At 37.9% G+C, this 52,783-nt stretch overlaps 3 protein-coding genes and 1 non-coding gene across 6 annotated transcripts; 3 read left to right on the top strand and 1 right to left on the bottom strand.

Moving 5' to 3' along the window:
• Nucleotides 1-13,721: 13,721 nt before the first annotated feature.
• On the top strand, nucleotides 13,722-23,413 carry LOC105042012 (WD repeat-containing protein 55-like). Of its 2 annotated transcripts, none has more exons than XR_012139767.1 (16): nucleotides 13,722-13,880; nucleotides 14,076-14,181; nucleotides 14,325-14,357; nucleotides 14,632-14,757; nucleotides 14,833-14,897; nucleotides 15,333-15,439; nucleotides 16,986-17,001; nucleotides 17,107-17,163; nucleotides 17,642-17,718; nucleotides 18,607-18,652; nucleotides 18,762-18,808; nucleotides 18,918-18,991; nucleotides 19,095-19,150; nucleotides 21,148-21,265; nucleotides 21,356-21,816; nucleotides 23,134-23,413. XR_012139767.1 is itself a non-coding variant. In XM_073253981.1 (16 exons), the coding sequence occupies exons 2-16, from the start codon at nucleotides 14,087-14,089 to the stop codon at nucleotides 21,487-21,489; spliced, it is 1,116 nt and encodes a 371-aa protein (XP_073110082.1). In that variant the 5' UTR covers nucleotides 13,722-13,880; nucleotides 14,076-14,086; the 3' UTR covers nucleotides 21,490-22,015. The 2 variants fall into 2 exon arrangements, 1 of the variants encoding a protein (XP_073110082.1); XM_073253981.1 differs by lacking the exon at nucleotides 23,134-23,413 and adding an exon at nucleotides 14,486-14,550 and having other exon boundaries at nucleotides 21,356-22,015.
• A 9,105-nt stretch (nucleotides 23,414-32,518) lies between these two features.
• On the top strand, nucleotides 32,519-35,835 carry LOC105042011 (uncharacterized). The gene is given in 5 exon segments (XM_073253982.1): nucleotides 32,519-32,715; nucleotides 32,718-32,879; nucleotides 32,974-33,076; nucleotides 35,135-35,241; nucleotides 35,486-35,835. Coding segments are annotated over 4 exon segments (465 nt in total). The 5' UTR covers nucleotides 32,519-32,603; the 3' UTR covers nucleotides 35,223-35,241; nucleotides 35,486-35,835.
• A 2,751-nt stretch (nucleotides 35,836-38,586) lies between these two features.
• On the top strand, nucleotides 38,587-38,659 carry TRNAA-CGC (transfer RNA alanine (anticodon CGC)). Its single transcript has one exon. It is a non-coding gene; the product is annotated as a tRNA-Ala (tRNA).
• A 503-nt stretch (nucleotides 38,660-39,162) lies between these two features.
• LOC105042010 (uncharacterized) lies at nucleotides 39,163-42,244 on the bottom strand. 2 transcript variants are annotated; one of them, XM_010919109.4, is made up of 4 exons: nucleotides 39,965-42,244; nucleotides 39,776-39,880; nucleotides 39,558-39,677; nucleotides 39,163-39,447 (listed from the first exon to the last, which is right to left on the bottom strand). In XM_010919109.4, the coding sequence occupies exons 1-4, from the start codon at nucleotides 40,070-40,072 to the stop codon at nucleotides 39,322-39,324; spliced, it is 459 nt and encodes a 152-aa protein (XP_010917411.2). In that variant the 5' UTR covers nucleotides 40,073-42,244; the 3' UTR covers nucleotides 39,163-39,321. The 2 variants fall into 2 exon arrangements, with proteins under 2 accessions (XP_010917411.2, XP_010917412.2); XM_010919110.4 differs by having other exon boundaries at nucleotides 39,995-42,234.
• Between the last annotated feature and the right edge of the window lie 10,539 nt (nucleotides 42,245-52,783).

Genomic DNA, 52,783 nt, shown 5'->3' on the forward strand with positions numbered 1-52,783 from the left:
GGCTTAGATGATTGTATCGAATCCAAAGAGAAATTATGAATTTTCTTCTTTCAGGAACAGTAGAACACAGAAATCCTATAAAAATAGCAAGGCAGAAAGGCAGAGCCTTTTAAGGTTTTTTCTTTTCTTTTTTTTATAAAAAAATTCAAGAAAGGAACAAGGACCATGCCCAAAGTCCAATCATTGATGTCCTCTTGGACGGCCAATTTCCTATCTTATATTCATTGTTTATTTCAAAAAAAATTAGTCATGACTATTTACCAAGTTCAAGAATTGATCTATGGATCTCTAATAGTGAAATTAATTAAATTCTATTTGGAAATATGGATACTTTCATGAGCATAGATGATGCAGTGTACCTATCAAAGCGGCTTTAGTGGTCCTTGTCTTTGCTTCACAATTTTGTTATTGTTCTATCCGGCAGGTGCATCCATCCATTCTTCTGGCTCTAACTGTCAAAAGTGGACATAATTTTCTCAAAAACAATGTATCCTAGAGCATGGGACATGGAATTTGGTGTGACTTAACGGTCAAAAACCAGTGTTTCTTATCAAAAGATGTAAAAGTTACGCATCCATTACAAGAAACAAATCGGATGCTACCAAGTGAAACAAGAATAGATATTTTGATGGTTATTAGGGTGATAAAAATTTTAATTTTAATTTTAATTTTAATCATAAACCAAACACATTAAAGAATATAATCATTCTTTAATATAATCATTTCAATTTAATATAGTCATTTTTTTTTATTTTTTTTAAAATTTTTTTTTATCATTCTAATTCTAATTTCAATCATGACCTAATTGTATTAAATTCATGGCATTTGACACGATATTGGTGTCTTACATGACTCGTGCTCCCAAATATTGATCCTTTTTCATGGTAACATAAGATCGAGGAGGCTATAGTGAAAATGATTTTTCTAAATATATCTTCATAATATCAATTATTTGATAAATTCATTTTCATTGTAGTCAACGTATGTAATTCTGTCAGCTCAGGAAGTGAACTTTGATTGAGGCTCCCTCCTTACTTCTTAAATAACTACTTGATAATTATGAACAAATATATTAATCTTTATGGTATCCCAAAACCCCACCCAAAGATTGTATGTAGCCATTTAATCTACCTTTGAATCTCACAAATGCATTTCAGGTGCATGATTTTTATTAAGGCCAGCAAAATCTGATCCGGCCCATCCGTTCAATCTATCATAAATACATTTGGATTGAGGCTAAATGAATTTGAATCATAAATAGATCGATCAATTTAATCCGCTTAATATTTGAATTGAATTTGAATTTCAAATATCTAATCTGATTAATTTATTTAATATTCAAGTTAGATTGAATTAGATAACCTACTTAATATATTTAATCTGTTTAATTCATTTAAAATTTATTTAACCTGTTTAAAATCTGCTTAATATATTCGTAATCTATTTAATCTAATATATTTAATATGTTTAATTTGTTTAACCTAATTTGATCTGCTTAATAAATAGATTAAGCAGATCGGATCAGATTATTTATTTAATAAATAGATCAGATTCAGATCTAAATTTTTTATCTATTTAATAAATAAATTAAATTTAGATTGATAGTTTTTTGATATGACTTATCTTAATCCGATTCATAATTAAATAAATTAAATTTAGATTGATAGTTTTTTGATATAACTTATCTTAATCCGATTCATAATTGGTCCGATCCGATCTAATTATCACCTCTAATTTTTATAATTTTAATAGATACTTTAGCTTTCCATCAGCGAATGTTACAGACTTTTGTACCATCATGTTGGGTGTCTGCGGGCAGTCCGGGAAGTGTCCGTAAATTCTTCCAATGTTTTGTTGTATGGTACCTCTAGGTTCGACACTGAAGCATGATATGTCGGCTTAGATGATTGTATCGAATCCAAAGAGAAATTATGAATTTTCTTCTTTCAGGAACAGTAGAACACAGAAATCCTATAAAAATAGCAAGGCAGAAAGGCAGAGCCTTTTAAGGTTTTTTCTTTTTTTTTTTATAAAAAATTCAAGAAAGGAACAAGGACCATGCCCAAAGTCCAATCATTGATGTCCTCTTGGACGGCCAATTTCCTATCTTATATTCATTGTTTATTTCAAAATAATTTAGTCATGACTATTTACCAAGTTCAAGAATTGATCTATGAATCTCTAATAGTGAAATTAATTAAATTCTATATGGAAATATGGATACTTTCGTGAGCATAGATGATGCAGTGTACCTATCAAAGCTGCTTTAGTGGTCCTTGTCTTTGCTTCACAATTTTGTTATTGTTCTATCCGGCAGGTGCATCCATCCATTCTTCTGGCTCTTAACTGTCAAAAGTGGACATAATTTTCTCAAAAACAATGTATCCTATATATATATATATATATATATATATATATATATATATATATATATCAGAGATAGAGGATTTGTGACATAAATAATGCTGCAGTAACTTAGAAAAATCATGCATAAAAGTTGCTTCCTTAAATGAGTCAATTCACTATGCCAATTCAGAGCGAGCAATGAGAACACACCGCACCACTTAAGTGATTTTTTGAGTGATTTGTTTTTGAGTTCTCATAACATATTAAGAGCAGACCAAGATCTAATGATCAAATGTAATTGTCATCTATGATGGCCGCTGATGTATATGGTGATGGATAAAAGTTGGGGTTTGATGTGTCAATAGTTGCAGTCTCTTTCCATCCTGCTACCCTCTTGACTTTCTCCTAACCAACCATGAACTATTTACATCAAGTGATTGGTGCTTTTATATGGCACATCAAGGCATTCACATGAACCACAAAAGTTAACCTGAAGCTCTGTTGCATGGCTGTAAAAATGAAGAATTTTACCGGCAACATGAAGAAAGATACCATCATAAATTAATAATAAAAAAAAAAGTTCGTTAGGATTTGCCTTGCTAACTCTTTTCCTTGAAAAACAAAAATAAAATTTGCCACAAAAAGCAAAAATTAGAAAAAAAAAAAAAAAACAAAAACAAAAACCTTCGTGCAACTTTTCCTTCTCACTGCAAATTCTTAAGGCTTTTTGGTTGATAAATTTTGCTTAAACAAATTTATAAGAAAGATGATGAGTTTTACAAAAATATTTATTGAGTTATTCGCCATAAAATCTGTTTTTTGAAACAAATTGGTGAGACATGAAATCTGAAAACTGAGTTTTATGGACAGTAAGCCCTCTTTTTCTTTCATCAAAATTGTGTTTTATAATTTTTATCAGTTCAAAAAACCAATAAACAACAGAACATCCTCATGTATTAATACAAAAAAGATAAATGCAATTTTAGTGATAATGCTAAAACTCAGGGCCAAATATGAGAAGAGGAACACCAAAAAAAGGGTAACATTGTTTTCCATTAAGAGGACCCACTTGCAAGAAAAAGCTCAAGTTCATTGACTCAAGAATCAGAAAAGGCTCCTCTCCCACTCAACTTTAGGCTGTGATGACAAGCTTGTGGACCCATGGTCCCCCACAGGCGGTTGCAAGTTGGATGGAGTGACAACAATGGAAGAGGTAGGTGGGCCCCAGATCTCCAACCTTTCCTTGTAGTCCCTCAAGTTGGCAACTTGGGGGTCCTGTGGACAGCGACTATGAAAAATGTTGTCTCTCTTTTCTTTAGTGCACACCATTAGTTTGGAAGATTCTTAACCCCAGTAGGCCTACATGCATGAATGCATTCGTCCATCTTTGTTAACATTATCATGCCATTGAATCAATGCCATCTTTTTGAATACTGGAACAAGTAATGGTCTTTATTGTTCATTATTTGCGATAATATCATCACTATCTTACATATTATAGCATAAGCCATATTTCTTCTAATGCAAATCCTAGAAGTGAAAGGTTTAGTCCATAGAACAATTGTTCGAAATTACATTGTACCATGAAGCATAGTAACTTGGACTTTGGTCCTTGCTACAATCAACCAGCTAAAATGAGATGAGGCTTCACCAATTCAATTGAGGGAAGCAACATGATACATAACCTTGGTTGCATCTCTTCCTCAAACCCATCTACTTTTGCTCAACAAGCAACATGAAATGGGAGCAGGTGGCAAATGGAGTTCCCTACATCAACATCCACTTTTGTGGAACTCAACGGTAAACAATTGAAGGTCATTATTTCAGGAAGTTGGATCCAGCATTAATATGTACAAGTACATCTCGCAAGCTCTAAAATATGACTGAAAGAGATGTTTTCCCGGGTTAATATTTTTGCCTGATTTCACTTATCAAAATATAAAATTGCTTGGTAATTGCCGTACATTACGCTCGGATGTTTCGGCCTTGCATCGCACCCACGCAGCAGGCACACGGGGCTTAACTGTGCATGACTATGAGCCGTGTTGTAATAACTGCCAGTAGGGCCCGAGCGAAGAAATTATTATTTAAAATAATTTATGTGTATCTTATATCATTCAATAATAAATAAGTATATCATTCAAAAAAATACAAAGATGCACTGTTATTCATATTTGATTAAAAATTTTAAATAAAAAATATATTTTTTTTGTTCTAAATCGAAAAAATTCTTTCTTTTTGATGATATACTGATTTATTTTTAGATAGTGCAAGATACATATGGTAGAACTATTCTAATCTTACACATTCTAATATATGCCATATGGCAAACTCGATCTGCGACATTAGTTAAAATTAATTTTGAGATATATTTAGGTTTTTTTTTTCACACCACTAATTTTTTTCTAATTTTTCAAATTTTCAAAGTTTTACAATAAAAATAATATATAAATCTTGTGAAAAAAAAAGTGATGAGATGGGTTCCTACTATGAATTATTGGTTGGCTTCTAAATATTGCAAACTACGTTGACGTGATTTTGAGTGTACTCCAACTCCCTCAGCAAAAATCTTCATGTTGGAGAGGCAAATTCGCTGGCCGAATAACCTTCTGAAACTTCAGCATTCTCGAAATTAAAATTTGAGATGTAAAAATTATTAAAAATATTGCTGTACATATCTCCTATATATGTATAGGATTAATATCATATCTCATATATGTGTAGCATTGATATCCACTATATTTGGAATGGCTATATTTGTATAGAATAGCTGTAGATATCCACTATATTTGGGATGGCTATATTTGTATAAAGTTTACAATTCTGCCAAATATAAGATACTATATTTGTATCCTTGTATTCTTCCGTTGTATAGCTTTGGATCTATAAAAAAAGATATAAGACGAGACCATCAAAGTAATAAACAGCTTATTTTCATCTCCCACTTTTGTTATCTTTGACATGGTATCAAAGCCATAATAATTCTCTGCTCTTTCAAGGACCAATCATCTGCTTTTCTTTTTTTTTCCTCCGCTACCAAGGAACCTCGTGCTACCTCGCCATCTACTCTTTGTTGTGCTCTCTGCGGCTTCACTGCTCTTGCGATACAGAATTTGTGCTGTATTGTCAAGCTCACTGTGCCAGTGCCTCATGTCTTTGTTGCTTTGCTGCCCGTGCAACATCTCTGCCATTTATGCCTGATCCAGTGGCATAACTAGTGATGGCTTATGAAGAAACATCTGTGCCCATCAAAGTAATCCTTGATGGTACTAACTTTTATTTTTGGTCTACTCGGATGATCATTTATTTGAAAGGAAAAATGCTCTGAAAATATGTTATTGGAGAGAGAACACAACCTGTTCAAGCGGCGGACGACTCTGAAGAAAAATACTCAGAGAAATTAGAGAAATGGGAGAGTTAAAATAATAAAATTATTTCTTGGATCTCTAACACCATAGTGGCCCCAATTGCAATAGAGTTTCACAAATACAGTACTGCAAAAGAAGTATGGGATCATTTGGTCAAACGCTACGTTGCACCAGATCCGGCAAGACATTACAAACTCAACCAAGATCTTTTTTATCTTCGCCAAGCACCTGAACAAACTATTGCAGATATCTATGCCCGAATGAATGCTACATGGCAACAACTTGATGAAATGAATCCAAAATTTGAAAACGATAATGACATGGAGAAATTTGATCAATATCGAGAAAAAGAGAAGCCTTTCCAACTGCTAATGGCACTGCTATCTAAATTTGAATCAGTTAGAGCTTCTATCATTCATATAGATCCTTTACCTACTTTCTCATCTGCCTTAAATGAATTGTTATCAGAGGAAACTCACAAGTGTATTGAAATCTCTCTTGAATTAAATTCAAAAAAAGTTTTAGCTACTCCCACAGCTGCTTATTCATATCCAAGTAAGATCAAAAAGTTGCCTTTCTTACTACGTAAGAAAGATGGGACAGTAGACTGGGCACAAGTAAAATGCAACTACTGTCATAAACTTAGACACACAAAATCTTATTGTCCAAAGAAGAAACAAAGAGGAAAATTTTTTGGCTCTAGCTCTACATCCTGATCCATGGCATCACTGGTTGTGCCAGCTACACCAACTCCTACCTTACAAACTTTTGATTCCGTCAGTTCTGAATTTGATTCTTAGAGTTCTACTACTGTCTTTACTATTGCTAATATTGAGGATCTTATCTCCAGAGCTCTTGCACGTCATGGTAATATTTCCTCCACTCCTGCCTCATTTGCCAATACAGGAATCTCTTCCACTTAGATCTTAGATTCAGGAGCTTCTAATCATATAACTCCAAATATATCTTGTTTTACTACTATATCTTCTAGATCCTCCTTATCTTCTATTTTTACTGCTTATGGAACCTCATTACCTATCAAAAATATTGGTAATATTAGCGTTGGAAACCGCTTGAACTTATCCGATGTTTATCACATTCTAAAGTTATCCTACAATCTTTTCTCTATTGGTCAACTTGTTGACTCTGGCCTTGAGTGTTATTTTTCTGCTAATGGTTGTCAGGTACAGGAGCAACAAACGAAGCAAATAGTTGGGACTGGCCGTAAGGGGGATAGGCTTTTTGAGATCAATTGGCTACATCCTCCACCTCAACTATCTATTTCCACCATTGGCACCAATAATTCTCAGTTATGGCATTTGCATCTTGGTCATATGTCTGACTCCTATTTAAAGAAACTTGTTTCAAGTGGTATTTTGGGTAATATTTCAACTCATTCTGTTTCTTGTATCGATTGTAAGCTTGGCAAACAAACTGCTCTTTTCTACAATAATTATGTTACTACTTCCTACTCATCTTTTGACATTATTCACTCTGATGTGTGGGGTCCTTTTTGGAATCCAACAATGGGTGGTTCTCGTTATTATGTTATTTTTATCGATGATTTCTCTTGCTTCACTTGACTTTATCTTCTCAAGTCTCGTGATGAAGTATTTTCTATTTATAAGTCTTTTGCCAAGATGATCTCTACTCAATTTTCATCTCGTATAAAAATTTTTCGAATTGATTCTGGAGGAGAATATCTTTCCACAGAATTTAAACATTTTTTTTGTTTTGAATGTACCATTTCATAACTGTTATGTCCTCATACACCACAACAAAATAGTGTATTTGAGAGGAAACATAGGCATATCATTGAGACTGCCAGAACTATGCTTATTTCCTCTGATCTTCCTAAAACCTTTTGGGGAGAAGTCGTTCTCACTTTTATTTATCTTATTAATAGACTACCAAATTCGGCTATTGATAAGAAGATACCTTATGAAAAACTCTTTGACAAACAACTTATCTACTCTCATCTTCGACCATTTGGATGTACTTATTTTGTTCTTCTACCACCTAATGAACGCAATAAACTTTTGGCTTGTTCAACTATGTGTGTGTTTTTTGGTTATGGCATTGAGCAAAAAAAATATAGATGTTATGATCCTACTACTCGGCATCTTTGTATTTCTTGAAATGTGAATTTTTGGGAGACCATTTCTTTTACTAAAATCTCCAACCAACTCACATCTTTGAATTCTTCAACTTCTGCTATGCTTGACATTGATCCCACTCTTTTTCCAATCGAGAATGATGCTCCAATCGAATTAGTGCAGTCTGTTCCATCTAACACGACTGATTCTCTCGATTCTGCTTCAGATGCTGCTCCAACACCTACACCTGCCCCATCCACTGAAAATCATTACCCCACCAGAACTCGAACACCAAATATTCGTCTACAAGGGTATGATACAATATTTCTCTCTGCTTTGCTATCTATTCATGAATCTTCATCCTATAAAGAAGCTTCCACTAATCCTGTTTGGCAACAAGCTATCACTGATGATTTACAGGCCTTTGAGAAAAACCACACTTGGGATCTAGTTCCTCTACCTCCTAATAAAATAGCAATAGGGCGCAAGTGGATCTTCAAGATCAAAACTCGTTCTGATGGATCAGTGAAATGCTATAAGGCATGTCTTGTTGCCAAAAGTTACACTCAGGAGTATGGAATAGACTACGAAGAAATCTTTACACCAGTGGTATGATTAACTTCTGTCTGTACACTTCTAGCAGTTACTTCTGTATGACACTGGCAATTACATTAAATGGATGTGAAGAATGTCTTCCTTAATGGTGATTTGGAGGAGGAAGTATATATGCAACCACCGTAGGGTATTTCACATGAATCTTGTCATATTTGTCATCTTCAAAAAGCTCTTTATAGGCTAAAGCAAGCTCCACGGGCATGGTTTGCAAAATTTAGTACCACCATCTCTTTCTTTGGTTTTGTTCGAAGTGCTCATAACTCTGCTCTTTTCGTTTCCAAAACACATAAAGATCTTATTCTACTTCTACTTTATGTTGATGATATGATCATCACGGGTGATGATAGTGCAGGAATCATGCAACTCAAGAAGTCCTTACATCAGATATTTGAAATAAAAGTTCTTGATCCACTTCGCTACTTTTTAGGACTTGAAGTTTCTAATCATGCCTCAGGGTTGATCTTCTCTCAAATAAAGTATGCAACTAATTTAATTACAAAATCAGGAATGACTGACAATAAAATAATGGTTACTCCTCTTGAACCAAATGTCAAGCTCAAGTCCACTAATGGTAAACCCCTAGACAATCCAACTCTATATCGGCAGCTTGTGGGTGGTTTAGTGTATCTTACCATTACTAGACCTGATATCACATATGCAATACATGTGGCTAGTCAGTTCATGTCCAATCCTCACACTGTTCATTTTGCTATTGTTTTTCGTATTCTCCGCTATTTGCGAAGAAATCTGCAAACTAAAGCATTATTGCCATCAAATTCTTCCTTGTGTTTAAGTGCTTATAGTGATGCAGATTGAGCAGGTGATGTGAATGAACACAAATCAACTATAGGATATTGTATACTTCTTGGTGATTCTCTGATTTCTTAGTGCAGCAAAAAATAAGAAGTTGTCCCACGATCTAGCACAGAGGCTGAATATCGAGCCTTAGCAGATGCAGTGTCTGAAATTGTTTGGCTTCTTTTTGACATGGGAGTTCAGTTTTCTACTGCGACACTACTGTTCTATGATAACAAGAGTGCTATTGCATTAGCCCATAATGACATTTTTCATGCACGTACCAAGTATATTGAGATTGATTATCACTTCACCAGACAACATATTAAACTTGACACTATACTTCTACAGTCCATCACTTCAACAATACAACCTACAGATATTTTCATCAAGTCATTATCTGCGCCTCATCTTCATAACTTCTACTCCAAACTCAATTTGATTAATCACTCCTTACCATCTTGAGTTTGAGAGGGGGTGTTAGAAATATTGCTGTACATATCTCCTATATATGTATAGGATTAATATCATATCCCATATGTGTGTAGGATTGATATCCACTATATTTGGGATGACTATATTTGTATAATAGCTATAGATATCCACTATATTTGAGATGGCTATATTTATATAGAGTTTACAATTCTGCCAAATATAGGATAGCTATATTTGTATAGAATAGCTATATTTATATTTTTGTATTCTTCTGTTGTATAGCCTTAGATCTATAAAAGAAGATACAAGGCCAGACCATCAAAATAATAAACGGCTTATTTTCATCTCTCACTTTTGTTATCTTTGATAGGAATCATCCATTACTTTTTTTTATGGATAGTAAATGTAACGGTCCTCCCCTAATAATGCTAAACTCCCAACAATATCGAAGGCAGGCAACATACATCATTATTTGGTACCATTGTCAATTAGACTGCCAAAATTTTTTTGACATATTCTATTTTGTAAAATGTCATTATGAATATATTATCATGTTCATACGGTCTCTTCATTTCTGCTCTCCAATCTTTTTTCGGAGGCATTTTTCTCAACTTCTCTTATGCTTCTCCGTACACCCTAGCATTATTTTCATAACTTCTCATATGCTTTTGCATATATGCATGTGTGCACGGACACGCATATATATACGCGTGTGTACCCAAAAGAGCTATGCTTCATTATAGAGTTTTATAGATTATATACATTATAATAAAAATGATCATTGACAGTATTTTTAAGTACCGCTATAAATTAGAAAAAATATCGTAAATATCTTTAACAATTTTTTTATAGTATTTTTTTATATGCTGTCTTAAGATGGTGTCAGCAATTAATTATTGATATTTTTAAAAAATATTGATAAAATTTTTGTTTTAGCGACACATATAAGTGCCTTTAAAATTTTAATGTCAGTATTTTTTATATGCTAATAAAAATTATCAAAAAATAAATTATATATATCTTAGAATTAGAACAAAAGTAGAATTCAAACCAATGATCTTTCATTTGCATAATAAGCTCTTAACCATTAATTTATAACTTATATTATTAACATATAAGTATAGTTTATTTAATTTATTAACATACATTCACATCATTAAATAAGTAATATTAAGAATATATATATATAATAATATATTTTATGAGATTAGTATAACTAAATCAAGCTCCATATAAAATTAATAATTTAAAATTTAATGATAATTTTTTAAAATTCTATAAATTATGATATTATTTATCAGCATGTTTGCTAAATATCATGAAATATAAATTTATAATGATATTTATAATAAAATATCATAAAATATAAATTTATATCGATATTTATGATAAAATACAGCTGATAAAAAAATACTTATTGAAAGATAGCAGCATTTTTATCAAAATGCTGTAAAAAAAAGAATTTTAGCGGCATATAATAAGAAATGCCATAAGTAATTTACCATTAAAAATTATTTTTGTTGTAGTTATCAATGTAAAAAGGTAATAAAATTATTTTATATTTATAATCGTTATAATTTTGACATTAGAGGTTACCCAAGTAAATAGGATAGTTTGAGGGATATATATATATATAAATAATATTTTTCAAAGACTACACATATGGCTAGTTGTATTTGCAAGGGTATATATCCATTAGTTGAAAGATTATTTATTTCCCCATGCTTTTGTCGAACGTAGGTTTGCAAATAAATTAGATTGACCCACGTCCTGACCCTATCCTTGCCAGATTTGGCTTGACTCAGTCCACATTTGAAGACCTGTAGGTCTGATCAAGATAAAAAAATAATAATAATAATAAACTAGATCTAAAAACTAGGCTGAATTTAGGTTTAATATTTTCCAACCCAACCCGACCCTCACATTATTTGAATCTATTTGGATCAATAGAAAAATGGATGAGACTTAATCTAGACCATGCCTATCTCGATCGAGAGGCCCAAATCATATCAAACCCCTTGTCCTCATCACAGAAACATTTTCCATTTATTAATTGAATCCTCATTCAAAATCCCTTTCTATTCATCTCCTCTTACCTGCTTTCACTTTATTATACTTTAATATTCATTATTTATTATTCAGGATTCTTATTTATAATATTCTCAAGTATATCTATATATCGGGTATGATTAGCTAAACAGGTTGTCACCTATATCGACTATTCTACTTGGATTCAGACTGCTGTGGGGGCCTTTATGTATCTATACTGGATTGTTTTGCTGTTGAACAATGATAGAAATGAACTCAAATATAATATCAGCAAGGACCAATGGTTGGAGGCTGTTCTGGTGCTTCCTTTCAGTTACACCAAATGTTGCTACGGTCTGAATGGCTGGAGGCAGCTGGTTCAGCTCTGAGTTCAGTAGCTTTATATAAACCTGCGTTCTTGCTTCATTGTGGCTTATTCTTAGTCCTGATCAACTTACAAATTATTAGCAGGCACTATGGAAATCATCTTGCTTCGATGTGGTTTTGGAGCAGTGAACTATAGTAACATAAGAGTTCAGGCAGAAGAATGATGTTTATCTCCTTCCAAAGCTGTTGGGTTCTGCTTAGGATCTATGGAAATGTACGAGTTGCTACATCTTCATATCTTTTGCCTTTCCTTCTGTTTTAGCCGGGTGTTTTGTATCTTTTAAACCATATTAACTGCTGTTAATTCCAGCTTTATGCTCCGTTCTTTACCAAAAAGTTATATCTATATAGTTTTACAAATTATATACTGCAAACTTGTACCATAGAATGATTAATTTCTCTAGTAAAATTAGAAAAGCTGAATGGAAATTCACGTTTAAGTTGTTTTTTTTATTTTATCTTATTTTTTTAATAATTTTATATTTGGTTATTATATTTTAGCTATAAAAGAAAAGCTAATTGCTTGATTCGGACTATAAATTTTACTTGATCCGTTCAAATCTGAACTGGGACAGTTTAAGTTGGGTCCTGGTCCCATTTGACCTCAATTGAACGCAAATGATATATTGGGCCTCGAGCTGTTTCCATGGACCTGAACCGAGCCCTCCTGAGCAGCTAACTGGTTGGGCTCTGTCTAAAACTAACGCGCTGACCTGAAAGCAGGAGAAATTCTTAGTGCACCACTGGTAGTGTAAAAAAAAAAAATCGGGCGCGTAGTATACAGTAATTGATCCTCGTAATTATTATTTTTTAATATATATTTAATATATATAATTTTATTTATTTATTTAAAAATTTTAAATGATAAAAATATTTTTATTCTTTAAAAATAATTATGACATGTTATATTTATATTATGATATTTTACATGCAGAAAGTCATAATTTTGACACAGAATATCATAATATATCATAAAATATTATATTTTTTTAAAAAATAAAAATATTTTTATTATTCAAAATTTTTAAATAAAAAAATAAAATTATAAACATTAAATATTCATTGAAAAATGATCGGACAAAAATACTCTTTCTATAGTGTGATATTCTGGACCATATTATGACATCCTATATGCAGGAAATCATAATTTGATACAGAATATTATAATATACCACGAGATGTCATAATTTTGTTGATCATATTATGATATCCTACGTGTAGAAAATCATAATATATCACGGGATATCGTAATTTTTTACAAAAAATAAAAATATTTTTATCATATAAAATTTATAAATAAAAAAATAAAATTATAAATATTAAATATATATTAAAAAATAATCACTATATAGATCAATCAGTAGTGAATTTCTATCTCATCGGTTGTGCATAAAAAATTTTTCAAAACAATCAGATTGATCGTTGACCTTCGACAGTCAGAGATGAATAAATATTCATTATAACAGTTCCACCGTGCCACATTTGTCACAAATCAATGAAAGCCCGTCTCATTACCACTAATAGTAAAAAACAAGTATAATGTCCCTTAATGTTAAGGGAATAAATGATTTTAAATGTTGGCTAAATAAAAATTGGCGGACAAAGCTAATCATAACATTAACAGGCGTCAGATTTGATTTTTATTATTAATGCTTACCCTTGCTGGCGAAAAGAAGGGCTTCCGTTGGTTCATGACCAATGTGACGTGGCATAACCGTTACAACGAAGATTTATTCGTCGGAGACGTAGGGCCGCCGGACGCAGCCGGAACCTGGGGTTGCCCTCAAAGGAATCCTCCCTCCTCTTCCAGGTACGTCACGGTGCAGCCCATCGTCCTCGTCTCTCTCTCTTTTGCGTGCCACCGTCTCTGTTTTCGTCGATTTCTTTAGATGAACCACCCGCTGAGAGATCAGCCACCCCCTGTTTTCCTTCTTTCCTCTTTTTCGCCGCCACCGCACGTTGCCGAGACCTCCGGCAGCTTCTCCTTGGTGTTCTGTGCTCGCAGGTCTTATAATAATGGAGATTAATCTGGGAAAACTTCCGTTCGATCTCGATTTCCACCCTTCCTCTCCTCTGGTGGCCGCCGGTCTTATCAACGGGGATCTCCACTTGTAAGTTCTAACCCTAGAATTTTTATTTCCATTGATGAAAGAATCATCTAATTTCCATTATGAATGGATGCTCTAACACTATAAATTTGTATTTCGATCGATAAAAGAATCATCTAATTTCCATTATAAATCCGTGCAAACAGGTACCGTTATGCCGCCGATTCGCAGCCCCGAAGGTAGCCTCAAATCCATTAGTACTTTATGGTCATGTTCTTCCAAGTCTATTTTATTTAATAGTTAAAAATGGTTTTTTTTTTTTTTCTTTTCTGATATGATTGGGATTTGGAATTTGTAATCGCTCTAGATTATTGGAAATTAAGGCCCATGATGAGTCCTGTAGAGCCGTTCGTTTTGTTGATTCGGGTCGTGGTAAGAATTTAGCGGAACCGATTGTCGGTCGTCCTTAGTGGTGCATCGTAATTACATTTTTGGTGTGTTGCCTTTTCTCAGTAATTCTGACAGCTTCCCCGGACTGCTCGATTCTTGCCATGGATGTGGAGACTGGAACTGCCATTGCCCGTCTAGAAGATGCTCACGGGTTAGCTGAGTTTATTAGATTGTGCAGTTTTTGTCACGGTATCTTCTTAGCTCCTTTCTGCTGATGCGTAAAGGCAATATTACAATTTGTTTTCTATTTATGTGGGGATGCAGTGAACCGCCTTGTCAATTTGACAGAGACGACCATTGCATCTGGAGACGATGAAGGGTACATAAAGGTGAATGACTGCTCGATGTATTGTTGTTGTGGTCATTACTTCACCTCTTCTTAGATGCACACCTCAATGCATTGAGATAAAGATTTTTGTTTTGAATGGTCTCTCTTGTGCCACTAAACTTTAAAAATCTTTGCAGCAAGTTATATTTTCAATTCTAGATGTTGTATGAACTTTTTTTTCTTTCTTTCTTTCTCTTTTTTTTTTTTTTTTTGGATATGATTAGTTGGAAATGATTATCTTTTTCCTAGCTTTATTTTCTCTATGTTTGGCTTTTTCTTTGACTTCTGTTGCTATGTGCGGACGTTCCATTTGATAGGTATATTTTATGTTTTACATATATTAACTGAGTGTACATTAGGGTTGAGAGCAAGACCTGATTCCCAGCCCAAGACATAATGTAAATGTCATTGGATGTTGGGTTTGCTGGTTTTGCAGGTCTGGGACACCAGACAACGTGCTTGTTGCAATTCGTTTCATGCCCATGAGGATTATATCTCAGATGTAGCTTTCATGCCCGGTACCATGCAACTTCTGGGAACAAGGTGGACCTTACATTTTCAACCTGCATCGTTGATTTTTTTTTTTTTTTGTGCAACTTTTTAGCAGTTTAAAGGGCTTACTCTTCTTCAGCTATTCTATTATAATACATGGTGGTCTAACAACTGAATAATTTTGCCTGATTGATTAGAATTGGGTTTTACTTTGCAAGTATGATAATGGTAACAAGTTGCATTGTTCCTGGACATCAGACGACTATACAAATTTTGTATATAATAGAGTTCTCTTTTCTTCACAACCATACAATAATGGTAACAAACTTTGTATATAAAAAATAGAATCCTGTCTTTATCTAGGGTATGCTTTAAAAACCAAGAGCGTAATCCTTCAAAAATTGAGAACTTTTACAGCAGGTTCTCTCTCTCTCTCTCAAAAAAAAAAGCAACATGTGGGATGGTCCTTGAGCGTCGGCAGATATATTCGTAAATCTAACATAATATTATCTAAAACCATTAACTACTTAGCATAGCCATCATAGTGCTGACATCATAATCATAAACTTACTAGTCTTCTTATTAACTGAAATATCTTATGATTGGAAAAGGGCACTCTTCATTTTATATGTCCCAATACATATTTAAGTTGGATGGATAATTTCATGTTTTCTGAGTTGCAAAGTCGTGCAGACTTTTGATCTATATTTATTCTACTGTTAGTGTAACCTTGCTCCTGGATTTTTTTCAATTAGAATGGTGATGATATGCCTGTCAATATTCACATCCGCTGCACAAGATTGGTCAGTCAATTGTTATCTTAAGAAAGCAAGATTATGTTCTATAACATATGGTGTTATCGATGAAGAAGCCTAGCTTATTGGAAAGGAGTTTCAAAGCTGATATCATTCAATTTCTTCCCCTGTTACTGTATGCCATAGTTTACTGAAATGCAGATCCTCTAACCTATAGATTCACTGAGGGAGCGATACCTGTTGGAGCGATGATAATGATATAAAGAATGAAACCATAGACAATTGGGGGCCATTAGCAGTTTTTTCTTTTTTTTTTTACTTTCTTTTTTATGCAATCACAAATGATAAATTTGCCCGAGTTGCATCTCTAAGAAAGACTGCCTCTTAGTTTGAGCGATTAGTTGATGCAGTCTCTGAGTGCCATTTCTAGAATATCATTATTGGTGCAAGAAGTTGCTGCCGGAGAAGTCACAGCTAGTAGCAACCTTAATAGATTTTATGGGTTGATAGACTATTGACTTGATGGACATCGTTTTCCTTTGTCTATGTTCACAAGATTTTGTCATCCCTTCCCAACCACTCTCATCACTACTTCCTATGTATGCTTTTCAGAAATGGTTCTGATGTGCTACCTTCAATCGTTGGAGTACTATTCCATTCTACACTATACAATTTTAGATACAAAAAGATTTATTTCTCATTAATATTTCTAACATTTGGAAGCTTTCAACTGCCATGTTATTTTTTTTCCACTCTTTCTTGCTGCTTTTGGAGTCATAACTCCAAGCTGCCCTTTGATTTTTTTTTTTTTTCGGGGGGGATGGAACGCTATCTGTTTGCAGTCTTAGGAAAAATAAGGTGAGCTATCTATTTCCATTTCCATTCTGTGACAAGTTATATTAATGCATATAGGGCATTGTTATTGTGCTCTTAAATTTGATTTGGTTGTTATGTTGGCATTAGGTGCAATCCCAATCTGAATTTTCAGAAGATGAGTTGCTGTCTTTAGTCATAATGAAGGTAACATTCATCACTGCTTTTATTAGATCACATTTTCTTTGCACATTATTTGATTATTAAATCACGATTGACATCTGAAATTGTTATATGCAAATGCTTGCTTTATAATTAGTGTAACCAATATCTGCTGGTTTCTGTGAGCATTTTGAACTCACTTACCTCTACTTACCTAGGAACTAATTGGAGGCCAGCTAGGTTGAAAATTTTGGTTAGTATCATTATATATTTCTACCTTAGTTTCACTGTCCATTTTTTTCCGTTAAATTTGATCAGAGGTAACATAAACCAATTTTCCTCCAGAATGACTTCCCTTGGGCTTGCAACACTTTTTGTAGAAATTAAATCAGTTAATTCAACAGAAATTGTTACATAACTTTGCATGCCTTGTTTTCTTGTTTTGTACCTTTGTGACTATGATTCCTTACGTATTTGGACTTTGTCGATGACTCTCCAACACTGATTGATTTTCTTAAATCAGAATGGCAGGAAAGTTATTCGTGGAACTCAGACTGGAGCTCTGTTGCTATATTCTTGGGGTCATTTCAAGGATTGCAGGTCTGTTACTTGTTACAGCAGACCTCATTAACATCAGAAGCAGCGTTCATTTTAAGCTGTTAGTATGTTGTTGTTCAGTTTTGTGGGCGTAGTTAGTTGTAAAATAAAAATTGCCTTTCCTACTAGAGTTTAGTTGGTTTTGTCTTCTTTCTGTCCAACTATCTTGTCATCTCAGTGGATAAAGATCTTATTTGTTCATGATTATATGGTTTCTCAAAAACAGTAGTATTTGTATTTATAATGACATAGCTGCTTCTGTATTCTATATAATCAACACTATCAAATATTAGTATCATCACCACTGTCATTAATATTTAACCATATCTTTATGTAGTACTGATAACACTGATAGTTGGATAACTGGAAATATAGGTCTGGACACTGATTTTAACACAAATCAATTCATGTTGCTATATAAAATATTAAAGTTCATTTATCCTACAATTGTGCTTATACAAGCACCAGAACCAGTAAACACACTGATGTTGACCCTAACCACTACCATTAAGAATGACACTGATATTCACTCCAGAGCTGCTGTCAATGTTGGATAGCTATAATGCCAATACTTGATGACTCCCTTGAAGAAACTATTGTGGCTGTACGTGCACTGGTATCACATCTATTCATGTGACAATAATAGGCCTTCATAGAACACCAGTATCTGGTTCATCATTGGTGCCATTACCTAAAATAACAGTTCTAGTAGTAATAGCAAACCCAGTTGGAAGCACTGATGTGAGATTAACCTGATGTTTATAACTGTCAATGCCAATTTTGATGATTGTTGAGTTACACTGGTGTATAGTTATAGACACATTGGATGTGCCACTATAGAATGTAGCATTAAGTTATGCCAACTACTAGTTTTCTTCTTGTCGTAATCAGTGACCGTTTTCTTGGGCACCCTATGTCAGTTGAAACATTATTAAAGGTGAGTGATTTTCGCATCTTTTCTTTTCTGCATCCCCCCACCCACCCTTTGCTTGAAAGTTTCTCCTATCTTTTTTTTTTTTTTTTTTTGAAATTTGTCTTCTTGTTAGTTTGATGAAGATACCCTTATTTCTGGATCAGAAGATGGAGTGATCAGGTCTGAATTTTATTTTGGGAACTAAAATTCGAGTTTGAATTATGTTATGGTTCATATTAATACAAGCACCCTGGTTTTCCTTAAAGTCTGATATCTCAGGTGTTATTAGGTTGGTAGGCATTTTACCTAATAGAATAATTCAACCACTTAATGAGCACTCAGAGTACCCTATTGAACGCCTTGGTACCATCCATCATCTTGTTTTCTGCTTATCATTCTGGATAGCCTTGTTTACAATTGATTTTAGCTGTAAGCTAGCTAATTTTGTCATTATGTTTTCTCATAGGTTTCTCAAATGATAGAAAATTTCTTGGTAGCATTTCACATGATCAAATGTTAAAGGTGAGCTCCCAGAACTGCCACTCCTTTCCATTATTTTAAGATTTGGATCATTTATTATGTAGATAACTTGTGTACTAGTTAAAATTATTTTTTGAAATTATTTATCTTAATAAATGTGTGGTTTTTGAAACCTTGTAGATCATGCTGTTAAAGGTGCTAATTCAGATTTAATTTCTTACCTTGCAGATTAATACGCAGTGAATAGCTTTAGTCCTCATATTAACTAGGCCCGATGGCCACCATTCAAGTCCAATTCTACCCTTTTATCTACTATTGAATATCATTTACTGGTCCGACTAGAATCTTTGAATCCATTTTTTTTTGTACTATCACTATTGGCGAGATAAATGGTAGTTTTTTTTTTTTTTTTTAAATGAGTTTGAGTTTCTTTTCTTTATTTTTAAAAAAAAAAATTTTGCTGTTCATTAAGCTTTATTAGCATGGTGTGAGTAATTGTGCAACTTGGGCTGGGTTAACCTGAATCAAACCATATTTTTGGGGTTATGTTGAGCTAATATTAATCTAACTTGGGTTCAGCTTGGGGTTGATATGTGAGAGATTGGGCACCTGAATTTCTATAATTTAGTACCTAACCAACCCAATCCGAGCCTAACCCCCATTCTATATCAATGATTAAGATCCAAGTCAACTGATTTTAAACATTGCTTAGACCAACCAAACCTTAGCTGGCCCAAACTCATATGAAAAAAGTGAAATTCTTTGTGCACCGCCTGCAGTGTAGAAAATCTGATGTGGAGCGCACCGCTTCGTTCTATTAGACCACGTGGTCGTCACTTTCCAATGTGCATTTAATATCCATTTAATACCCGTAGTTCTACTTTTTCGTTTGAACTATTGAATGATGAAAATGCCTTTCTTCTTCTGAAAAAATTATGACATCCTGTGCGGATATTATGGCATCCTGTGTTGAAATTATGACTCTCTACATAGGATGTCATAATTTTTTCACAAGTGTCATAAAGAGGGAAGAACATTTTCGTCATTGAAAAATTATCATAATTATGACATTCTATGCAGAAAGTCATAATTTCAACACAGGATACCATAATATCAGAATAGGATGTCATAATTTTTTTTGAAGAGAAGGGATATTTTTATCATTTAAAATTTCAAATGAAAAAATAGAATTGCGGACATTAAATACGCATTGAAAACCGGTGGTTATGTGGTCCAATAGGGCGAAGCGGTGTGCAAAGAATTTCTACACCATGAGCAGAATTTCTCTATGAAAAAATGGGTTGAAAACTTACGAAAGGGGTTGGTTAGGTTTGTTGCTGGGCTATTTTTGGGTCCACTTGAGTTTTTCTGCCACTTTGGGCAGTTTGCTTTGTTTGAGTAGTTTTGGCTGTGAAATATTTTCTTCGGGTGTGCTTGGCTTGATCCTGATCCAACCAACCCACCTGAAGTTGCATCCTTAGGTATAATGACTCAACCTGACACTTCAATCGGTTCTATGCTCAAGTAGCTGGTGCAGGTGAACATGGAAATATGCCAACTCACATACTATTTTGACTGCTGCCGCTTGTACTGTTTCGGACCATGCTGCATTTACCCAACCATGCTCCTTACTCATTTATTGATTGTGTCACAAATTACAACCATCACATTACCTGCATCAAAGAGGTGTTTGAAAGTTCCCTAGAACCACCTTATGGGGAACTGAACATGTGACCTCTACCGTAGAATGTATGAGCCGAATCAATTCTGTTAGAGGTTGCCATGATAAAAAATAGCAAGATAAAACATTTTTTATATGCTAGTGGGATTTATTGATGTTTTATCTTAGTGGACAGTGTTCTTGAGAACTGTAGATCAATGTTTCATGCAGCAGGAACGTCATAAACCTTGGCCAGGATACTTCATTACATCAATTCTGGTGCACCTGATATGCACCCTTACGTCCATTATATGTCAGATGTGCTCCTCTAGAATTTGGCATCTTCAACCATCGGACTTAACATATTTGATTATCATAGCTTTGGTACTTGCAAGAGCTTTTGGATGGTCATCGAGCCCGAGAAAGTCAATTGGTTGAATCAGATAGTGATGGCAATGAAATGGATGTGGACTTAAAGCCTTTTAAGCCCACTAAAGGTACGTTTGCGTTTATCAGCTCTCCAGCATTCAGCCTCTGCCTTTATTCATCAAAAGTAGCAAATTTGCTGTTCAAAATGCAATCTGCAGGCATGATTCAGAAGCCTGTGCTGGAAAGCCGTATTTCACCATCCTGTATAGTAATTTCTGCTGAAAAAGATGTAGACAGAGCAGGGACCCTAGGTCTTAAGCTAATTGAGTTGAAGGCACTAAACCATGCATGACAGGGTTGTTTACTTGACTTGCTGAAAGCCCTTAGTTTATATAGTGTATTAATGTTTCAGTAAATTGTTTTCTGTAACATTTATGCAGGACTAAAAAGAAAGAGGGCTAACAATGGTCAAACGTAAAATACCTCATTTTCAGATTTCTTCGCTGATTTATAGTGCAATGTCCTCCAAACCTTACTATTGTTTCCACTGAAGATGAAAGCGCTTCTTCTGGCAATGTCAGCAAGCCAGAATTTTAATCAGAATGGAGAAGGTGATTGTTGTTGCTTTATCGGCTTCCAAGAGAGAATATATTTATATCCGCAAATTTAACATTTTGAGGTATGTTTTATGAAGTTTTTTGTTTCTTTCACGTCTAAATTTGAACAAATGTTGTTGCTACTGTCTGGCTTGGATTTGGAATTTCCTAAAATGTTGGCCCTGTAGCATCTATATACAGTATAAGTGTGCTTTCATGTACACTAGCGTGTAACATGCACCATGCAGCGGCATTTAATTAAATAATAAAAAAATTTATAGAGATAGAGGTAAGCAAAATTTGTAGGTATATGGAATACCACATGATGCACAAAATGATGATGAATTTATTTGAAATGCACATTACATGAAAAAAGCTGCTATTTTATCTGGTTATAGATGATATTTAAATACAAAAGCTGGTTTTTTTTCACAAAAAATAGAATTATAATTAAAGCATTATTTTGGCACACAACAAAAAAGATATGTTTTTTGTTGCTTGGCTTGGGGAGAGTGCAAAGGATTTAATTTAAATATTTAAAAATTAATTAATTAATTAGTTAATTAAGTAATGCAATGTTGAAGGTTCAAGAATTTAACAATAGGGCTATATTCCATATATCTTCAATATACTATACTTGATTGGCAATTTTAAGTAGTATTAGTTAAAGCAAAGGTCAAAACAGGTCATAGGTGATAATGATATGATAATAGAACTGTAATAACATCAATTATTGCTATTCTTTTTGATGATAAATATCAGCGTACGTTATAGTGAGAAAATATTAATAATTGAAATGATATTACCTGCTTAAAGATTTCTTTGCAAAAATTTGGTGAGATTGCAACCAGAGAATGTGTGGCATTATTGTTTCGCAGAAATCTACTATTATATCAAATATGGTATTTAAATATAGTTTTTTCTCACAAAAATATAAATAAGTTTGAAAATTTTTGGTACCATTTTTTTGAAAACACCTTGGTTGAGGCGATTGCTAGAATATTCAGTTCTATTTTGCTTCTCTTGCCTTATTTGTTGGAGATGAAAAAGAAAGAAAAGGTTGAAAAAATTGTTAGCATTGAGTTAAAAAATTTTGTACGATGATTTCTATTGGTAGGACTTTGTAAAAAAAAAAAAAAAAGCTGAAAATATCTTGCAAAAAATCCAATATTTGATGTTAACTTTTTTAAATAAGATATAATTACACAGATTGGAATGGACAAAATGAGGAGAATTAGAGAATAAAATAACACAGGATGATGAAGGGTATAATAGAATTCCAAATCTGGCCATAAAAAATATCGTTATTTTAAGTATCGAATACGCTAACCAGTTTCCATTGATGCATTTATTTTGGTTCTGAAAGCAATTCATGACTCTCCTTATCTGGCTCCATCTAGCTGCAGAATAATGGCGCTCTTGGTTTCTGAGAGTTCATCAACCATTTGCGAGAATGGCTAAATAGCCACGATTATTTTATCATAATATTGAACAATGTATTGCATCCATCTCTCTCAAGAGACCGTACTCTGAGAATTTCACAGTGAAGTGGTTCTTTCAGGGGGTACCGCCAAAAGCAACTGCAGACGGCGCTTCAAACTAAGAATTGAACTATTGAATAGTGAAAGTGACATTATAAATTTTAAAATAGAAGTATAGTCAGTGAATTTTTATTTTAAATTATTTCTCAATTCTTTGTTGCATGTATTTTAAAATTTTTTTTATTTTTTGAAGATATAATTGAAAGCTTATCGTAAACACGAATGATTTAAATTTCTACAAGATAAAGAATATCGAAAAAAAAAGAGGAAAACATGAGGTCAGATTCTATGCACATTCCGGTCTCCAAAAAAAAATTCCATCCTACTGAATTGAATTTGATCACATCAATGCTGTAAGAGAAAAAAATTATTGATTTTTTTCTCTAAATCAAAATTTTTATGGATCATTAACAAAATCTAAAAATTTTCGGACTTATTTCTTATTTTCCTCTTGATCTCTTATTTCGATATTCTAATCATCGCTCTGCTCTTAGCTCTCTCTGATCCCATGACGATGCTTGATGGATCCTTCCTCTAGTTCTCGAGAAGTTGTTCTTTTCCCCTACGACTCTATTTCTCTTTCATTTGAACCTTCCTCTGAATTTCGATGCTAGAAGAGGAGAAGAAGAGACCCCAAGATCATTGATGATGGAGTGGCTCGCCATTCTATCTCGATACATGATAAACCTCTCTTCCCTTTCTTGCCCTCTCTTCCTCTCTCTCTTGGTCCTGCTAATATTAGCCATCAATGGGTTGGCTTCTCCTCTATCCTCATTGCCACTATTAAGTTCTTTAGTTGTTTATTTAATTCTTGCCTTTTGAGCTTTTCTTTCATCATCGCTAAAGCAGAATAGCCAGCGTCCCTCTCAATGGAAGCCCTCCGCCGCTCCGATGGTTGGTGGACCTAATTATAGCATGATGTGCAGCAAAGGATTGTCAATAAGATGTGAGTAGATATTTAAAGCTGGCAAAATATGATTTGATTCATTAATCCGACCTACATTCGACTCGTTATAAACAAGTTAGGTTGAGACTGAATGGGTTAGAATCATAAATATGTCGATCTATTTAATATGTTTAATATTTGATTTAGATTTAGATTTTAGATACTTAATTTATTTAATCTATTTAATATTCAAATTGGGTTAAATCAAATAATATATTTAATCTATTTAACATATTTAATTGGCTTAAGACTTATTTAACTTGTTTGATCTTTCTGACCCACTTAATCAGACATATTTAAATCATTTAATTCATTTAATTTAATTTGATCTGTTTAATAAATGAGTTAAATCGACTGAATCTGATTATCTATTTAATAAATAGATCAGATTTAGATCTGAATTTTTAATTTATTTAATAAATAGATCGAATCTAGATTGATAATTTTTTGATCCGATCTATATCTGATCCGATCCGATCTGATCTAGTTCAATCCCTATAAACATCGACCCTTCTCTTGCCTCTTCTTTTTAGGTTTTTAGACTACTCCAACACATGCACGTGATGAATTATTAATTCAATCAGTGGATTCTTCAATCTTGATATTTTGGTGTTTTTTTGGTCAAATTTTGGGGGCATGGTATGATCATATGGTTAAAGCTCAATTGTCTAGATGTACAGGGGTGAGAGAGGCTTGGGTTGGGGTGGTGTGCATACGGGAGCTGCGTGCTTCTCAGAGCAAACGCAATGGGATGAGAGCGGAGGACAGGGGAGGGAGGGGAGGCGGTACAAGCTGAGGTGAGAGAAAGGCGTATGGCGGAGATGAAAGGATGTATGGTAGTATAAGGAGTTGTTGACTTCTGGCCCGTTCATCGAACATCCAGAGATGGAAGGGTGACAGAAAAGTGGGGATGGCAAGGCCATAATGGGGTTGGACTTCGGGGGGAAAAAAAAAGAAAAAAAAAAAGAAAAAGGAAAGAAAGAAAAAAAAAAAAAAAAAGGAAAAAGAAGAAGAAGAAAAGAAGAGAGAGAGAAAGAAAAAGGAGGAAAAAGGCGTGGGCACTCCCGTTGGACTTCCGAAGGACGAAAAGAGAAAGGGCGTTGCACTCGCGTTCTTTGATATTTGGCACAATGCTCTGGGGACTCTTCGACTCCCATGCCGTGTATTGTCTGGATGGCCCTATTAAGAGCTGAGTCCAGTTTCGTAATCTACCAAATTGGTGAAAAGAAAATATAACAGAAGATAAAATCGTATAAAACATAATAAAAGAAACCAAGTAAATTGCAAACTAACATATGCAAACTAATTATATAATGGCAAACAAAAAACAAAAAAAAAAAAAAAAAAAAAAGGTGTTTGATATCATTTACATTGAGCACCACCTTACAAGGACAACTTAATGATGTTCTTCATGTTTCCATCACATGAACACTCGAATGCCACCAAATTGGTGAAAAGAAGACATATAATTCGCCCATCAAAAGAAGGTGGTGCTTTCAATTCTTTGTTGCAAAAGAACTCTTTCCACTTTATTGTACACTGAGGGAAACTATTTTGCTGCATTCTCTTCTAATGGATCATTTCATCATTTTCATGGGAAAGATCGACTTTAGAGCCCTTTATTATTCTTATCAACTAATTTTTTATATCATACTTCTTTGAATGGATAGTCTTGCATGTTAAAATGAAAGAAGTAGAGAACCTTGCTCTTCTTTGGTAAAACTGAGTTTTCTTCTTCAAGACAAAGCTGCACAAAAACAATATCCCAAAGTTTAATAAGCTTCGGATGGTTTATGGAGAAAGTGAGACAAGATGATTGTTGGCAATGCCATGAGATGCGGTTGATCCAATATTGGTACTTGTAATGATTTAGTTTAGTTCAAAAAATAATAATTAGTTCAACTGTCATTTCAAAAATTTAAAACAGATGGGACTTTGGCTTTTCTTTTTCTTTTTTTTTTTTTGGTAGCATTCAGGAGTCAGAGCTTGCACTCTTAGGGGAGATGCAAGCAGACACAGACGGGGGACCACGAGCTAACGACAGATACAACATAAACAAGGAGAACCTCACAAAAACCAACCAAGAAGTAAAGGGAACTATAGCTAAACCCAGGAGGGCGAGACTACAGGCTAAGGGGGAGAACTTAGAGGCAATCACTCAGACAATCAAAAACTCAATTAATGCAGCTTCCCAGTGCCTGCTAAGCAAAATAAAGGCCCACTCTACTGATGAAAGAGACTTGAGCCAATGCTTGATGAAGACCCTTGACCAAAAGAATAACACCCAGCACGTCCATTTCCCACCGTGTACTCATACTGATTCCATCTGACTTACAGCACCCAGGGCATCGGCCTGCAAGATATGGAGGAAAGGCGAGTGAATAGAGCTTGATTTTGAGTTTGAACCATGCAAAGTCTACGCTATAAACCAATGTGTCTGCATGTGCATCCCATGCATCCAACAACGGCGCAAATACATGCATGGATGATTGATCCCCGACTAAGAAAGTGCAATGGCTTAATACAAGGAGGTGGTAATAGTAGAATGTTACTATTGGGATTATGGTGCATAGGATTCCTATCCGGAATCCAAATTGGAATAGCCATATCCTCTGGTATGTTTGATTCGTAATTGGAATGAGATTTGAATATTAAGAAAGAATAGAAATTGGATATTTAGGAATTGTGATATTTTTAATTCTCACTGAAATTAAAATAGGAATGGATCTACTCTAACTAAATGGTTGAAATAAATCATTTATTTTTTTTCTTATTACAGAGTCCAACTAACATCCAACTAAACATGCCCATAATGAAGTCATGAATAATTATCTCACATTTTATTATATATATATATATATATATATATATATATATATATACTAATTAATGGGCTTTTTATTTTGGAAGGATTATATATTTATTGACAAGAATTGTAGTTAACATCCAATCCTTCACCAAAAGCCTTCCTATATTACATGTGGAGGAAACCGACGCAAAGAAGACCTAAAACTAGGGGTAGAAAAAATTAATCTAACCCATCAATTCGATTCACATTTGATCTGTTTTAAATAAATTTGGGTTTGGATTAAATAAGTTCAGTTCGTAAACAGGTTGATCTATTTAACCTATTTAATGATTGGATCGGATTCAGATTTTAGATAACTGACATATTCAATCCATTTAATAAATAGATTGGGATAAATTGGGTCGGATCGAGTTATAACCTGTAAACCCGCAATACTATGGCTTAAAGCATTAAACAGTTTAAATTGACCATTGTCGTTGATCCTTCATCCTTCGGTCTCATCTCGAGTATAAAAGGCTCTTTACTCTCTTTCCTCCTTCGATCTGACTTCTAGATCTGGGGTTTTTGGATTTCCTCCTTCGATCCTCTACTCCTCCTTCGGCATCCAGTGTTTCCACTTTCTTCCCAATGGTGCTTGGATGGATTGCGAAGCCAATCCTCCCTCGATTTGCTACTTTGATTTCTTCTTTTGGTTCTCCTTCGTCGCTGGTCTTTGAAAGGAGGTGGCCGAATTTGTCGGCACTCGACCATCACTGAAGGAGTCTGGATCTACAAGGGAACTCGGATCTACACCATTTTTTTTCTTCTTTTCCTCCCCAATGGCCATCGCTAAGGGGGCTTGTGCTACTTGGCACCCTGAACGCTCGAGATCTAGGATGTTTCTCTATTTTCTTCTTTCGATGGTAGATGCTTTCTTCTCCAACAGTCATTATTGAGATCTTATTATGTTGTATTTTATTTGAAACTTTTTTTTAAATTTTTATTTGATTAAAAATAATGGATGTTGTTATGTTGCCTTTATTTGGAATTTTAGGTATTTGTTTGGGTTTTAAACAATTTTAAGATTGCTTTAAGGTTTGTATGTGGAGGTTATAATAATTTTTAGATATATGTTTGATGACTCAGCTATTTCTAATAGTAATAATCTTGAATGATTTTTTTGTATAGGCAACTAATTGTAATCGTTTTGATTTAGCTGTAGATTAATTATTGGATCTAAGCCTCATCTTCCTCTTTTAGATATGCATAGATCTCTTTTCCATTCTTTACTATTCTAATAATTTTCAAATGCAGTAATCTTGTTGTTCTTGAGATGGATGAAAATTTGAAGAAGCAATTTTGTATATTTTAAGTTATACCATATGTTTGTATCCTTGACTTTCTCTGTTAATATTTTATATTCAATTGAACATTGCTAAAATATAATTTTTTTATGCAGGAATCAAGATGAGTTCTTTCTAAGAAATCAGTCCAAAATTATTTCTAACTAGTTATTTTTGTTCAATCTAGGATGGTCTGAATTTTTTTTGCATTTAATTTTTTATTTGGGTTTTATGTAATGTTGTATGATGGATATCTAATTATTGGTGCTAGGCATTTTCAAGTTATTATATTTGTTAAATCTTGACAGTTTTATATAAAATATAGTTATTATTGTTTATGTTATATTGATTATTTGATTGTTGTTATTATTTAACTCTATTAATTTAAGTTTACTTATTTTTAATGTCTGATTTTGATGTTTATATTTAAGTTTATTATTAAAGTTAAACTAAACAGGTCGAAATTTAAATAGTATTGGACAAAAAACAATAAATTTTCTTGAACAAATAGGTTAAACATATCGTATGGGGTTAGGTTTGGTAAACAGATTATTTATTTAGTAAACAGATTAAATGGATTGGATCAAGTTGGTTAAATATGTTACTTATTTAATAAACATGTCAAATGGATTGGTTTGGACGACGTATTTACTAAATAAGTCGGATTCAGATTTGAAAATCTAACTTGTTTAATAAACATACCAGATTCAGATTTGATATTTTCTGATCCGATCTGTATCCGAACCGATCCGTTTATGATTCGATCCGATCCGATTGTCTCTTCCATCTAAAATAGACTACTTATAGTACCCTCATACTAGGGAACGTGGCAAACAGCAGTTGAACCTACAACTTGTATGATATTCTCTCCAATGCTTCCTATCCTCTTGCAAGATTATGACCACAGCACCCCCTTGGTGGGTTTCATTGCTTCTGTCGCCAACTCACTTGGCCAAAAAAAAAAAGAGAAAAGAACCTCAACCACAGCTGGCATTTTCCCAGTAGACAGACACCACCACTAGCATTAGAATGACTCCAAACGTACCAACGCTTTCTAATACCTTATCACCAATAATAATGACAGCAATAGAAAACCAACACTCCCCTGGATAGGCGATATATAAATAGACTAATCGAGTAAAGATAACAGTGATGTGCATGGCCAATATCAAGTGATAGGCTCCTAGTGATGCCGACTGCCATTGACAAAATAAAGGCACCTATCCAAATTACTTATTCAGATTCATGTCAATCATAGCTCTTATTCCAATTAAACACCACAAGATTCTCTCATCCACCCAAAAGGAGGGAACAAACTTCCAAGTGCTCCACCAAGGAAACCTAACCCAAATAGGTCATATATTATTGGACGTATGACTAAAAAAAAAAGAAAGAAAGCCAGAGATAGTCCTTGACAATTGGATTGGATGATATTTAACTGGTCAGAAACGGATGTTTCCGCCTTTATTCTATTTTAGTTGGTCTTTATATACTAAAATTGTATAGCTCAATTGGATATCCCTCCATGCCCATAAATATATGCTGCCCTAAATTGAGCGGATCGTATTGTTTTGATAGAGAGGGTGACAGAAAAAACCAGTCATTCCTATCAATTGCTTCCAATAATAGATTGTATTTTTTTTTAGTGTCCGAAAGAGAAACCATATCCATTTTTCTATTTTAATCAATTCAATCCCTCACAAATTCTTCACTAAATTGATGTTTGCACAAAAGTGTTGCATTTTATTTGGGTAATAATATGGATGGACCAGATGGTTTCTAATAATGTAATTCTTAAATGATATGCATGGCTTTCTAAATCTCAAACAATTTCCCTATTACCGTCCAGTCAAGTGTTGATTTAGAAATCGGGCCCCACAACGTGTCGCGACGTGGTTGGCCCAGTTAGATACGGATCTTATCCATTACGTGGAAACGGGGAGGATGGGGCCCACACAGGGTCTACTCCGTCAACGGCTCCCCGGTCGTCGGGGCCCCTCCCCCTATTTGTGGGCTCCGTCAAAGTTGGCTCGGCTCTAGCCGGCTCAGCTTCATCAGAGACTCCAGAAGCCCAATCCACTACATTTACATGACAGCCAAGTAGTTGAATTTCAGAACTATTATTTAAAAAAAAGTTGGATATGAATTAAAGCAGGATTTCAATAATTAGATAGTGATATTTAGTTATACAATCTGAGTGGTTGTTTTGACTTGTTGATCACGTGATGTGAGAAGATAGCTATATCAATTACGTTAGCTGAGAAAAAATAGGATATTCTTGCCTTTGATGGTAACATTCTGTGGATAGGTTATACACTAGTGGTCGTTGGAGAGTATATTTTCATGAGCTTCCAATTAGTGCGGTATATAATAATATAAATAATTATTTATAGATAGAGATATTATATTCAATTGAGCTATCTTTGACTTATAATTCATGTGTGTTACTGAGAGTCATTAATGAAACGAGAAATTTAGTGAAAGAAATAGGCCCATAAAGATTTAATGTTTTTGAACCATTTTGATCAATATATCACAATATATGTCTTGCTCTATGCATGCATATGTATAATAATCTCTATCATCTCACATCCAAATGGATTATATGAAAAAAATTTCTTTTGTGATTATCTTTGAGTGGAGACTATTAAGAGTAACTACTATTTTCATTGTTCTACAAATCTCCATATAGAAGATGGTTTAATGATTAAACCATCCTATTAAGGTTTTCATCTATCAATTGCTAATGCTTTTGGCTTCAACATTGAAAGATTATAAGTTAGGGGAGTTTCATTGATTTCTACTTGGCCCCAAAAATTTTTACAAAAAATGAAAAATATGAAAAATATATAACAAAATAATTTCTATAAATATTTTATTTATTTATCTTATTTTGAAAAAAAAATGCTTAACCAAACACACATATAATAATATATAAATAAGCATAAAATAACCACTAAAAAAACTTAATTAGATATATGCAATGAGACCCTAAAACCATTAGCTTCAAGTCCTTTAAATCTTTTTTTATTTATTTTCCACTACCAGATGAAAAAATACACTATAATGTTTTTAAACTTTCTTTTTGCCTTCATTTTTTTTTGCATCAATAAAAATATTTTGTTATATCATAATAATCATAGCATAAGATGAGGCAAACAAGTTACATGCAATTCTTATATATTAATGTCACTATCATCTCTACAAGTTTAGCCTTAAGTATCAAACATCCCTCATAAGTGAGAAAATGACTAATAGCTAACTTCATAAATGATAGATAGAACTGTTACAATAATAACAAGTATAATAGAGAGTGCCACTATGACCCAACTAATCATCCTAAGCTGATGTATGGCACAAATCGTAAAGATAGGGTGTCTTCCTAACAACTGGATATCAGGCCCATCAATATCTTTCTTTTTGAGTAATTCTTTATATACTGCATGTGGTGTACAAAAAATACACCATCATATCTAATTGAGCCATATAGCCATCGCTTTTAATGCGTATTTAATATATGTAATTTGCTTTTGCATTTGAAATTTTGAATGACGAAAATATTTCTTATCTTTTAAAAAAATTATGATATCTTGCAGTTATATTATGACATCTTGCGGTCAAATTATGACTTCCTGTTCATAATTTGGTTACAGAATATTATAAGAAGAGATATTTTATCATTTAAAAATTTAATAAATTTTAATGATGAAAAAACCTTCATTTTTATGACTTCTGAAAAAATAATGACTTTCTGTATGTAGAAGTCATAATTTGAGTGTAGATGTTATAATATGACCACAGAATGTTATTATTTTTTAGAATAAAGAGATATTTTTATCATTCAAAATTTTAAATAAAAAAATAAAACTATAATATTAAATATATTATTAAATATATATTAAAAATAATAATTATATACTGTAATATGAGTAGATAATGCATTCTACATCAATCTTATTGCACCGCATGCAGTGCACAAAGGCTCCCTTCTTATTTTAGAATTCTCATGAGCCCAAATGCCCAATTATTAGCAAGCCGGAGCCGAGCCAATTCAAACAAGCCGATTAAGGGACCAAAACGACCTTATCCAAAAGAAATCCCCTCAGAAGTTGCCAAAATTCTCTCCCTCATCCCCTTTCTCTCTCTATAAAACCTCACCCCTTCCCCACCTGAAGGAGATTAGAAACAGGAGACCCAAGGGCTCCCTCTTAAGTTTCCCTTGGAAGGATTACAATAAGAAGAAGAGGGGAGAATGGGCCTTCTCGATCAGCTGTGGGACGATACGATGGCCGGTCCCCGGCCGGACTCCGGCCTCGGCAAGCTCCGCAAGTACTCCTCTTTCTCCCCTTCCTCCTCCGCTTCCGCCGTGCCGCCGCCGCCGCCGCGGCGCCCGGCGGCCTCCAGGTCACCCGGAGCATCACCATCCTCCGCACCGCCTCCTCCGGCGCCTCGTCCCCCCGCAGCGCCCTCGACTCCGGCTCCTCCGCCCCCTCCTCGCCGGCCAGCGTCCCCAGCTCCCCCCTCACACGTGAGTACACCCATGTTAGAACCCTCTAGAACGTTCTAGAAGGAAGGCGAAGATTAAAAATCCTTTTTTTTTTTTTGGCCCATTTTGCTTGTAGCTACGGGGCCGAGAGGAGAATGGAGGAGGCTGAGGAAGAAGCCAACGCCAACGGCGGAGGGTATGGAGACGGCGGAGCCACGGAACCCGACCGTTTATGACTGGTTTGTTCTATTCTTGTCCCTTCTTACAAATTTAACTAGAAGATGATAAATATATAGTTTGCATATGATTTCTAGGCATATGGTAGCTACCTGCTTTGCTGGTTTTGTTTGGCTTGCCTCATGTTTAGAACTTGCAATGTTTTATGGTAATGAATTAGATATGTTTAAGAGAGGATAAAAACATTTTTTTTTACTATTATAATTTGATAAGAACATTCATGTTGATTCACAAAAGCTTTTTTTGTTGAAATATTTATCTTGGGAATTAGTTGAACTAAATAATAATTTTATGAGAATAAGTTTTTTTCACTATAAACATATTATTCTATTAGAATAAACAACTTATTTAGAACTCTTATCCGGTTATCATGATATATTATGACGAAATATATGAAATATAATTTCTTATAATGTTTATCAACTTTTTTTTTTTGTTTTCGACATCAACTTTCTTCACTTGATGAACATACAAGTGGCTAATATTTGATGACCCAAATAGGATCACTAGAGATGGTAGCCGACCGGATATTTTTATGTATCTGACCTATTCCGAATCTTAATAGGATCCATTTAGCAAAATCTCATAAAATTTAAAATTAAAATTCGTTAGACTTTAGGACAGATTTAAGATTTGCCCCTTGGACATCAATCCATTATCTGAATTCGATTATATATGATATATTTTTTCATAAAATTTTATAAAAATATATATATTCTGAGAGGATCTAAATCCCGAATCTTAGGTATATTTAACTTCTATCTTTACCACTAATCTACAAAATTTGATTATATTTAAACTGTTGGCTAAATTATTTATACACTTTCTTAGTTGATATTATTCCCTCCTTTATTTTTTTTTGTAATTTCAGGTCAAGTACCTGACCCAACCCAAATAATCCAATTCGAGTGAAAATTAATTTGACAAGTTTGGATATCCAACGGATTTATCATTTTTTGATGGGATGGGTTTAGGATTTTTAGATAAATTTTTAATCAGGTTTAAGATAGATTTGGATAGTAGAATTTTAATCTGAGTTTGGGTATGGGTAGTACAAATTTTTTAGGTATCCTACCCATTGCCATTCTTAAGGATCACCAAAATGATCTTATATTGCTTGTAATCCTTATCCCTAGTAATCTAAACTACGTAATCTAAGGTCACTACATTTGATATGCTATATTCTAGTGATTAAAAAATTTTAGGCGTCCACAAGTAATTTGTTTGGTATCACATATATAAGAATCTAAGTTCACCGATCATATAATACCTCTAATATATTTTACAAACATATTTATTTGATCATATAAAATATATAATAATAAATTATTAATATATTTATTAGAATATTAATTATTAATATATTCATAAAAATATTTTTATTAATCTAAAAATTATCAATCCGGTAAAAAGTATATTGATTGTTAGTATAGAATCAATATTTGTTTTACTTATAATGTATTGTTGTTGTAATTCTAATATTTATTTTGATTATAAAGATAAGACAAATAGAAGTAATATATTAAATAATTTTCTAATATAAATTAAAGTATAATAACATGTTTCTACTTAATTTAAATTTATAATTCAATAATAATATGCTAATAATAAAATTAATAATATTTTATAATATAATACATATCATATTTACAACATATGTAATATCAATATAATATAATATATATAATATTAATATAATTTGTTAGGTATATTGATATATCAATTTTTTCTAGTAGATTAAAAAATAGTCTTGTCTCTAAATTTTAGTCCAAGATCACTATTTCAGGATGTTTTTAAATACACAACCTCAAGGATGGATTTTCCATTAAAATTGGATAATTATTTAAAGAGTGAGGGTGATTTGGGATTATTGCCACATAAAATACCATGATGCAGTTAAATGCAGTAATCTCATCATTTCTATGTCATTATCCTTAATTTTAGGATGCGTAACCTACAGCAAATGCCCCTACAATGTTCTATATAATTTGGTGTTAGGATATTTTCAATACAAATGAAAACTAAACTCTCTTAAATCTCTTGACAATTTTCTTTGTTAGGCAAAACTTCAAGATTGCGGTTGACACCAATGAACCACGCATGTTTTTTGGCATGTTCCTTTCTTGTTTCCCAGGGCACTACGCATAAAGAAATTGTTTGTTGAGAAGTGAGGATCTATATGTAACTATATGTAATAATTTTCCAAGTCTATCATGTATCCCAACCGTGGCATGCAGAATTGATGGTCGAGATGGTTTAAGATCGCAATTTTTCGTCAACTTAGAATGGATGACTCTTGTTTTTGACAAAATATTTTTAAAAAGGGAAGGGTAATTTTTTTTAAAAAAAAAACAAAATACTCTTTGTTTTTATTTTGCTATTTGCACCTAATTTGCTTGATTTCGTTGCAGGGTGGTGATAAGTTCCCTGGATAGATGAGACTGAGTTAAACAGGATGAGAAGGATGACAGTTCACTTTAGCGTGGTGGAGACTGTGTTGTTTATAAATCTGTATATAAAATGCAGATTTTGTTAGAAATTCTAGTGGTAATAAAAGTGTGAGGGAGCGTAGGAAAAACACTTGGAGGCCAGCAAGGACAGCTTGGGTGGAGTGATGGAGAGAAACCTCGGTAGGTTTAAGTGATTTGTATAGCAGGAGTGTTCTGTCTTCCCCCCTCCAATGCCTGTTTGGAGTTTTGCTTTGTAAATTGAATGATGGCTCTTGGCTAAACGCAATGTATGAAACCAGATTTTTGGTGCATGTCTGATCTGACCATTATTTCCATGAACTTTGATGCAAAAGTTAAAAGGTATACTGACGTGTATATATGCGTGATTTTTTTTTTTTTTTTTTGGGTTGCTTGAAAACCCAAGTGAGAAGCATATTTCATTTAGTCGTAAGTACAGTAACCATTGGAAAACGTATGAAGTTCAAGTAAACAATAGGAGAACATTTTATTCAAGTTTGCTGTGATTCCCATCTTATGCATCTTAAGAGCATATTTGGTTGAAAAGAGTTGGACCCTAGCATAGAAATGAAAATGGATAGCTCTTATTTCATCATTCCAATGCTCCAATCTTTCAAAATTCAATCCAAATTTTTCATCTAGTATTTAAATTTTATTTTGATTCCGATTCTAATCACCAAGCAAATATATCAGAAAATATAATCATTTCGATTTCTATTTTCAATTTCAAATCCGGTCACAAATCAGATGCACCTTAAAACTAGTTATAGTTCTAAAAAGATTTTACGAGGTTTAAGTTATTGATCGTAATTGTATGAGAATGAGCAAACTTGATTACATCTGGATGACCATGGTTCATCTGAAGCTCTAAGTGGATGTGCCAACTAGGGCTTGCAACCTGCCCAGATTACGGCAAGAGAGGTCACCGGACTCTTCCTCAATTGAGTGGACTTGGACGATGTGGGATGGAAGGGAAGGAAAAATGACAGGGCTTCAAACGCCTCCATCAGGCTTTAGCTCATTTGTCATAAACCCTCCGTAAATGCCACCACCTCGTAATGAAGCCGAGTTGTCGTAAACAAGCCTCCACCTAAACCCTCACCTTTTGGTCTCATCGTGCACTCCTCACACCAGGTGCATGGTCCTCACAAAAGCATCACCAATCTTCCCATGCAACGCTACGTTGCATGATCCCTTCACTTGTACGCACATCCATTTTTGTAACAACTAAACATATTATTGCAGTCAATTCTCTGTTGTGTCTGTTGCGGATAAAGAATATCTGCAAAATGAAGTCCACACTGATCGAAATTATATCCGACGAAATCCTTCGATGCTTAAGTCAGTGAAGAATGGTGAACAGTAGATTAATATTCAAAGAGACAAAATTTCAACTCTCAAGAGACCTCACCAAATATGTTCATCTACTTCTTTTATAAACGAATAGTTGGTAACCATCTGTAACGGTTAGACACGTAGGTCCCGTTTGTTCCGACATTATATGATCGTGAATGGGTGTTATTCCGTCACTGATCATGTTCTGGCCATTATGCGCTTTCTGCACTGCAGTTTCTGATAAGCTGACTATAGTGGTAACCAAAATATGTCGATCGTATGTGGTAGTTGTGGAATCCGAATAAGTATCAGTCAATAATTCTGATATGCTGATGATCATCGATTTGAAATCAGTCGAGTTGTCATAGTTGGAGTTTGTTGATAGTTGAAGATAGCCAGCTGTTGGTCGGCAAGCCGATTGATAGTCGGTAGTTTATGCTTATAAGATCGATTAAGAGTCGGAATCAGGAAGCCGACTGAATTGTCCCAACACATTTTACATTTGAATCCTCGAGGGAAAGGCTTATCTCTTCCCTCTGGTTCCTCAAAAACTTGCCCAGTGCACAAAGATTATCTGCAATCAGGAAGAATGCTAAAGAATGAATGTCTTTCTAAATTAAGGTTGATTATACTTATCAGTGTAAAGTAGAAGAAAGTTTCTTAGAATGGCATTGGCAGGTTAATAGTTTTAGCCATTTTTTTCGTTTCATTGCAGCTTTAGCCACCTAAATTACAGTTGAGAAGAATTCCGAGAAATATGTGTTTACCACGCTAAGAACATACTTGACCTCAGACTAGGTGACCAGCCAAGCGACACCTCGATGCATTTTATGGTGCTTCTTTTTATGCTACATTTTAGCTATCGCAGCAACAATACATCCGCAGCCAAAATGATTTTTCCTCTCTGTAACAAAACTCTTGGTAGCATATTGTGGACAATTTTTTTCCCATGCAATGTCATCCAGAAGCTGGACCATCCTAGAGGCTTAAATCCAGTTTATTTGCTGCTAACTCCTGAGTCCTGAACTGTGACTGATTCAACACTATTTATGTCTTCCATCTCCTTCAGCTAAAGATAGTTTTGATCGAAGATAAATATTATAAGGGAATGCATTGCTAAACTATCCGGCCACAACAGATGTCTCTTTTAACCAAAACTTGCCAGGCATCCAATCTTTTTTTTTTTTTTTCTTGTATGCAAAGATCCAACCCTTAACAACCAATGGTGGTGGGATCTATATATGAACAAAAGGACCTACTACAAGGCTAAAAGTTAACATAGACCTTGTTAGTTGCTAAGATATGCAATTTGAATCTAACAGTTCATCACCTCGGAGTATAACATCGTAACCAAGAAAGACATCGATCCATTTGATAAGATGAAATAAGCATGGTATTTAAGGAAAGCTTTCCGCTTTCTGGTGGTACCAACACCATATATATGCATGAAGTGATTTTTCATTCATTAAGATAGCCTACCATTGGAAGTAGTCTATTTCTCAAACTACTATTGTTGTTATACCCATATAATTAATATTATTGTTTCTTAGTGTTCTTTTTACGCCATTGCTGGCACGGGATTTCGTTTCACGCTTCTAATTCTTTTCTGCTAACAAATTCGTATAAATTTTGAATAAAATAAATAATGAGAGGAATACCTAGTGGGTGAAAAATCTTTCAGATAAGACATTCTACAAGCTAAATGCTCCGGGGACGTAGCTCATATGGTAGAGCGCTCGCTTCGCATGCGAGAGGCACGGGGTTCGATTCCCCGCGTCTCCAATTTTCATTTTCCAACCTTCTTTCCGAAAAACAGTGATATAAGCCAATTGATTTCTTTTTTTTTTTTTGGTTACTTCGATAAATAACTGAAGTACCAACTTTAAAGCAATTTTTCATTTTTTTTCGAAAAATATATAACAATTATTTTTTTTTTTTTTGTTACTTCGATAAAATAAACTGGAAGGCTCGAAGCCCAGACCTTTAAAGCAGCGAATGTGAAGACCAGCCCCACAAGTTTGTCAAATTTATTGTCTTCCACTTGGATCATGCAAAAAATGACTGCCTTCTTCCTTCTACCTAAAAATTTGCCATCAAAGAATGGTGTGAAAATCACACAGATGCTTTATTCTCATGTAAAACTGGAAGACTAGAAGCACAAAATATATATCAAAGCAAAGAATATATACGAGGACCAACCACCACTAGAAAATTAACATGAAACGTCTAAAATTTATTTTTCTTCTTTCATGATGATGTAGAGATCATGGAGGAAAAACCAAAACTGATGAACCACACGGATGCTTTATCCTGGTAAAACTGGACGAACCACCACCAGAAAATTGGCAGGAAACTACAGCTTATGAAAATTATTTTTCTTGTTTCATGATCATTGCTCTCCGCATTCCAAAAAAGAAAGATATTTGCCATATCTGGCTGTGCCGTTAGGCACCTTCTGCTTTCACTTTTTCGATCAGCTCGGCGGCATCTTGAACGGTTGCAATGTTTTCAGCTCCACCTTCTCCTATGGATACTTGAAACCTCTCCTCCAATGCCATCATAATCTCCACCTGACCACAATTTAGTTTCAAATCATGCACCAATTGATATAAACCATAGTAAAGGTAGTTTTCTTCACTAAAATTTGTAGAAATTTGGAGATCTTTTTTGCGAAACTTACCGTGTCGAGAGAATCAGCACCCAAATCAGCAAACTTTGTTTGGGGTGTCACCGTGCTCTCATCAATCGACAGTTGGTTGGCAATGGTGCTTTGAACAATTTGCAGGATTTCGGATTTAGCCTACAACGAACAAGCGTCATTCTTCAAAGCAGAATCTTGTCATGAAATATGTAAAAACTGAAGGATCAAGTGACACAAATTGTTGAGAGAATTTCTACCATGGAGCATGAAATTGGACGAGTCTTGGAACATCTTGGGAGTGGAGACTGTAGTCTCGCACCACCATACTGAATCTTTTGTCCAAGTCTTAGCCCACCAACCCTCTGCTCAGGCCAAAAAGTATAGCTTAGTTAGCACTAATAGCAAATTTTGTAGGAAGACTAGTTAGAGCCAACAGAAGTACCCACAGGTAGATGGCAGGAGATGGCGAACTTTACCATGGCAAGCATGTTAGGCTTTGGCCTTACGACTGGTGGAGACATTGCCAGAGGAGAGATGGAAATGTATGCTGCCATGTTCTTCTTTAGGTGAGCACTTGGAGGAAGAACCGAAGCACGGAACTTCTTCTAACCCAAACTAGAGTTTCATGGATATGTGGGAGTTCAGGTTGCTCGGATATATACATATACTGTTCCACATTAAATGTGGTGGAAATTGGTGGTGATGAAACCTAAGTAGCCTTGCAGGCTGGGCCAGTGAACTTGGTGGTCCAAACAATGCACCGTGTCAGCTTGTGTTTGTAGGGCATGTTGGTCCAGGTGTTAGAATGGGTCTCAGAAAAATACTCAAAAAAAAAACTCTTTACTAGTAATGCTACATGAGATGAAGACAGAAGACCGTCCGCCGGCCATTTACAGCACTAGCCACCAATCCAAATTACTTATAATGCTTTCACACTTCTCTATTTCTACTAATATTGGTGTTGATGCCTGAAATCCAGTCTGGTGATATGGAGACTACGATGAGGGCGCCGATCGTGGAAGACAAAGCATCTATTTACTGTGGAGAGACGAGATCTGGACACCGAAAAAAGAGAAGCTCGCTGGATTGGCTTTGATTGGCCCTTCCATAGCTAAGTCAGCCAAGACATTCGAAACAACAAAAGAGAAAAAGCATTTATAATGCATAATAACTTGTGTCCTCCATATATTTGGATCTTGAGCCCTTTTTATAGATGGAGAACCCCTATCTCATTAAAGTTGAACTCTTTATAATCCAAATCTAAGCAGGAGACAACCTCTTGACTTTTGTTATCTAGATAAAATTTTATTGAAATTGGCCTTCACGTGTCAGCTCATGATAGGCAAGTCAACCACATCTATTAGAGACACACAATGCCCATGAGAGGGAAGCATGAACAATAATGACATTTTTTTTTTTTTGTAGTTCCATACAAATGAAAAGAAGAAGAAAAAAATAAATATCAACTTAAGGTAGGCCCTATATCACAGTTCTAAATTGACTAATAAAAGTGGTGCTATACAGGTTTATTAGCCTAAGTCAATCCTTCTCCTAACAACTTAAATTTTCGGGCTATGAGTCCATGACACTTGAAACCCCTAGCATTTTTATAAGGCAATCTAATTGTAACAAACCAAGATCCCATCAAAATAGGCTCGTGGAAACTAGTTGGAGAAATGCTGTGGGCGCACCACTGCTGGATAGTTGGAGAAACTAGGGTTCTCTATCAGTAGTCCTTGCGTTTGTCCACCTATGTGACTTTTTTTAACTTGGAAGCCTTCACCTCCTAGCTTCCTGAGGATCAATATTAACGGCAATATAATCTACAACATATTTATGGAGGAGTAGCATTTGTCATCCAAGTCCAAATCGTTCCTTTGTGGCTGCAAATGGGTCATATCTGTACCATATCACAATTCCAGTGATAGAGTTGCTAGGAGCTTGGAAAGGCCTTATGCTACTAGACCTTGGGCAACACATTGTACTGGAGGGTGACTCAAAAATTGAATAACCAAGCCAGACGCTCATGTGAATAATGCCCATCTTCTACTTCATAAAATTTAGAGGGTTGTATCTTCCCTAAGGGACTATTTGGAATCCCAAAAATGGAGCAGCATGTAGCTCAAGTTGCAAGCGCAAAGTAGCCTGCTTGTTTGAATACATGCAACTCAAATTGCATGTTAAGCTCAGTTTCTCATTGAGCTATAACTCAGGATTATCTTATGGTAGGTTGTTGGTGCAGAATTCCGTCGAAGTCGGAGTTGCTGGAGTCGAGATGACCGCGGCGCCGCCGAGACCTGCAAGGGAAGTCTAAACCGAAGTTGGAGGTGCTCCGACAAGACCCTCCGACGCTCAAGTCAATACTCTGTTTCAACAGAAATGGAGTGCTCAAGTGAAAATTTTAGCAGAGTTTTGAGATAGAGTTTTTGAGCTTAGAGAAGAACGTATCTGAGGGTCCTTATTTATAGACGAAGGGCGTAACTGATTGACAGCGACGTCTGTAACCGTCTGGTAGTGGGCTGTTCAGAGCCGCCTGGAGTTTGTTACGGAAAGTAGTGGCATCAGGGGTCGTTCAGGGCCATGGAGTTTGTTACGGAGAGTGGAGTGGTGTTCGTTGTCGCGACTTGTCAGAGAGTGATGGAGCCGCGTGGAATCCGTTGCAGAGAGTGGAGCAGGATAGCGGCCCTCGTCGTGGCTTGCCAGAGAGTGGTGGAGCCGTGTGGAATCCGTTGCAAAAGTGGAGCAGATAGCGGCCCTCCTCGTGGCTTGCCAGAAAGTGGTGGAGCCGCATGGAATCCGTTGCAGAGAGTGGAGCAGGGTAGCGGCCCTCGTCGTGGCTTGCCAGAGAGTTCGAATCTGTCAGCTGAAGCTCGGCTGGGATGTCTGATGGAGCGAAATGGCTCTCTATCTCGTCGATCTAGGAGAAGCTCGAACGTTTTCGAGATTGTTGACGAGTCTACTGTTGTCGGAGGCCTTGGGCGCTGAGGCTACAGGTGAGAACCATCTGTTGTAGAGGCTCAGATGAAGACTTTCTGTTGGCAAAGTCCGGTAGGAGTCCAATTCTAGGAAAGTCCGTCTGGGATTTGCCTGATGCGGAAGCTCGTCTGAAGATTATCCGCCGGAGGAGTCTGGTTTCATCTGGCGGAAGGTCGGCGGTGGTGGACTTCGGATGGCGTTGGGGAGGCTCGTCTGCTGGAGGAGTCTGAGGGATCCGAAGGCGATCGATCGTTGTAGAAATCCAGCTGCTGGAGTCCGTCCGTCGCAAAAGCTCGTCCGAAATCGATCCGCTATGAAAGTTCGGATGGAGTCCGGTTCTTGCAGAAGCTCATCCGGAATCCATCCACCGTGGAAGTTCGGATGGAGTCCGATTTTTGCGGGAGGCCGAAAGGAGGCCGCTTATTATAGGAGCTCGGTCGAAGATCGATTGTCGTGGGAGCTCGAAGTAACGACCTGACCGGTGGATCCTGCCCCATGGTAGAAGCTCGTCTGGGATCCGGCTACGAAGAAGCTCGACTAAAGTCTACCTGTAATAGAAGTTCGGAAGAAATTTGTTTACAGTAGAGGCTCAAATGGAATTGCTTACAGTAGATATCTGGGGTAGACAGTCCGCTATAGAAATTCGGAGTAGACCGCTCGTAGTAGAAGTTCGGCTCTCGCGGGAGCTCGGTTGGAATCCTGAAGGTGGTCGACCGCCGTAGGAACTTGGATGGAGTCTGATTACTGTAGAAATCTCGTTGTCGAAGAAGCTCGGATATTGACAAGTCCGGAAGAAGTTCGGAGAATAGTTGATCACTGTAGAAGGTCGGCTGATAGTGAGGCTTAGAAAGCCTGTGGAGCGGCCTGGTAGATGAATGGAGAGGCTCCTTGTCGGAGAAGTTCGGAAGCTCGGACGGTCGAGGGGGTTCGGAGAGACGCCACACACAAAGTCGAAAGCGGAAGAGCCCTGGAAGGGTCGGTCTTTTACAAACTTCAGTCGGGGGTATTTTATACCCAACACCAGTCCCCCTACTTCCGAGTTCGGACTCCGAATGAAGGAAGTACAGAGAAATTCTCATGACCGAAGTTGCTCTCCTCGATTTTCATGCTCGGTGGTTGCCAGATATTTTGACGTTCGGCATGCTGGTACTAGAGCCCTTTCGAAAAAGATTTCTTCTTTTTGAATTTCCGTCGAGCGTGGCTCTAGGTACGGCGTAATAATGACTTTGTCAGCTGCCAGCCGTTTCCAACAGTCTGTCAAGGTGAGTGGGACACGCGACGAGTGCAGGCCGGCCAGAGGAGATCCGCAATCATTATTGCACCGGATCTCGGGGTCTATTTAAACACTTCTCCTCCTTCAGGGGTTTCACTTTGCCTGAGAGAATCCCTCGGTTCCCCTCCTCTTCCCCGAGAGCTCCAGCTTCCTCTAGCATCCTCCTCGGCCTTAGGCATCCTCCGGATCGACTTTCATCATCCTTGCCATCTTCCTGCACTCCTGGGGCCAATCTAGGTTAGTTTCGGAACTTCTTGTCGTTTTCCTGTCTTTTCTTCTTCATGTTCTGTTCGTTTAGTTTCCTCGAGGGCTTGTTTACTATTTTTCTCAATTCTTTCAGGATTTTTGTGGCTTCCATTTGATCCATAATATCTTCTGAGATCTCCTCTTCTAGCAGTTCTAGGAGTTCGTCAGTCCCGGTTTCCCAAAGTCCTTGTATCGTAGACGAACCCGTAGCTAGGACTGAACCTTGTCTGGCCTTTGCGCCGAACACCATCCCCGGCTCTATGACTCTGGATGAACTCTCACTGATAAGGATTCAGTATGGAGTTCCTTCGGAATACGTACTGGAGCTTCCCGGGCCAACTGACCGGGCCAACGCCCCTCCTCCCGGCGCTTCTGTTTGTACCAGGAGGCCTTCCGTGTCGGACTTCGGCTTCCACTGCCGTCCTTTATCGTCGCTCTCTTTCATTTTCTGAACATTTCTCTAGTTTCCGTCGTGCCGAACTCCTTTAGATTTTTGATAGGGTTTCTTTCTCTTTGTAGCTTAGCTGAAGTTTGGCCGACTCTTTCTTTATTTAGAAATTTCTACACCTTCAAGCGTCATCCCTCGACAAAGGACTGGTGGTACTTCTCCCCTCAGTTCGTAGAAAGGGGTTGCTGAAAGGTGCCCCCTCTTCTATCCACAACTGGAAGGAGAGGTACTTCTATGTCCGATGTCCGACCTTGGAGTTAGGATTACCTCCTTGGGGCTCTCTGAGGGATTCCATCCGTCGGGTTCTAGCCTGAAAAGGGACGACCTCGAAGCCTCCAAAAAGCTCGAGGCCTATCGAGCCCCCCTCCTCCCCGAACTTCTGAAGGAACAATTTTTGTTCAACATCGGCCTGAATCCCCTTAACCCTGCCGGTACCATTTTTTTTTTTTTGCTTCCCCTTTCTCTTATTCCATCTCTAAGCCGTGTTGATTTTCTTTTATCGCAGACATGGATGCAAGCGTGGCTCGAAGGTTAGCCCAGGGTCTCAAGACCCACAAGAGAAAAGACACCTCGACTTCGGGGTTGATGAAGAAAGCCAGGACAGAAGGGACAAGCTCGGCCGTGCCTGCTCCGGTGGTCGTTGCCGCCGAAGTCCCTTCCGACGTCGAACCCGAAGTCCCCCGAGCCCTTTCAAGGAGCCCCTCGGCCGAGGGTCCCGCTCCAGAGGCTCGTCCCGAGGGGGCACCCAGGGCCGAAGGGAGGAGGAGAAAGAAGACCCTGGCCCGGAGGAGCCGCAGTCGCAAGGTTACCGTCGAGGGGGCCGCGGCTCCGAGGAAGATCTGGGGAAAATCCCTTCAACAACAGAGATTTGATAAAGAGGCTGGTCGAAGGGTGCATTCTGCCCGAGGTCGTCGAGAGGATCGTCCTTGCTGATCCCAAGCTGCGAGTCTGGGACTCTCTGGGATCTTTCCTCGAAGTAGGTTAACTCATCCTTTTTTTTTCTTCTTACTTCTTTACTTAATTTATTCTTCGGCCTTTATATTGACTCCTCGACCTTTCTTGCAGATTGAGCACCAGCATGTCGCCAACATCGAGGCGGCGAAGATTGCCAAGAGGGAGGCAGCTCGGGCAGAGGAAGGTCACCTGGCTGGGGCCGCCCACCTCGAGGAGAAGATCGCCGAGGTCCTAAGTCTCCAGGAGGCACTGAAAAGGAGGGACGAACCTCGTCCGATCTGAGGACCGCCTTGGAGGAGGAGAGGAAGAAGGCTGAGGCCGAAATCTCCGAACTGAAGGCACAGGCTTCCGAGTTGAAGGCGTAGGTTTTCAAACTGAAAGCGGATTCCGTCCCTGATCTCGGAGGAAGGGGCCCGAGCAGTGGAGGAGTTTAAGCCTCCTCCGAGATGGAGGATCTAAAGATCCAGTTCGGTCAGGACGCCTTCATCAAGGGTTTCGAACTCTGCCAAGAGAAGGTGGCTAGGAGGTTTCTCGAATTGGATCTCGGCTTCCTGAACGAGGTATCCGATGATGAAGCCGGACCATCCGAAGCCGCTGCCGGTCCTCCCCCAGTCGGGATCTCGTCGACCGCCGCGGCTGTCGCTGACGATCTTCCGGGGACGCCGAGCCCCTCTACTTCTGCCCCAGAGATCCGGAACCTCTAGCTTTGTATTTTTCCTTTGTGGTGATTTTTTTTCATTCTCTTGTACTTGAAAATTATTTAATCAATGAAATCAGATCCTTCTTTACAGAGGGTCTCCCCCCTTTTTTTTGTATTCTTTTCCTTATCTTTTATCTTCTTGTACTAATCTGAGCCGCAGTGTTTTTGTCTCCCAACGACAGTGTCCTGCCGAAGCTCTCCCCCTACCACAGGGGATTTCTCTGAAGTCGACGATCTGAGACCTCAGAAGGAAAGTTCGTCAGTTGATGAAAAAATCCAAGAAGCTGGAAGATGAACTTCACTGGCTGAGGAAGAGCCATTCGGAAGTCACTACGGAGGCTGTTCGCCTTCAGGACCTCCACAGAAAGAGTCTCATGGAATTCACCCGGAAGAAGGCCGACTTCGTGACGGAGCTCGAGGAACTCCGAAAATGTGCCAGCGATCGATCTTGGGCTCAGGCTTCCAAGATCAGCTCCCTTGAAGTCGAGTTGGCAGCCGCACGGGAGAAGATCGGCCAGTTGGAAGGGAGCTCGTCCTGGCTCACAGTCCAAGCCGACCGCGATCAAGACTGGTCGAAGAAGTTCTCCGACCTTCAAAAGCAGCTGCAGGACGCTGAGGCAAACTACAACGCCTACCGAGTCGACTGGAGGGGCAAGTAGAGGACTACCGAAGGAAGCTCTAGACGGCGACCGACGAAGTTGCCCGCCTTCGGAGGCAGTTATCTGAGAGAGTCCAGCTCGCCTCTGCACAAGGCTCCGACGAGTTTCACTCCTTGAGGGGGACCATGGCAGAATTGCCTGTGGCCCTTGGGTGGGAGGAGGCCGAACTGCAGCGGCTGAAGATTCAGCTGGTCCACGAGCAGCAGGCGGTCAAAGACGCCGAGGCGAAATCCGAGATCCTGAGGAAGAGGCTTCGAGAGTCAGAAGGCGAGAGCCGGCGGTTCCACCAGATGTACCGGGATATGCTGCTGAGAAAGATGGAACTAGAGGAAAAGTTGAAAACTTAAGCAATCCTAATAAGGACTGAAACTGAGAGCTCGAAGTCGGAAGAAGCTGGACTTCCTTAGAGCTCCTTTCTTCTTCTTTTTTTTTATGTATTCTTTTTCTTCTCCGGTCGTTTCTCTTTTTATTTTTGGCCTTCAGGGCTTTGTAACGTGTACTTCACCAATGAAATGAAAATAAAATTATTATTACCTTGTCCATTTTGGTATTGAGTTGTCGTTTACCAAACTTCTTTTGTCTTTCGTCCTGTTTGACGTCGACGTTGTTTGAAGATTCCTGATCGTCGCTGTGCTGATTCACCCTTTGGGATCGAAATTTTCGATAAGAATTTTCTTCCTCATTGAGACGAGGTCTCCTGAGTCTCGCCTTCAAAGGCTTCATAACGCACGCTTTACTAATGAAATGAAATGGAATTTTTCTCATTACCTCGTCTATTCTTGCTTTGAGTCGTTGTTTACCGAGCTTCTTTCATCTTTCATCCTGTTAGATGTCGATATTGTTTGAAGATTCTTGATCATCGCTGTATTGGTTCGCCCTTAGGGACTGGAGATTTTCGACAAGGGTTTTCTTCCTCATTGAGACGAGGTCCCTTGAGCCTTTGATGTAGTTCGTTTTTCACTTATCGCTGGCGTAGTTCGTCGCTTTCTCTTTTCATCTCTCCTTTTTTTTGTGTTCGAGTGAGGATCTTCCCTCTACTCTTGACGGGATCGTGAGAGTGTAGAGAGGTCGTTGAGGAGGCTTTCCTCCTTGTCCAGTCCTGATCGATCGAGCCTTTGTTGGCGTCAGGGTGGAGTTCTCCTCTTGTTCCCGACAGTCGATTTCAGCTCATGTTAGATGAGGTTCTCCTTCTGTTCCTAATAGGGCTGTGGGGGCACGCAAGGGCCGTTGCGAGGGCCTCTCCCCCCATCCAGTCTTTAAGTAATCGGACCTTTGACTTTGCTCATGTTAGGACAAGGTTCTCCTCCTGTTCCTAACAAGACTGTGGGGGCACATAAGGGCTGTTGCAAGGCCTCTCTCCCCATCCGATCTTTAAGAAATTGGGCCTTCGACTTTGCTCATATTAGGATGAGGTTCTCCTCCTGTTCCTAACAAGGCTGTGGGGGCACACAAGGCCATTGTAAGGGCCTCTCCCCCCATCCGGTCTTTAAGAAATCGGCCTTCGACTTTGCTCATGTTAGGACGAGATTCTCCTCCTGTTCCTAATAAGGCTGTGGGGGCACATAAGGGCCGTTGCAAGGGCCTCTCCCCCCATCCGATCTTTAAGAAATCGGACCTTCGTCTTTGCTCATGTTAGGACGAGGTTCTCCTCCTGTTCCTAACAAGGCTGTGGGGGCACATAAGGGCTGTTGCAAGGGTCTCTCCCCCATCCGGTCTTTAAGAAATCGGACCTTCGTCTTTGCTCATGTTAGGATGAGGTTCTCCTCCTGTTCCTAACACGCTTAATTTCGTTTGTATGGGGGAGTTACTTCCTGTCGTTATAAGCTTATGCCAAAAAAAAATATGCGAATATGAAAGAAATTTTATTTAGGGCAAAGTTGTTGGTAATACATTCGTAGATTTTTTGAACCCTATAGCCGCGGAAGGTCTGCTCCCCGTCGGGGTCCTCTTGAGATGGAGTTGATAATCCCAATCGGAGGTCGATCTTCAGGTTGCTCCTCCCTTCTTGGCGGCTCCGACTGCGGTAGGGCCCTAGGCCGATCTTTCCTACCTTCAGGTCGGCATCGAATGAATCTGTCAAGCCCACCTCGCCTGATGAGCTCCTCGATTTCATCTCGGAGCTGAATGCATTCTTCCGTGTCGTGGCCGTGGTCACGGTGATAGAGGCAAAATTTGTTCGGATTGCGCTTTTCGGGGTGCGAGCGATCCTTTCCGGCCTTGACAGCTGCTCCCTAACCTCCATCAGCACTTAAGTTTTTGATGCGTTGAGAGGGGCGTAACTGTGGAATCTTCTGGGGGAGAGCTCCGCCGAACTCTGTGGTCGGGCTTCTCTACTTACGAGCTCGGGGAGGAGTCCGAACATGCCTGTGTCCGGAGGAGTTCGAGAATGCGACCGAGCTTCACTCGGCCCTTTTTCAGCTGCGGGCTTGCTTGAGTCTCCCGCCTGCCGCTCCTTCGCGGTCTCCTCGTCCTTCATCTTGAAAGCTTCTTCTGCTCAGGCATATCCTTCGGCCCGAGCCAGCAAATCAGCAAAGTCCCTGGGATACTTCTTTTCCAGAAAAAATAAAAGATCGTTCTTCTGAAGACCGCCCTTCAGGGCGGCCATCGCGACCGATTGGTCCAAGTTTCGGACCTCCAACGCGACGACGTTGAAACGGTTGACGTAAGCTCGAATGGATTCCCCTCCCTTTGCTTGATGTTGATGAGGGACTCCGAGCCTCTCCGAGGACACCGGCTGTTAACAAAATGAGCCACAAACTGGTGGCTCATCTGATCAAAGAAGAAGATGGTACCCGCTTCAACGTCGAGTACCAGTTTCTTGCTGCTCCCTTCAGAGTGGATGGGAAAGCTCGGCACAGGATGGCGTCTGACGTGCATGGAGCAGCATCATTGTCCGGAAGGCCTCCAGATGGTCAATCGGATCCGAGATCCCGTCATAGCTTTCGAATTGGGGGAGTTTGAAGTTTGGCGGGATCGATTCCTGCATGATCATTTGAGAGAAGGGAGGATCAGTACAGATGTCCTCACCATAAGTAGGGAGAGCGTGGTGGAGCTCTTCGATCCGTCGGTTCATCTCCTAGAGCCTTCGACCCAGGAGGTCCTCTCGACTGCGAGTCTCGAGGATCTTCTGGTAGAGTGGAGGTAGGGATCCTCCGGGAGTGGAATCGTGATCAGACCGGGGGCTCTCCACCCTCGGATTCTCCTTTTCGGGGAAGACAGGATGACTGACCCAAGTGGCCCGCCCTACTGCCGGATCTTGGAACTCCAGCGATGCCCTTTCCAACCGCACTGATGCCTGCGGCTGTTGCTGCTACTGCTGCATGGCCTGCACTACTTCGGTGAGGCCTCTGACCTGCTGAACCAGCAGGTCGAACTGCTCCATACCGACCGCCGCTGCCGGAGGAGGAGGAGGAACCTGAAAAATTGGAGGCGAGGCCGGAGCCTGAGATCTGACCGCAGAGGCCGTGGATCGTCTGGTGGATGCCTTTCGGAGAGGCATCAGGTGGAGATCAAGTAGGGAGAGAGAGAAGGACGTCGAAGAAGATGACCGGAGATAGTCCCGTTGAGCACTCCTTTAAGAACAAGGGTACTGCGAAGACATCCCCTTCCTCTAACGCCAATTCTGTTGGTGCAGAATTCCGTCGAAGCCAGAGTTGCTGGAGTCGAGATGACCGCGGTCGCCGTCGGGACCTGCAAGAAAAATCTAAACCGGAGTTGGGGTGCTCCGGCAAGACCCTCCGACGCTCAAGTCAGTACTCTGCTTCAATAGAAATGGAGTGCTCGAGTGAAATTTTAGCAGAGTTTTGAGATAGAGTTTTTGAGCTTAGAGAAGAACGTATCTGAGGGTCCTTATTTATAGACGGAGGGCGTAACTGATTGACAGCGACGTCTATAACCGCCTGGTAGTGGGCTGTTCAGAGCCGTCCGGAGTTTGTTACGAAAAGTAGTGGCGTCAGGGGTCGTTCAGGCCACGTGGAGTTTGTTACGGAGAGTGGAGTGGTGTCCGTTGTCGCGACTTGCCAGAGAGTGGTGGAGCTGCGTGGAATCCGTTGCAGAGAGTGGAGCAGGGTAGCGGCCCTCGTCGTGGCTTGCCAGAGAGTGGTGGAGCCGTGTGAAATCCGTTGCAGAGAGTGGAGCAGGAGCGGCCCTCTCGTGGCTTGCCAAGAGTGGTGGAGCCGCATGAAATCCATTGCAGAGAGTGGAGCAGGGTAGCGGCCCTCGTCGTGGCTTGCCAGAGAGTTGGATCTGTCAGTTGAAGCTCGGTTGGGATGTCTGATAGAGCGGAATGGCTCTCTATCTCTCGATCTAGGAGAAACTCGGATGTTTTCGAGGTTGTTGACGAGTCTACTGTTGTCGGAGGCCTTAGGCGCTGAAGCTACAGGTGAGAACCATCTGCTGTAGAGGCTCGGATGAAGACTTTCTGTTGGCGAAGTCCGGTAGGAGTCCAATTGCTAGGGAAGTCCGTCTGGATTTGCCTGATGCGGAAGCTCATCTGAAGATTATCCACCGGAGGAGTCCGATTTCATCTGGCGGAAGGTCGGCCGGTGGTGGACTTCGGATGGCGTTGGGAAGGCTCATCTGCTGGAGGAGTCTGAGGGATCCGGAGGCGATCGGCCGTTGTAGAAATCCAGCTGCTGGAGCCCGTCCGTCACAAAAGCTCGTCCGGAATCCATCCACTGTGGAAGTTCGGACGAAGTTCGTTCTTGCAGAAGCTCGTCGGAATCCATCCACCGTGGAAGTTCAGATGGAGTCCGGTTCTTGCGAGAGGCCGAAAGGAGGCCGCTTATTGTAGGAGCTCGGTCGAAGATCGATTGTCGTGGAGCTCGGAGTAACGACCTGGCCGGTGGATCTTGCCCCATGGTAGAAGCTCGTCTGAGATCCGCTACGAAGAAGCTCGGCTGAAGTCTACCTATAATAGAAGTTCGGAAAAAATTTGTTTACAATAGAGGCTCGAATGAAATTGGCTTACAGTAGATATCTGGGATAGACAGCCCGCTATAGAAATTCGGAGTAGACCGCTCGTAGTAGAAGTTCGGCTCTCGCGGGAGCTCGGTTGGAATCCTGAAGGCGGTCGACCACCGTAGGAACTTGGATGGAGTCTGATTACTGTAGAAATCTCATTATCGAAGAAGCTCGGATATTGACGAAGTCCGGAAGAAGTTCGGAGAATAGTTGATCACTGTAGAAGGTCGGTTGATAGTGAGGTCTAGAGAGCCTGTGGAGCGGCCCGATAGATGGATGGAGAGGCTTCTTGTCGGAGAAGTCCGGAAGCTCGAACGGTCGAGGGGTTCGGAGAGACGCCACACACAAGATCGAAAGCCGGAAGAGCCTTAGAAGGGTCGGTCTTTTACAAACTTCGACCGGAGGGTATTTAGAATTTAGAGGGTTGTATCTTCCTCAAGGGACTATTTGGAATCCCAAAAATGGAGCAGCATGTAGCTCAAGTTGCAAGCGCAAATAGCCTGCTTGTTTGAATACATGCAACTCAAATTGCATGTTAAGCTCAATTTCTCATTGAGCTATAACTCAGGATTATCTTATGGTAGGTCAACTCATATCAAAATGACTGTAGGACGAGTTGCAACCACTTGAATGGGTATCTTAATTTGTTTAAAAAAAAAAATTCTTTCTTCCCTCCCACTCCTCTTCCACAAGTGCTCACCCCCTCCACCTCTGTTCCATCATGTTTCAGCCCAAGCCCTCAGCCCTGCTCCTCTTCTTAACCTTTTCTACCCTCCTCAAAGCCTGCCACTACCACCCGCTACCTTCCTATGAGTGCTTAGGTCTATTCGTAGGCCATCGCCACCAATGATTCGATGCCAACATTTTCACCCAAGATACTACTGCTTCTAATAAATTGAATGATAATCTCTCGCATTCGACTAAAAAATAAATTAAGAAAAATAAATCCTATAAGTTGACACCATAGATCGAAAGTGGAAGATTGTGCGAATTTTATGCTTCATCACTACTTTGTGAAAAAATCCTTAGGCATGAATATATCAAATA

Source organism: Elaeis guineensis, chromosome 3, assembly GCF_000442705.2.
Source record: "Elaeis guineensis isolate ETL-2024a chromosome 3, EG11, whole genome shotgun sequence".
Taxonomy (NCBI): domain Eukaryota; kingdom Viridiplantae; phylum Streptophyta; class Magnoliopsida; order Arecales; family Arecaceae; genus Elaeis; species Elaeis guineensis.

What these genes read in the sequence shown, in the direction of transcription:
- LOC105042012 (XM_073253981.1), top strand. Translation starts at nt 14,087, where the DNA reads ATGGAGATTAATCTGGGAAAACTTCCGTTCGATCTCGATTTCCACCCT. An exon ending in ATTGTGCAGTTTTTGTCACG is followed by an intron (nt 14,758 to 14,832) that starts GTATCTTCTTAG and finishes GTGGGGATGCAG; the next exon opens with TGAACCGCCTTGTCAATTTG. An exon ending in GTACCCTATTGAACGCCTTG is followed by an intron (nt 18,992 to 19,094) that starts GTACCATCCATC and finishes GTTTTCTCATAG; the next exon opens with GTTTCTCAAATGATAGAAAA.
- LOC105042010 (XM_010919109.4), bottom strand. Translation starts at nt 40,072, where the DNA reads ATGGCAGCATACATTTCCATCTCTCCTCTGGCAATGTCTCCACCAGTC. An exon ending in CCATCTCCTGCCATCTACCT is followed by an intron (nt 39,881 to 39,964) that starts GTGGGTACTTCT and finishes TGGCCTGAGCAG; the next exon opens with AGGGTTGGTGGGCTAAGACT. An exon ending in GTCCAATTTCATGCTCCATG is followed by an intron (nt 39,678 to 39,775) that starts GTAGAAATTCTC and finishes TGTTCGTTGTAG; the next exon opens with GCTAAATCCGAAATCCTGCA.